Source organism: Scyliorhinus torazame, chromosome 2 (genome assembly GCF_047496885.1).
Source record: "Scyliorhinus torazame isolate Kashiwa2021f chromosome 2, sScyTor2.1, whole genome shotgun sequence".
Taxonomy (NCBI): Eukaryota; Metazoa; Chordata; class Chondrichthyes; order Carcharhiniformes; family Scyliorhinidae; genus Scyliorhinus; species Scyliorhinus torazame.
The window spans coordinates 25,331,847-25,403,935 of record NC_092708.1 but is presented as its reverse complement, the minus strand read 5'-3'; the positions used below and the strand labels follow the sequence as shown (position 1 = coordinate 25,403,935).

The 72,089-nt window shown below is 49.7% G+C and overlaps 1 protein-coding gene across 1 annotated transcript; it reads left to right on the top strand.

The window, feature by feature from the left end:
• The first annotated feature begins 31,094 nt into the window (after positions 1-31,094).
• On the top strand, positions 31,095-44,970 carry fev (FEV transcription factor, ETS family member). The gene is made up of 3 exons (XM_072468280.1): positions 31,095-31,170; positions 33,494-33,568; positions 44,432-44,970. The coding sequence occupies exons 1-3, from the start codon at positions 31,095-31,097 to the stop codon at positions 44,968-44,970; spliced, it is 690 nt and encodes a 229-aa protein (XP_072324381.1).
• The last annotated feature ends 27,119 nt before the right edge of the window (positions 44,971-72,089 follow it).

Here is a 72,089-nt window from a genome sequence, read left to right as displayed (position 1 = left end):
AGAGTGAGAGGTCAGCTCGGCCATTTCAGAGAGAAAAGTCAGCTCGGCCATTTCAGAGAGAAAGGTCAGCTCGGCCATTTCAGAGTGAAAGGTCAGCTCGGCCATTTCAGAGTGAAAGGTCAGTTCAGCCATTTCAGAGAGAAAGGTCAGCTCGGCCATTTCAGAGTGAGAGGTCAGCTCGGCCATTTCAGAGTGAATGGTCACCGAGGCCATTTCAGAGTGAAAGGTCAGCTCGGCCATTTCAGAGTGAAAGGTCAGCTCGGCCATTTCAGAGCGAAAGGTCAGCTCGGCCATTTCAGAGTGAGAGGTCAGCTCGGCCATTTCAGAGTGAGAGGTCAGCTCGGCCATTTCAGAGTGAAAGGTCAGCTCGCCCATTTCAGAGTGAAAGGTCAGCTCGGCCATTTCAGAGTGAAAGGTCAGCTCGGCCATTTCAGAGAGAAAGGTCAGCTCGGCCATTTCAGAGTGAAAGGTCAGCTCGGCCATTTCAGAGAGAAAGGTCAGCTCGGCCATTTCAGAGAGAAAGGTCAGCTCGGCCATTTCAGAGAGAAAGGTCAGCTCGGCCATTTCAGAGTGAAAGGTCAGCTCGGCCATTTCAGAGTGAAAGGTCAGCTCGGCCATTTCAGAGTGAGAGGTCAGCTCGGCCATTTCAGAGTGAGAGGTCAGCTCGGCCATTTCAGAGTGAGAGGTCAGCTCGGCCATTTCAGAGTGAAAGGTCAGCTCGGCCATTTCAAAGTGAGAGGTCAGCTCGGCCATTTCAGAGTGAAAGGTCAGCTCGGCCATTTCAGAGTGAGAGGTCAGCTCGGCCATTTCAGAGTGAGAGGTCAGTTCGGCCATTTCAGAGTGAAAGGTCAGCTCGGCCATTTCAGAGTGAAAGGTCAGCTCGGCCATTTCAGAGTGAGTGGTCAGCTCAGCCATTTCAGAGTGAAAGGTCAGCTTGGCCATTTCAGAGTGAGAGGTCAGCTCGGCCATTTCAGAGTGAAAGGTCAGCTCGGCCATTTCAGAGAGAAAGGTCAGCTCGGCCATTTCAGAGAGAAAGGTCAGTTAGGCCATTTCAGAGTGAGAGGTCAGCTCGGCCATTTCAGAGTGAAAGGTCAGCTCGGCCATTTCAGAGAGAAAGGTCAGCTCGGCCATTGCAGAGTGAAAGGTCAGCTCGGCCATTGCAGAGAGAAAGGTCAGCTCGGCCATTTCAGAGAGAAAGGTCAGCTCGGCCATTTCAGAGAGAAAGGTCAGCTCGGCCATTTCAGAGAGAAAGGTCAGCTCGGCCAATTCAGAGTGAGAGGTCAGCTCGGCCATTTCAGAGTGAGAGGTCAGCTCGGCCATTTCAGAGTGAGAGGTCAGCTCGGCCATTTCAGAGTGAGAGGTCAGCTCGGCCATTTCAGAGTGAAAGGTCAGCTCGGCCATTTCAGAGTGAGTGGTCAGCTCGGCCATTTCAGAGAGAAAGGTCAGCTCGGCCATTTCAGAGTGAGAGGTCAGCTCGGCCATTTCAGAGTGAGAGGTCAGCTCGGCCATTTCAGAGTGAGAGGTCAGCTCGGCCATTTCAGAGAGAAAGGTCAGCTCGGCCATTTCAGAGTGAAAGGTCAGCTCGGCCATTTCAGAGAGTAAGGTCAGCTCGGCCATTTCAGAGAGAAAGGTCAGCTCGGCCATTTCAGAGTGAGAGGTCAGCTCGGCCATTTCAGAGTGAAAGGTCAGCTCAGCCATTTCAGAGTGAGAGGTCAGCTCGGCCATTTCAGAGTGAGAGGTCAGCTCGGCCATTTCAGAGTGAGAGGTCAGCTCGGCCATTTCAGAGTGAAAGGTCAGCTCGGCCATTTCAGAGTGAGAGGTCAGCTCGGCCATTTCAGAGTGAAAGGTCAGCTCGGCCATTTCAGAGTGAAAGGTCAGCTCGGCCATTTCAGAGTGAAAGGTCAGCTCGGCCATTTCAGAGTGAAAGGTCAGCTCGGCCATTTCAGAGTGAAAGGTCACCGAGGCCATTTCAGAGAGAAAGGTCAGCTCGGCCATTTCAGAGAGAAAGGTCAGCTCGGCCATTTCAGAGTGAAAGGTCACCGAGGCCATTTCAGATTGCGAATCAGCCAAATTGCTGTGGGTTCTGAAGTCACATGTAGGCCAGAGGGATGTCAGAATTCCTTCCCTAATAGGACATCAGTGATACCCGAACGATTTGTGCAACAACCAATGCTAGATTTATAATTAATTTATACTTATGGGCGACACAGCGGTTAGACCCTGTTAGCTCCAGGGTCAATTCCAGCCTCGGGTGACTGTCTGTGTGGAGTCTGCACGTTCTCCCCGTGCCTGCGTGGGTTTCCTCCGGGTGCCCGTTTCCTCCCACAGTCCAAACGATGTGCAGGTTAGGTGGATTAGCCATGCTAAATTGCCCCTTATGTCTCTGAAGATCTGTAGGTTAGGTGGGTTACAGGGTTAGGGCAGGTATTGGGCCTCTGTCAGAGGGTTGTTGCAGACTTGATGGGCTGAATGGCCTCCTACGGCACTGTAGGGACTCTATGGTCCTATAATTAATTGAATTCAAAATCGCCACGGTGGGATTTGAGCCCCAGTCTCCAGAGCATTAACCTGGGCCTCTGGAGCACTGATCCAGTGACATAACCACTACGCCACCATGCCCCACTGATGCCAGTGTTGGAGGAGCACAGGTAATTTCCAGGGTTGTTAGGCTGGAGAGAAGTTAGAGACAAAGGGAGATGTGAGGGATTTGAATCTGAAAATCAAGGGCTTTGCTGGACTGAAGCACCAATGTGGGTCAGCGAGCACGGGGGATGCACAGGGGGCGATGCAGATTACTTTAATGGACGAAAGTTGCCGTATAAATTACAGGATGATATACGTGTGTCTCTATTTCTTCCTGCCCTTGATTCATCTCTCTCTCTGTAAGAGCTGCTCTCCCAGGTTCCTGGCTTGTTTCGAGTTGCCTGCGTTTGTTTGTTTTTGGGGACACAGGCAGCTAAAGCAAGCCTGGAAACTGCGAGGAAACGGCGCCAGAGGAATGGCCAGCGACGAACGGCAGCGGCAAAGCGGGGTCGCAGCCCTCAGCAGCCTGGCCCTGGGGTCAGCAGGGTCAGCACAGCGAACCTGCCCCTAAGTAACACGGCTACAGGATGTGATTGGCAATTACAAGTTACGTTGCAGAGTTACCACTGAGGGAACAAAGAAGAAATCAAGGACTTGCATTTATATAGTGCCTTCTTCACACCTCAGGATGTCCTGAAGTGCTTTACAGCCATTAAAAATCTGTTTGAACTGCAGACATTGTTGGAACTTGCATGCAGCAGCACATTTACATGTTGCAAGGTCCTACACAATGTTTATTGGTTACATATCAGGAGCAGGCTGGTGTGGTGTATGGGGTCCGGCACATAAAAGGTTAAGCTGTGACTGAGTACAGTACCGCCTATACAGTGAAATACATAGAATTTACAGTGCAGAAGGAGACCATTCGGCCCATCGAATCTGCACCGGCTCTTTGAAAGAGCACCCTACCCAAGCCCACACCTCCACCCTATCCCCATAACCCAGTAACCCCACCCAACACTAAGGTCAATTTTGGACACTAAGGAAAATTTAGCATGGCCAATCCACCTAACCTGCACATCTTTGGACTGTGGGAGGAAACCGGAGCACCCGGAGGAAACCCACGCGCACACGGGGAGAACGTGCAGACTCCGCACAGACAGTAGCCCAGCGGGGAATCGAACCTGGGACCCTGGAGCTGTGAAGCAATTGTGCTAACCATCATGCTACCGTGACCTGAACCTAGGGGGCACTGTTGTGTTTGAGCTGTGTGTAGAAGCAAGCATATAGTCGGGTCTTTACTGTACATATGGATATAATTTCTGCAAAAGTATTGAGTAAATACTTACTGCTGAATCACTTAAGACTGCGAGTACCTTAATAAGGCTTACACTCAACACCTTTCAACTGTTGAGGAATAAACATTGGCCAAGGCATTGATGGAATTTCCAGGCCCTTCCTCCAAATAGTACCAGAGCATGGTTTGTGTAAACTGAGAGGGTTTTGGTTTGATGTTTAATTTGAATGGGCAGGATTCTCTGTGGGCCGACGGCGGAATGAGAAAGATGATTGGATGGAGAATCAGTTTTGACGCCGAAATGGTGGTGGGCACCGGGTTCCCGCCAGCGTCAATGCATTCTACTCCGCACGTAGAGTAAATGCCATTTGTATATAATTAGCGGGCCTGACCGGTTATTCTCCGGGGCCTCCGCGATTCTCCGCCTCCACCGGGTGGGGGGGGGGGGGGGGGGCGGGGGGGAGAATCCCCAATGGCGAGGTTCACTTGTGCTTTTATATAACATTTTGAAAATTGGGAAACAGGCGTGGCTGAGGGAGAGAGAGGGGGAGGACATGCAGAGGCGCAACCATGGGCTGCCGGTCCTGACACCGGCCGGGCGACGGGGGAGAGTCAGCCAGGGCCGGGGAGGGGGCACAGGGGAACGGGCCATGGAGCCAGGGTGACCCCCCCACGGGACTGGGACAGTGTCCACGCACGGACCGCCATTGCCACGGCCGACAAGGCAGCCGTCTTGCTGCGCAGCCCACTGACCACCCACCTTGGCCCATGTTTCTGCAGAGTACCACTGGCCCCACCCCACAACCCCACTGCTGCGCTCCACACTCCACCATACCCCTTCCCCACCAACTGGCATCAAGCGACCGCCCAAGGGCAAAGCCCACAATAGGCTCTACAGGCAGGGTGCCAGGCAAGGGCTGCGGAGTGGGTCTGGCCAGGGGCACAGAGACCGCACCGCACCTCCACCCCCCCCCGCAACCGACCATCCCCCCGTCTGTAACTCCCTCCATGCCGCACCACCTCAGTATTTAATACTAGGTTGGGAACCTTCATGAAGAGGCTCCTGAGCACTATGTGGTGCGCACCACACACATAGTTTGGTACAGCAGGTGGAGGTTGGAACTTCCAAGGGGACGGACAGTCGGAGGGCAGGCCGACCCCATGGACTCGCTGCTGCCAGGCTTCTGGAATGGATGGTCCCATCCACTTTCGGCTTTCGGGGTGGGCCCTGGGTTGGCAATACTGGCAGGTCTGCCCCATGGGATGGAGGATGGTGACAACCCGCTCTGCGATGAACTCTAGTGCTCCGCACCATTGGACAATGTCTGGCTCCTGCCCATGGTAGCAGTTTCCACCGTTTACCTGGGTGATACCTGCACGCGACCTGGCCATTCCATCACATGGTCCCATCGAATCCCTGGGGTGGCGGAGGTGGGGAAGGTGGGGGAATGGGGGTGGAACACCGGAGTGGTAAGCATTGGCTGAACTGCAGACCCTGGGCCAAGCCCATTCCCAACTTCCGCCCATCACCTCCCCCCCACCACCTGTGCCCCTTCTGCGACCAGCCCAGACCAGCCCATCTCTGACACCCATTTGACAGAGCAGAGGCGGGTTATAACATTGTGCACAGGTGTTTGATGTGAACAAATATATACAGCTTTGTGCCGTAGCCCCTATCGCTATACCATGCCCTGCACCCGTGCCAACTTAGCTGGTGTCTCCTTTTCTTTTTTTCTTAAATTTAGAGTGCCCAATTCATTTTCATTCCAATTAAGGGGCATTTTAGCGTGGCCAATCCACCTACCCTGCATATCTTTTGGGTTGTGGGGGCGAAACCCACGCAAACACGGGGAGAACATGTAAGCTCCACATGGACAGTGACCCAGAGCCGGATCGAACCTGGAACCTCGGCGCCGTGAGGCAGCAGTGCTAACCCACTGCGCCACCGTGCTGCCCAACTGGTGTCTACTTTTCTGGCCTTATAGGCCCTAATGCTACATCTTGGTGGTTCCCCAGTCGGTACGCCAGGAGTGGAGGCGGCCTGCTGTGATTCCCGCCCTATGACCTGGGTCCCCTGTGGCTGCCGTCTTCGAGGGACAAGGCCTGGATGGGCCTGGCTGCTACTCGGGTGTCCCAGCTGGGGTGGTGTCGCCCCGTTTTCCCCGCTGCCCATGTGATGCACCTGGGGTAGGAGGGTGGGTGGGGGGGGGGGGGGGTAGTGCGAGGCGCTGCGGCGTGCCGGAACCTCCCCTCTGGGAGTCATTGGCATGGCCCCCAGCACCTCCTCATCCCTCGGGGTGCCCAATGGCCCCCCGCCTAACCCATGGGCTGGGGGTGCAAGGGGAGTGAACCTCTGAGGCTCTCCCCGTCCACCTGTTGCTGCCAGTCCTGGAGACCCCCCTCTCGACTCAATCAGGGTCTGCATGCTCGTGGCCATGGATCACAGGGAGTGGACCACCTCGCTCTGGGACTGAGCCACCACCTTCTGGGTCTGTGCTACAGCCAGTGACTGCCCTATCTCCCTCTGGTATTGGGCCACCTCCCTCTGTGTCTGTGACACATCGGGCAGCCCCTGGGCAATGCTGCCGACGCTCTCAGCCATGGCCCGCAGTGACTGGGAAACACTCAGGAGCGCTGCTGCAATGTCTCGGTGGCTCTGACACATGGCTGTCTGTGAGAGGGCAGCCCTGTCCTGGACCTTGGCTCCCGCCTGCACAGAACGCCCAGGCCTTGGACATGTTGCCCCATGGCCGAAACAATCGCCCCTCCAAGGCCTCCACCATGGATGCCACCTGCCCCTGCATGTGGTTGATCTCTTCCAACTACGCCTGCAGGTGCTGGGCGCTCACCGACAACCCCTCATGTAGTCCCTGGCTCTGAGACTGCACCTCCACGATCGGTGGGACTGCCCGCTCCAGAAGCCCAAAACCCCTGGGGTCGGCCTGCCCTGCAACTGTCCGACCCCTCAGGAGTTCCTACCTCCATGTACTCTACCGGAGCATGTGTGTGATGCTCACCAGATAGTGCTCGAGGAGCCTCTTCACTAAGGTGCCCAACCGAGGTGAGTGTCTCTGGGATGATGGAAGGAGTTGGAGACAGCTGTGACGGGAGGTCAGTGTTATCCCCGGACTCGAGTTCCGGGGTGTCCTGGGGTTCGGGTCGATGGCTCCCGTCCGTGTCGGTGGCGTCCTCGTCACTGGCCAGCACCTGGGGTTCTGGCTGTGGCTGTAGTCGGGGGCGGGGGACACCAGAGGGGCCCACCCCATCACCAGCAGCTTGTGCAAGACACAAGACAAGACACATGATTGCATCGCTGGGGGAGTGGGGATGGTAGGGGGGGGGGGTGTTGGGAAGGAGGGTGTAGGGGTGGTGGTGGAGCGAGGATGTGGGGGTGGTGGTGGAATGGATTGTAGGGGTGGGGGTGGTGGCAGCGAGGGGGGGGGAGGGGTGACACACGTGCCATGGGGAACTGCAATTCAGCAGGGTCCCTGTCCCTCGTCCGATGGCAACCACCGCCCCGGCTACTGCCCTTTCCTCGGGCCCACCGACCACGTCCAGTTCCCCCTGTTCTGCCGCGGTGAGGGGCCACAGGTCCGGCGGTCCCCCTCCAGCCTTCTCCCGCTCCCGGCGGCTGTGGGAGGACGGGGGAGGGAGAGACAGAGAAAACGCAGAGTGTTAGACAGTCCTACACATGCAGCCCAGGGGGCCGGTCGCTGGTGGCTTCAGTGGTCAGGGCACCTGGTCACGGCGGCAGGTATGGGTGCCGGCATGTGTGCAGGGTGGGGGATCGTCGCCCTCTGGATGGGGTTGGGTTACGGGTGACGGTGGTGTGGGCCAGGGTTTGTGCCAGGGGCACAGTGCTGCCTGTATATGCGGCTGCAGCTTGTCAGCCTCCCGAGTGTCAATCCTAAACCCAGCGAATCCCACACCATTTCTCATTGGAATCCATCTTGTTCTACGTGGCGCTGGTGCGAGCTCCTCAACAGTCATTGAATCGGACAAGGTGCAGCCCCAGTTTTCCTGTCGTAGAACTCCACGAATCCTGCCCCGCGGGGTATCTTTAACAGTGCACCACTCCCTCGAAACCGCAGTGATGCTGCATTATGTGCTCAGGCCTCTGGAGTGTGGCCAGAAGCCACAACCTTCTGACTCAGAGGTGAGTCCGCGCCTGAGCCACAGCTGACAGAGGCAGCAAGGGCCCAGTCAAAATCTCTCTCCCCCACTTCTGCTCTTCTGAATGTTCAGTCCTGTTGGCTGTGGTTCAATCCATGCGTTTTGCAGCTGAGGTTGCAATAACATGATTGAGGACAGACATGGGGCATGTTTATTTTTTCCACTCTCTCTTCCTAACCAAAGGATGTTGAAACCCTGACCGAAGGCAGTCGACAACCTGGAACAGAGATTGAACCTAAAACCTCAGTCGCCTGTGTGATGGAAATCCATTTGACGCCATGCATTAAGCTACGGAGCCATCCAGGGAGCTCCCCATTCACTCTGTACTCGTCCTGAGGAACAGGAGAAGGCCATTAAACCTTCTATGATATTTCTATACACACCCATTTCTAACCACCCATTTCTTAAAGGTTCTCTCACATGACAATGGTTCCTCCGCCAAAGAAAATGTTATTTTCTCTGAGCCTACTCTCCAAATCATTTTAGAATTTCAAACACTTTGCTTAGATTGTTACATTCAAATTGCGACAGAGGAATAGCACCATGAGATTCTGCAAGAGGGTGGGGTGGGCAGATAGTGCGTTGTGGGGGATGGAGGTGGCCTTCGGATGGACTTTGGGGGAAAGTCCACCCCCCCCTCAAGGCGTTACCCCCTTGGCCCACCGGGAAGCTGTGAATAATTGATATCATGAAAGGTGATGTTCACAGACAAGTTTTTCTTTCTCAAAAGCTACCTTTTCTAACAGTTCATAACAGTTTATTGTTTCACGGGATGTGGGCATTGCTGACTGGGAGAGCATTTATTGCCCATCCCTAGTTGTCCTTGAGCTGAGTGGCTGATAATCTCAGTGGCTGAGTGGCTGATAACCAGATTGCTGTGAGCCTGGAGTCATATATAGGCGAGAGCAGACCAGACAAGGTAAGGACAACCGATTAAGATAATCAATAATGGATTTTTAATTCCAGACTTTTATTGATTCTAATTTGACCATCTGCCATGGTGGGCGTATTACCCTGGGTCTCTGGATTGCTCGCCCAGTGACAATACCACTCTGCCACCACTTGCCCGAACTTACCCTAACCCTTTATCACCGCCCCCCCCTTCAATATATTCAGTGCTGTGGCATAATGGAGGGACAACAGCATAATGGTGACAGCACTGAAGTAGTAGGTCAGTGTCCCAAACTCATGCTCTGGAGACAAGGGTTCAAATCCCATCAGGGCCACTTGAGGAATTTGAATTCAATCAATTCGTAACTCTGGAATAAAATCCGATTGTGAAGCCACCAAATTGTGGTAAAAAGCCATTTCATTCACTATTGCCCTTGGGGGCAGAAATCTGCCATATTTACCCTTGTCTGGGCGTACACGACCAGAGGGCGGCACTGTAGCACAGTGGTTAGCACTGTTGCTTCACAGCGCCAGGGTCCCAGGTTCGATTCCCGGCCTGGGTCACTGTCTGTGCGGAGGCTGCACATTCTCCCCGTGTCTGCGTGGCTTTTGTGCGGGCGCTCCGGTTTCCTCCCACAAGTTCCGAAAGACGTGCTGTTGGGTGAATTGAACATTCTGAATTCGCCCTCTGTGTACCAGAACAGGTGCCATTGCAGTGTTAATGTAAACCTACTTGTGACACTAATAAAGATTGTTATTATTATACATGTGACTCTGAAATGTCCCAGCGGACTATTCACTTGTGGTTGCCTTCTCAATAGCAATTAGGAATGGGAATACTGGCCTTGCCATTGACACTCACATCCCAAGAATTCATTTTTAAAAATTCACTCCTCTTTTTTGTTGATCTCGATGTTTGCTGAAGTTTGGATGGGGCTGTTTTTATTCAGTGTGTGCAGGAGGGTTTCCTCACTCACTATGTGGCTAGACCGACAAGAGGCGGGCCACATTGGATTTGGAACTGGGTAATGAACTGGGCCAAGTGTTAGATTTAGTTGTGGGAGGGCACTTTGGAGATAGTGGGCGGGATTCTGTGGGAATCGGCGGGACGGGCAACTCCGGTGCCGAGGAGTGGCATGAACCACTCCGGCGTCGGGCCGCCCCAAAATGCGGAATCCTCTGCACCTTCAGGGGCTAGGCCGGCGCCGGGGTGGTTTGCACCGCGCCGGCTGGCGGGGAAGGGGCTTGGCGCCACGCCAACCGGAGCCGAAGGGCCTCCGCCGGCCACCGCGAGTTGCCGCATGCGCGGGAGCGCCAGCGTGTGCTAGCGTCATCCCAGCGCATGCGCGCGGGGGGGGGGGGTTCACCTCCGCGTCGGCCATGGCGGAGAACCACAGCGGCCGGCGCGGAAGAATAGAGTGCTCCCATGACCGGGCAAGGTTTATAACTGGGGAAAGGGTAATTACGATGAGATGAGGCAAGAATTGGGGAGCATAAGATGGAAATAGAACTGTCAGGGATAGGCACAATTGAGATGTGGAGCTTGTTCAAGGAGCAAATACTGCGTGTCCTTGATATGTATGTCCCTGTCAGGCAGGGAGGAAATGGTCGAGTGAGGGAACCATGGTTTACAAAAGAGGTTGAATGTCTTGTCAAGAGGAAGAAGGGGGCTTATGTAAGGATGGGAAAACAAGGTTCAGTTAGGGCACTTGAGGGATACAAGATAGCTGGGAAGGAGCTCAAGAAAGGGCTTAGGAGAGCTAGGAGGGGGCATGAGAAGTCCTTGGTGGGTAGGATCAAGAGAAACCCCAAGACTTTTTACACTTATGTGAGGAATAAAAGAACGACCAAGGTGAAGTTAGGGCTAGTCAAGGACAGTAGTGGGAACGTGTGCATGGAGTCTGAAGATATAGGAGAGGCCCTAAATGAATACTTTTCTTCAGTGTTCACAAAGGAGAGGTGCCATGTTGTTGAGGAGGATAGTGCGATACAGGCTGGTAGGCTGGAGGAGGTAGATATTCGGGAGGAAGATGTGTTAGAAATTTTGAGAAGCCTGAGGATAGATAGGTCCCCTGGGCCTGATGGGATATATCCTAGGATTCTTTGGGAGGCGAGGGATGAGATTGCAGAGCCTTTGGCTTTGATCTTTATGTCCTCACTGTCTACAGGAATAGTGCCAGAAGACTGGAGAGAGGCGAATGTTGTCCCCCTGTTCAAGAAAAGGTACAGGTATAACCCTGGGAATTATAGGCCGGTTAGTCTCAATTCGGTCATAGGTAAATTATTGGAAAGGGTTCTGAGGGATAAGATTTATGATCATTTGGAAAAATGCAGCTTAATCCAGGATAGTCAGCATGGATTTGTGAGGGGTAAGTCTTGCCTCACAAGTTTGATTGTATTCTTTGAGGAGGTAACTAAGTACATCGATGAAGGTAGAGCAGTTGATGTCGTATACATGGATTTTAGTAAGGCGTTTGATAAGGTGCCCATGGTCGGCTTATGCAGAAAGTAAGGAGGCATGGCATAGAGGGACATTTGGCCGATTGGATCAGTAACTGGCTATCATATAAAAGACAGAGGGTGGTGGTAGATGGTAAATTTTCATCCTGGAGCCCAGTCACCAGCAGTGTACCACAGGGATCAGTGCTGGGTCCTCTGCTATTTGTGATTTCTATCAATGACTTGGAGGAGGAGGCTGAAGGGTGGGTCAGTAAATTTGCTGATGACACCAAGATTGGTGGAGTAGTGGATGAGGTGGAGGGCTGTTGTAGGCTGCAAAGAGACATTGATAGGATGCAGAGATGGGCTGAAAAGTGGCAGTTGGAGTTTAACCCTGATAAGTGTGAGGTGATTAATTTTGGTAGGACAAATTTGAATGCGGATTACAGGGTTAACGGCAGGGTTCTGAAGAATGTGGAGGAGCAGAGAGATCTCGGAGTTCATGTCCATAGATCTCTGAAAGTTGCCACCCAAGTGGATAGAGCCCTGAAGAAAGTCTATAGTGTGTTAGCAGTATTAACAGGGGGATTGAGTTTAAGAGCTGTGAGGTTATGATGCAACTGAACAAGACCTTGGTTAGACCACATTTGGCGTATTGTGCGCAGTTCTGGTCACCTCATTATAGGAAGGATGTGGAAGCATGGGAAAGGGTGCAAAGGAGATTTACCAGGATGCTGCCTGGATTGGGGGATAGGTCTTATAAGGAAAGGTTGAGGGAGCTAGGGCTTTTCTCATTGGAGCAAAGGAGGATGATAAGAATACAGGAGTTGGGACGTCTTGTTGAAGTTGTACAAGACATTGGTACGGCCACACTTGGAATACTGTGTGCAGTTCTGGTCACCCTATTATAGAAAGAATATTATTAAACTAGAAAGAGTGCAGAAAAGATTTACTAGGATGTTACCGGGACTTGATGGTTCGAGTTATAAGGAGAGGCTGGATAGACTGGGACTTTTTTTCCCTGGAGCGTAGGAGGCTTAGGGGTGATCTTATAGAGGTCTATAAAATAATGAGGGGCATAGATAAGGTAGATAGTCAACATCTTTTCCCAAAGGTAGGGGAGTCTAAAACTAGAGGGCATAGGTTTAAGGTGAGAGGGGAGAGATTCAGAAGGGCCCAGAGGGGCAATTTCTTCACTCAGAGGGTAGTGAGTGTCTGGAATGTGCTGCCAGAGGTAGTAGTAGAGGCGGGTACAATTGTGTCTTTTAAAAAGCATTTAGATAGTTACATGGGTAAGATGGGTATAGAGGGTTATGGGCCAAGTGCGGGCAACTGGGACTAGCTTAATGGTAAAAACTGGGCGGCATGGACTGGTTGGGCTGAAGGGCCTGTTTCCATGCTGTAAACTTCTATGATTCTATGATTCTATGAGAGGTGACTTAATTGAGGTGTATAAGATGATGAAAGGGATAGTTAGAGTGGATGTTCAGTGACATTTTCCTCGGGTGGATGTAGCTGTTACAAGGGGGCATAACTATAATGTTCTTGGTGGAAGATATAGGAGGGATGTCAGAGGTAGGATCTTTACTCAGAGAGTGGTTGGGGTGTGGAACACACTCCCAGTTATGGTAGTGGAGTCGAACACTTTAGGAACTTTCAAGCGATTATTGGATCGGCACATGGAGTGCACGAGAATGATTGGGAGTAGGTTGATTTGATCTTAGTTTCAGACTAGTTCGGCACAACATCGTGGGCCGAAGGGCCTGTGCTGTGCTGTCCAGTTCTATGTTCTATGAACTGCAGGAGGTTCTCTGTCCCACTGTGAGTTAGTGATGGGATCTGTCTTTGCCTTCATCTTTCAGATGTGACATTGTCCCAATGCCCCGTCTGTCAGAGGTGCCGTAGTGTTGCTTTTCTTGGAGCAGAGAAGGTTAAGGAGAGATTTAACTGCGGCATTGAAAATTATGGGAATTGAGAGAGAACCTAGCCGGAATTCTCCAGCTATCGGGATTCTCTTTTCCCACTGGCAGCGCACCCATGTCCCCCTGTGGGTTTCCCGGCGGCGTGGAGTTGTGGGGGGGGGGCTTAAATGGGAAATCCAATTGACAAGGGACAGGACGAGAGAATCCCACTGCCAGCTTATGGCACACTGCCAAGAAGCAAGTGACTGGTGGACTGGAGAATCCTGCCCATAGAGTTTTTCGAGGAGGTCACTAAGATGATTGATGCAGGTAGGGCAGTAGATGTTGTCTATATGGACTTCAGTAAGGCCTTTGACAAGGTCCCTCATGGTAGACTAGTACAAAAGGTGAAGTCACACGGGATCAGGGGTGAACTGGCAAGGTGGATACAGAACTGGCTAGGTCATAGAAGGCAGAGGGTAGCAATGGAGGGATGCTTTTCTAATTGGAGGGCTGTGACCAGTGGTGTTCCACAGGGATCAGTGCTGGGACCTTTGCTCTTTGTAGTATATATAAATGATTTGGAGGAAAATGTAACTGGTCTGATTAGTAAGTTTGCAGATGACACAAAGGTTGGTGGAATTGCGGATAGCGATGAGGACTGTCTGAGGATACAGCAGGATTTAGATTGTCTGGAGACTTGGGCGGAGAGATGGCAGGTGGAGTTTAATCCGGACAAATGTGAGGTAATGCATTTTGGAAGGTCTAATGCAGGTAGGGAATATACAGTGAATGGTAGAACCCAGAGTATTGAAAGTCAAAGAGATCTAGGAGTACAGGTCCACAGGTCATTGAAAGGGGCAACACAGGTGGAGAAGGTAGTCAAGAAGGCATACGGCATGCTTGCCTTCATTGGCCGGGGCATTGAGTATAAGAATTGGCAAGTCATGTTGCAGCTGTATAGAACCTTAGTTAGGCCACACTTGGAGTATAGTGTTCAATTCTGGTCGCCACACTACCAGAAGGATGTGGAGGCTTTAGAGAGGGTGCAGAAGAGATTTACCAGAATGTTGCCTGGTATGGAGGGCATAAGCTATGAGGAGCGATTGAATAAACTCGGTTTGTTTTCACTGGAACGAAGGAGGTTGAGGGGCGACCTGATAGAGGTATACAAAATTATGAGGGGCATAGACAGAGTGGATAGTCAGAGGCTTTTCCCCAGGGTAGAGGGGTCAATTACTAGGGGGCATAGGTTTAAGGTGAGAGGGGCAAGGTTTAGAGTAGATGTACGAGGCAAGTTTTTTACGCAGAGGGTAGTGGGTACCTGGAACTCGCTACCGGAGGAGGTCGTGGAAGCAGGGACGATAGGGACATTTAAGGGGCATCTTGACAAATATATGAATAGGATGGGAATAGAAGGATACGGACCCAGGAAGTGTAGAAGATTGTAGTTTAGTCGGGCAGTATGATCGGCACGGGCTTGGAGGGCCGAAGGGCCTGTTCCTGTGCTGTACATTTCTTTGTTCTTTGTTTGTTGTTTCCATTGGCAAGATGGTCGACAGGCAGAGAAGACAGGTTTAAGCTGATCGGCGAGGAAGATGAGTAAAATGAGTTTGCTGTTGTGATCAGGAAGGCACTGTCTGAAAGGCTGGTGGCAGCAGATTCAATATTAACGTTCAAAGGGGATTTGGACAAATGCTTGAAGGGGAGAAAATAATAGGGCTATGGGGAAGAATCTGGGCTGTATCATTCTTCGATCTATTTTCCTCTCTCACCTATTGTTGTGGATGTTATAAGTTTGTTTTTTATCAGCCTCTTTTTATCAATGGCTACCCCCAATCAGGGCAGTTCAGCTGCCCGTCTCTAGCAGGTGGGCAGGGGGTAGTGTGGGGGGTGGAGAGATCGCGCCCTCGATTCGTGCTGTTTGTTCAGCTGGTAGCATGGGGGCCCTCATATTCTCTGAGTCATGCCCTCAAGTTCATGGCCGGGCTGAGTTAAAGGCAGTGCACAAACCCTGTTCAGAGCATCTCTGCTTCTGTGCACAACACCGTGGATTTGATTCCATTGATTCACTTGGGTATCACTTATTTATTTACTTTTTTTTTCAAAACCTCCATCCAGTATTTTGTTTTTGGAGTTAAGGCCTAATGTGTTGTTGCAACAATTAATTTAGTTGCTCCCCGTTCCAGCACTGGGTCCAAATATTGTGTCCTCATCAGTTACACTGCAATTGATTTGAAATTGACAAGATTGTGTGGGTAAACACAATGAAACAGAAAGGGCTGCCTGATTGTATTTTTACAATAAACGCAAAGGATCTCTGCAGCTGTTCCCTGACAGACAGCAGTTCAATTAAAAAAAACCTACAAAAGAAACTGATTCTCATTCAGATAAAGCGGCACTTTGTTTGTCGGTGCGTTTGTGTGAGTTTCAACCAGCAGCTAAAACAGAACCAAACAGGTGGTTGGAGGGTGGGGGTGGAAGGGGGACAAGCAGGGCAGCACGGTAGCACAAGTGGATAGCACTGTGGCTTCACAGCGCCAGGGTCCCAGGTTCGATTCCCCGCTGGGTCACTGTCTGTGCGGAGTCTGCACATCCTCCCCGTGTGTGCGTGGGTTTCCTCCGGGTGCTCCGGTTTCCTCCCACAGTCCAAAGACGTGCAGGTTAGGTGGATTGGCCATGATAAGTTGCCCTTAGTGAACAAAAAAAAAAGGTTAGGAGGGGTTATTGGGTTACGGGGATAGGGTGGAAGTGAGGGCTTAAGTGGGTCGGTGCAGACTCGATGGGCCGAATGACCTTCTTCTGCACTGTATGTTCTATATATAGAACAATTGTCTGTCTGTCTGACTGTCTCCCTGTGCAGTGAAATTGGGAAAGGGCAGCACCATTTTTGGGGACGTTAAATAGGTGCAAAGTGTATGAATTTAGCCCAGAGACAGCATGCCTCTGATCAGCTGATGGCGTGACTCTCACTGCTACATTTGTAGGACCTGTTCTCTCAGGCATCCCCATGTGGATCCTTTGGACTTTTCCCATTGAATCCTCTCCAGCACAGAGCCAGCGAGTGCTTTAAATTCTGAATCTCTACACCTTCCAGAGGGAGCTAGGTTGGTTATTGACCAGGGCAGAGATCACACAGTGGTGGTTTTACAGACAACACCTGATCCCCGAACAGGCGGCGGAATGTGGCGACTAGGGGCTTTTCACAGTAACTTCAATGAAGCCTACTCGTGACAATAAGCGATTTTCATTTTTTTCATTGCATGTGATCTCCATGACTGGGTTCCCATCACCTGTGGAATTCTCTCCCACAGAATGCTGGGGAGGCCAAGTCACTGAATATATTTGGGAAGGAAATAGATGGATTTCTAGACTCCAAAAGCGTCAAGGGGTATCGGGAGAGTGCAGGAATATGGACTTGAGATAGAAGAGTGAGCTTTGTGCACGAGCAGTGGGAGAGGGCACGTCCTGAGTGAGACACAGCCATGTGAGTATGGGTATCGTGAATTCTGAGCACAGTAGGAATTTGGTGCAGGAGGGAAAGTGGTACTTTTTGCTTGTTTGTTTTCTAACTTTTTAAATCTTCAGAGAGTGGGCTTGCCCTTTTGTAGCAATAGAGGTTACAAGGGAGAGAGCTAACTGGTAAGTAGTGGATATGATCAGCCAAGTATTGACTACTTTTATCGCTGATAGTTTATAAGGTCTTTTTGTGGTTTATAGTTTGTTTGGTCTATACCCTGTAGTAACAGGGAAGAAGGATGCTGAGTGTAATTGATAATATCTGATATTAGCCATCTTCTAAAGGTTTAGTTTAAAGGGTAAGTCATGGCAGAAGAGTCATGGTGTGCTCCTCATGCCCCTTGTGGGAAATTGGGAACATTTCCACTGCCTGGGGTCAGCATGTGTGCAGGAAGTGTCTCCAGCTGTAGCATCTGGAAGCCTGGGTTTCCGGCAGCCAGAGACACTGGAGCATCCACGAGGCAGAGAGTGTCATGGATAGCACATATTGAGAGGTGGTCACAACACAGGCTCAGACTTCACAGGTAGGAAGGGAATGGATGACCACCAGGTAGAGCAAGAGGAAGAGGTAGGCAGTGTAGGAATCTCCTGTGGTCTTTCCTCTGCAAAGCAGATATACCGCTTTGGATTCTATTGAGGTAGGCAGAGGTCATTGTACATATTGGTACCAACGACATAGGCAGGAAGGGCATGAGGTCCTGCAGCAGGAGTTCAGGGAGCTAGTCAGAAAGTTAAAAGACAGGACCTCTAGGGTTGTGATCTCTTGATTACTCCCTGTGCCATGTGCCAGTGAGGCTAGAAAGAGGAAGATAGAGCAGCTAAACACGTGGCTAAACAGCTGGTGTAGGAGGGTGGGTTTCAGTTATCTGGACCACTGGGAACTCTTCCGGGGCAGGTGTGACCTGTATAAGAAGGACAGGTTGCATCCAAACTGGAGAGGCATAAATATCCTGGCCGTGAAGTTTGCTAGTGTCACACGGAAGGGTTTAAACTAGTATGGCAAGGGGGCGGGCAACGGAGCAATAGGTCAGAAGGTGAAAACATTGAGGGAGAACGAAGAAATAGTGCTAATATGGCTCTGAGGAAGAGCAGACAGGGAGATGTTGCTGAAAACAGCGGGACTGGTGGCCTGAAGTGCATATGTTTTAATGCACGAAGTATAACAGGTAAGGCAGATGAGCTTAGAGCTTGGATTAGTACTTGGAACTATGATGTTGTTGCCATTACAGAGACCTGGTTGAGGGAAGGACAGGATTGGCAGCTAAACGTTCCAGGATTTAGATGTTTCAGGCGGGATAGAAGGGGAGGTAAAAGGGGGGGAGGAGTTGCGCTACTGGTTAGGGAGAATATCACAGCTGTACTGCAGGAGGACAGCTCAGCGGGCAGCGAGGCTATATGGGTAGAGATCAGGAATAAGAAGGGTGCAGTCACAATGTTGGGGGTATACTACAGGCCTCCCAACAGCCAGCGGGAGATAGAGGAGCAGATAGGTAGACAGATTTTGGAAAGAAGTAAAAGCAACAGGGTTGTTGTGATGGGAGACTTTAACTCCCCCAACATTGACTGGGACTCACTTAGTGCTAGGGGCTTGGATGGGGCAGAGTTTGTAAGGCGCATCCAGGAGGGCTTCTTAAAATAATATGTTGAAATTCCCACTAGGGAAGGGGCTGTACTGGACCTGGTATTGGGGAATGAGCCCAGCCAGGTGGTAGAAGTTTCAGTAGGGGAGCATTTTGGGAACAGTGACCACAATTCTGTAAGTTTTAAAGTGCTGGTGTACAAGGATAAGAGTGGTCCTCGGGTGAATGTGCTAAATTGGGGAAGCCTAATTATAACAATATCAGGCGGGAACTGAAGAACATAGATTGGGAGGGGATGTTTGAGGGTAAATCAACATCTGACATGTGGGAGGCTTTCAAATGTCAGTTGAAAGGAATGCAGGACCAACATGTTCCTGTGAGGAAGAAGGATAAATATGGCACATTTCACGATCCTTGAATATCGAGGGATATTGTAGGCCTCGTCAAAAAGAAAAAGGAGGCATTTGTCACGGCTAGAAGGCTGGGAACAGTGCGGAATATAAGGAAAGTATAGGAGAGCTAAAAGGGGTCACAAAAAGTCATTGGCAAATACGGTTAAGGAAAATCTCAAGGCTTTTTACACGTACATAAAAAGCAAGAGGGTAGCCAGGGAAAGGGTTGGCCCACTGAAGGACAGGGAAGGGAATCTATGTGTGGAGCCAAAGGAAATGGGTGAGGTACTAAATGAATACTTTGCATCAGTATTCACCAAAGAGAAGGAATTGGTGGATGTTGAGTCTGGAGAAGGGTGTGTAGACAGCCTGGGTCATATTGAGATCCAAAAAGATGAGGTGTTGGGCGTCTTGAAAAACATTAAGGTAGATACGTCCCCAGGGCCTGATGGGATCTACGCCAGAATACTGAAGGAGGCAAGAGAGGAAATTGCTGAGGCCTTGACAGAAATCTTTGGATCCTCACTGTCTTCAGGTGATGTCCCGGAGGACTGGAAAACCGCCAATGTTATTCCTTTGTTTAAGAAGGGAAGCAAGGATAATCCCGGGAACTACAGGCCGGTGAGCCTTTCGTCAGTGGTAGGGAAATTACTGGAGAGAATTCTTCGAGACAGGATCTACTCCCATTTGGAAGCAAGGGGCTGTATTAGCGAGAGGCAGCACGGTTTTGTGAAGGGGAGGTCGGGTCTCACTGACTTGATAGAGTTTTTCAAGGAGGTCACAAAGATGATTGCTGCAGGTTGGGCAGTGGATGTTGTCTATATGGACTTCAGTAAGGCCTTTGACAAGGTTCCTCATGGCAGACTGGTACAAAAGGTGAAGTCACATGGGATCAGAAGTGAACTGGCAAGATGGATACAGAACTGGCTAGGTCATAGAAGGCAGAGAGTAGCAATGGAAGGGTGCTTTTCTGATTGTAGGGCTGTGACTACTGGTGTACCGCAGGGATCAGTTCTGGGTCCTTTCCTGTTCGTAGTATATATAAATGATTTGGAGGAAAATGTAACTGGTCTGATTAGTAAGTTTGCAGACGACACAAAGGTTGGTGGAATTGCGGATAGCGATGAGGACTGTCAGAGGATACAGCATGATTTAGATCATTTGGAGACTTGGGCGGCGAGATGGCAGATGGAGTTTAATTCGGACAAATGTGAGGTGATGCATTTTGGAACGTCTAACACAGGTAAGGAATATACAGTGAATGGTAGAACCCTCAAGAGTATTGACAGTCAGAGAGATCTTGGTGTACAGGTCCACAGGTCACTGAAAGGGGCAACACAGGTGGAGACGGTAGTCAAGAAGGCATTCGACATCCTTGCCATCATTGGCCGGGCATTGAGTATAAAAATTGGCAAGTCATGTTGCAGCTGTATAGAACCTTAGTTAGGCCACACTTGGAGTAGAGTGTTCAATTCTGGTCACTACACTACCAGAAGGATGTGGAGGCTTTAGGGAGGGTGCAGAAGAGATTTACCAGGATGTTGCCTGGTATGGAGGGCATTAGCTATGAGGAGAGGTTGAATAAATTTGGTTTGTTCTCACTGGATCGAAGAAGGTTGAGGGGCGACCTGATAGAGGTCTACAAAATTATGAGGGGCATAGGCAGAGTGGATAGTCAGAGGCTTTTCCCCAGGGTAGAGGGGTCAATTACTAGGGGACATAGGTTTAAGGTGCGAGGTGCAAGGTTTAGAGGAGATGTGCGAGGCAAGTTTTTTACCCAGAGGGTAGCGGGTGCCTGGGACTCGCTGCCGGAGGAGGTGGTGGAAGCAGGGACAATAGTGACATTTAAGGGGCATCTTGACAAATACATGAATAGGATGGGAATAGAGGGATACGGACCCCGGAAGTGTAGAAGATTTTAGTTTAGACGGGCAGCATGGCCGGCGCAGGTTTGGAGGGCCGAAGGGCCTGTTCTCGTGCTGTACTTTTCTTTGTTCTTTGTTCTTTGTTTGAGGGGAATGGCCTCTCAGGGGAAAACAGCAACAGTCTAATTTGTTGCACCATGGTTGGCTCTGCTGCAGAGGGGAGTAAAAAGTGTGGGAATGCAATAGTTACAGGGGATTTAATTGTAAGGGCAATAGATAGGCGTTTCTGTGGCCACAAATAAAACTTCAGGATGGTATATTGCCTCCCTGGAGTTAGCTTCAAGGATAGCTCAGAGTGGCTACAGGATATTCTGGAGGGGGAACAACCAGTGGTCGTGGTAAACATTGGTATAAACGACATAGGTAAGAAAAGGGATGGAGTCCTAAACGCAGAATATAGGGAGAAAGTTGTGAAGTCGGACCTCAAAAGTACTGATCTCAGGATTACTACCAGAGCCATGTGCTAATCAGAGCTGAAATACCAGGATATAGCAGATGGATCCATGGCTGAAGAAATGGTGTGAGGGGGAGGCTTTCAGATTCCTGGGATATTGGGACCGGTTATGGGATGGGGGGGTGGGACCTGTACAAACTGGATGGGTTACACCTGGAGAGGACTGGGACTGATGTCCGAGGGGAATATTTTCCAGAGCGGTTGGGGCGGGTTTAAACTAAAATGACAGGGGAGTGGAAACCTATGCAAGGAGTCAGAGCAGAGGGAATCAAGGACAAGAACAAAAGACAGAAAGGGGAATAAGAAAAGTGATAGGCAAAGAAATCAAGGGCCAGAAACAAATAGGGCCACAGTGAAAAAGGTGATGTTAAAAAGACAAGCCTTAAGGATTTGTGCCTTGATGTGCAGATCATTTACAATAAAGTGGATTAATTAATTGCACAAATAAATGTAAACCGGTGTGATAAAGTCGGATTACGAAGACACGATGGCACAATGTTTGCACTGCTGCCTCACAGACCCGGGTTCAATTCTGGCCTTGGGTCACTGTGTGGAACTTGTACATTTTCCCTGTGTCTACATGGGTTTCCAGTGCTCCAATTTCCTCCCACAGTCCAAAGATGTGCAAGTTTGGTGAATTGGCCATGATAAATTGTCCCTTAGTGCCCAGGGATATGCAGGTCAGGTTACGAGGATAGGTTGGGGTGGGCATGGGTAGAATGCTCATTCGAAGGGTCAGTGCACATTCAATGAGCTGAGTGGCATTCTTCTTCAATGTAGCGATTCTATGATTCTATGGCATGACTGAATAGTGACCAGGGATGGGAATTGAACATCCAGGGGTATTCAGTATTTAGGAAGTGTAGGCAAAAAGGAAAATGTCTTGGAGTTGCATTGCTGGTTAAAGAGGAAATTAACACAATAGTGAGGAAAGATATCAGCTCTGACGATATGAAATCTGTAAGGGTAGAGCTGAGAGACAAAAAACGTTAGTGGGGGTTACGTAAAGACCTCCAAGATGTAGTGGTGAAGTTGGGAATGGTATTAAACAGGAAATCAGAGATGGATGCGATAAAGTAACGTATGTAATTATGGGTGACTGTAATCTGCATATAGATCGGGCAAACCGAATCAGTCACAGTACTGTAGAGGAGGAAATCCTCGAGTGCATATGCGATGGTTTGCTGGACGAATATGTTGAGGAACCAACGAGAGAACAGGCCGTCCAAGACTCGGTATTGTGTAATGAGAAAGGAATAATTTACAATCTAGTTGTGTGAGATCCCTTGGGGATGAGCGATAGATTTCTTCACCAAGGTAGAGAATGCCATAGTTGATTTTGTGATTAGGGTCCTGAATCTTAATAGGGGAAATGCAGATGCTAAAGAGATCTGTCAAGGGACAGGTAGTATTGAGGAAGCAAAGGGGCTGCAGAAGGATTTGGACAGCTAGAAGAGTGGGCGATGAAGTGGCAAATGAAATACAATGTGGAAAAGTGTGAGGTTATGCACTTTGGAAGGAGAAATTTAGGCATAGACAATTTTCTAAATGGGGAAATGCTTAGGAAATCAGGAGCACAAAGGGACTTGGGAGTCCTTGTTGAATGTGAAAATGAAAATGAAAATCGCTTATTGTCACAAGTAGGCTTCAAATGAAGTTACTGTTCATAAAATGAAGTTCACGATTCTCGTAAGGTTAATGTGCAGGGTCAGTCGGCAGTTAGGAAGGCAAATGCAATGTTAGCATTCATGTCGAGAGGGCTACAATACAAGAGCAGGGATGTACTTCTGAGGCTGTATAAGGCTCTGGTCTGACCCCATTTGGAGTATTGTGAGCAGTTTTGGGCCCCGTATCTAAGGAAGGATGTGCTGGCCTTGGAAAGGGTCCAGGGGAGGTTCACAAGAATGATCCCTGCAATGAAGAACTTGTCGTATGAGGAACGGTTGAGGACTCTGGGTCTGTACTTGTTGGAGTTTAGAAGAATGAGGGGTGATCTTATTGAAACTTATAGGATACTGCGAGGCCTGGATAGGGGGGGGGGGGGTTGTGCTACGTTTCCTGAGTTGATGATCAGTTCCTAGGTTTTGCTGATATTTAGGGAGAGGAGGCGGGATTCTCCCCTAACCGACGGGGCGGCTCGTACCGGCGCTGAGGAGTGACGTGAACCACTCTTGCGTCGGGCCGCCATGAAGGTGCGGAGTCCTCTGCACCTTCAGGGGCTAGGCCGACATCAGCGGGGTTGGCACTGCACCAGCCGGTGCCGAAGGGCTTGGCGCTGTGCCAACATGTGCCAAAAGGCCTCCGCCGGGAGTGCCAGCATGTACTGGCGTCATCCCAGCGCATGCGCAGGGGGGTTCTTCTCCACGCCGGCCATGGCGGACCATTACACTGGCCGGCGCGGAGGGAAAGAGTGCCCCCACGGCACAGGCCCAGCCGCGGATCGGTGGGCCCCGATCACGGGCCAGGCCATCGTGGGGCCCCGACCGAGGACTCCCAGGCCGCCTGCAGAGCCGGGTCCCACTGGTACTGACCTGGTAATATACACCGGCGGGATTGGCCGAAAATGGGTGGCCACTCGGCCCATCGCGGGGCGGAGAATCGCCGGGGGGGGGGGGGGCGCTGCCAACAGCCCCCGACTGGCGCGGCGCGATTCCCGCCCCCGCCGAAAAAACGACACCGGAGATTTTGGCAGCCGGCGGCGGGGCGGCGGGGTGGAATTCACGATGCCCCCTGGTGATTCTCCGGCCCGGCAGGGGATCGGAGAATCCCACCCAGCTTGTTTACGGTATACCATGCAAATTCCACACAGACAACCAGATAGATCACTTGGGCAAAGTGATATATCTGATTGTCTGTGTGGAGGTTGCACGTGTCTGCGTATGTTTCCTCCGGGTGCTCCGGTTTCCTCCCTCAGTCCAAAGATGTGCAGGTTAGGTGGATTGGCCACGATAGATTGTCCCTAAGCGTCAAAGGTTGGCTGGGTTATGGGGATAGGGCGGGGGAGTGGGCCTAGGTTAAGGTGCTCTTTGAGAGGGTCGGTGCAGAATCGTTGGACCAAATGACCTTCTTCTGCACTGCAGGGGTTCTATAATTCTATTAACTCTGTGACTTTCTCCTCGGGTTCATTTAGTTGTGAGTAAAGTGAATGGAATGCTGGCTTTGTTTAGGAAAGAGATTTAGGGGCTGATTTGGTCTTTGTTACACCTTTATGCTCTTCGACCTGCCTCAATCAGTGCAAAATGTGCTGCCAAGAGCAAAGGACATTTTCTGTAATAATAATGATCTTTATAATTGTCACAAGTAGGTTTACATTAACACTGCAATGAAGTTACTCTGAGAATGGTCGCCCATTCCTGCGTCTGTTCGGGTACACAGAGGGAGAATTCATGATGTCCAATATACGTAACAAGCATGTCTTTCGGGACTTGTGGGAGGAAACCGGAGCACCCGGAGGAAACCCACGCAGACACGGGGAGAACGTGCAGACTCCGCACAGTCACCCAAGCCGGGAAACGAACCCTGTGAAGCAATGGTGCTAACCACTGTTCTACCATGCTGCGTTGCAGAGAGAAGGGAGGTTTGACAAAGAGTTATTCAGACTCCAAACGTTATTTCCTTTCTCTCTTCACAAATTTAGTTTTTTTTAACAAATTTTAGAGTGCCCAATTATTTTTTTCCAATTAAGGCATGGCCAATCCACCTAACTGCACATTTTTGGGTTGTGGGGGTGAAACCCACACAGACATGGGGAAAATGTGCAAACTCCACACGGATAGTGACCCAGAGCCGGGATTGAACCCGGGTCCTCAGCGCTGCAGTCCCAGTGCTAACCGCTGCGCCACATGCCACCTTCTCTTTTCCCAAATGCTGTCAGACCTGCTCAGATCGTCCAGCATTTTCTCTTTTTGTTTCAGATTCCAGCATCCACAGTAATCTGTTTTTAACCATCCACCAGTTAATTATAAATCACTTCAGGGCATCTGAGATCATCTAAAAAGGTGCTTCATAAACACAGACGCTTCTTGAAATGAAATGAAATTAAATGAAAATGAATGAAAATGATAATAATTTAATAATCGTTTATTGTCACAAGTAGGCTTCAAATGACGTTACTGTGAAAAGCCACATTCCGGCGCCTGTTCGGGGAGCCTGCCACGTTCCTGCTTGTTCCAGGCTCTATCCACCGCAGGAGCCAGGTTGCCCTCAATTTAGAATTTCACGTTTCGTTTTGGAGAACACTGTGTGGCCCCAGGGAGCGGGATGTCTTCCTATCAGTCTTACCGCGTTGCAGGGAATTCACAGAAAACCAGTTTAACTGGTCAGAAGGCCACCTTCTCGGGGCAACTAGCGATGGACAATACATGCTGGTCACCCCAGGCCAACGCCGGCATCTTCACATCCTGGCTAGGCGAATATTGAGAAACACTATTGCATTAATCCCGTTTGGAAACGGATTTAACTCTCCCACATACCAGGTTAGAGATTTGTGAATTAAAGAAGCAGATTTAAAAATGGTCAAAATAGAAATTGCAGTTTTCCTGCTTTGTAAACGAATGCCTAACCTGTTTCCGATGCTGACATCCCAGTCAATCAACTAATAAGATTGGAGGTTTCCACCTTGCAGGAGCTATTGATGGGATATGATAACCGCTTTGTTATTAAAGGTGGTTGTTATCATTTTGGGGGGCAATCGAACAATCTGCAATACAGCAGACAATGACAGTCCCAGGTGCACAGGGATATTGGACAAAACAGGGATGTTTTAGACATGGACAAAATTAACCAAATAATCTTGCATTGTGCAGAGTGCCGCCTCTGGGATTGTTGAATGTGGTAAATTAATAAACAGTCAACCTTCCAGCGCCCTGCTGTGTGTAAACCGCAATGTTGGAGTTTAATACAAAGGGAGTTGTTAAGGAGAGAGTGTGTGTCTGTAAATTGGAACAGTGACGGTTTATTTGCAGAGGAAAATAGCCAGTTATGGTTCCCTCCCCGCCGCCTTCACTGTTTTGCTAGTGTGTGTGTTTGAACGGGGCAGTCGGTGTCTTCTCGTCTCATGACTCGTCTGAATTAAACAAGAAAAAAAGGTTCAGAGAGAGGGAGAGATATTTCCAAAGATCCCCGTGAACCGAGAGCGCCGGGATTCGTTCTGAAAATTTAATGTTTAAAGTACCTTCGTCGTCTGCTCTTTGAGAATGAGAGAGGTTTATTTTTCTGGGGGAGTTTGCGGGAGGGGAATTATTTTATTTTACTTCCTGCCCCGCCAGGTGTGGCGGAGTCACACTTCACACTAATGTTATCAAACAAAATGTATCAACAAAACACGGGAATAAAGACAATTCGTTTGAATGGAAACAGGGGCACAGTCCATTGAAATGACCCCCACACAGGGGCCGGCTCTGGATCGAATTCGAGCTTCAGAAATGTAAGATTGGGCTGGAATAATACAACATAAACGTTCTTCCCATGACTATCGGGGAAATACTGCTCCATTTATTATTAATAATAACAATCTTTATTAGTGTCACAAGTAGGCTCACATTACTTCATTGCAGTGTTTAGCGATTATTCTAAGCGGGTTTCTCTATAGGATGCTCCCCCCCCCCCCTGCACTGTACATGACAGAGACAACCTGCATTGCTGTAGCACCCGTGTGGTGTAGTCACACCCCACACTATTATCGAACAAAATGTGACGCCAAACCACATTCAGAGAGAGCTAGGTAGTCGAAAGCCGGACGAAGGAGGCAGGTTTTAGGGAATGCCCCTCGGGTTTAGGTGGGGGATTCCAGGGTGGGTCCGAGGCCGCTAGCCCAGGATGGGTCACAGGCGATGAGACATTGTGAGTCCCACATGGGTCACGGTGGCCCCATTTATCACCTGCCTTCTGGCGGGTCAGCAAAACCCGTCCTGTTCTCACAGCCCCACCCCCACGTCAGAAATTAGTCAGCAAAAAAAATGCATCTAATTTCAGCTAGGAAATTGCGTGTTTTTTTTGGTAAGAGCAGGAATTTGGGGTTTTGTGTGCACATCCCTTTGCAAGGATTGTTAAATTATGTTTCTTCCCCAAAATCCACCCAGGCGTCTTCCGATTCATTAACTTCATTGCAGTGTTCATGTAAGCCAATTGTGACAATAAAGATTATTATTCAGTCGGGGGATATCACTATCCGAAAAATACATAATCTGTGATAGGACAAAGGGAACGAGCAAATATCTAATCAGACCATAACTGCTGAACAGGAATTATTAACAATTCACACTGGGACAGGAGGAGGCCATTCAGCCCTCCTGATTCGATGCGACTCATACTGGTCTGTCCCTCAATCCCAGTCGCCCACTTTTATTTCCATTGCCCGCAATATCCTAAACCCGACAGAGACCCATCCAGCTCAATCTCAAAGCTTCGATTCACCCGGCATTCACAACCATACGGGAGAGAGACTTTCAAACTCCACAACATACCAGGCTTGCGGACTGGGAAATGAGGTAGGTGCTTGATATCCCTTGAAGACAAGATGGGCCAAAGGGCTTCTTATTTGTGCTGCAAAAACGCTCCGATTTTCTGGTCACCCCCCCCCCATGACCAGGCAATTCCCGCCTGAGGTCAATCAATGGACCTTTAAGTGGTCCGTCAGATTTCCCGCCCGGCCCGCGAAGATTCCCGCAGAGGGCGGGAACGGAAAATTTACAGTCGGGTAAAAGACTCTGAGAAGTGCTCCCAGAATATTCTCCTCTGTGACCTGCCTCTAATTTTACAATTGCTGAAAGCGGACACATTGCCAAAGCTTTGCGCCCCCTTTTCCTCCTGCAGGATTGTGTCTGAAATTTGGTGTTCTTGCATCTGTCCTGGTGGGTGGGTGCAAGGTGAAGTGGCAGTCTCTCCTTCCAGCCATGTTCAAGTATTGGGCTATCAAGTGACTCTTTTAAAATGATGCCCGGAGGTTCTTGATTCCCCTCCATGAAGAGAATGGTTTTCTATACCTGCTTCTTTCAATTCCTTTTTGAACAGTTTAAGCTCGCCACCAGCTCATCCCTCAGTTTCCCACACTGCAGGGGATAACACGTTTATGTAACCCGCTAAACTCCAATTCAGCGTCAAGGACTGTTAGGAAAGGTTACCGTTGTCTCCGGTAACTAGCCTGCTCCATTAACCAGTGATCGACGTTAATTGCCATCGATCTATAGAAAAGTTGCGGGACCCAAAGAGGCCATTCGGCCCATCGAGTATGCACCAGCCCCCAAATAGATTTTTAAAAAGTCGCCCATTCTAATCCCCCTGCATCGAATCAACAGGTTACAGAGACAGCACTTCAGCCACGATTCTAGGATGCCCTTCAATGTATCTAATGTATCTAATTTCATGCATTTAATTTCAATGTATCTAATTTCATGCATCTAATATCTTCAATGTATCTAATTTCAATGTATATAATTTCAATGTATCTAATTTCATGTATCTAATATCTTCAGTGTATCTAATTTCAATGTATCTAATATATTCAATGTATCTAATTTCAATGTATCTAATGTCTTCAATGCATTTAATTTCAATGTATCTAATATCTTCAATGCATTTAATTTCAATGCATCTGATATCTTCAATGTATCGAATATCATCAATGTATATAATTTCAATGTATATAATTTCAGTGTATATAACTTCAATGTATATAATTTCAATGTATATAATTTCAATGCATATAATTTTAATGTATATAATTTCAATGTATTACATTTCAATGTATCTAATTTAATGTATCTAATTTCTACCCAATTGAAGTTAAACTCCAGCTCACTTCTGTTCAATGGAGAGGGGGTGACCAGAGTCAGGATTGGAGCCTGAGCATGAGGGAATCGTTTAAACTCAGTTTTTAATTACACACTAGTCAGGGATTTGGGGAGGAATATTCCCTGAAAACGGGCCCTCTAACTGGTCTTGCTGGTAAGGTATAAACAACAACAACTTTCATTTATACCACACCTACACAGCTCCCCAAGAGGTATCCATCAAACAACATCTGATGCCCAGCTATATATTAATTAGGACCTCTGGTCAGAAGGTTGTAGTTTTTAAAGGAGGATTCTAGAGGAGGAGAAAGAGACGGTGAGCGAGTGGAGAAGTTCAGGGACGAATTCCAGTGGTGAGGTATGCAGGCGGTTGAGGGCATTCGGAAGAAAGCTAGGATTGAAAACAGAAAATGTTGGAGAAAGTCAGCAGATCGGGCAGCATCTGTTGAGAAGCAGAGTTAACATGTAGAGTTCAGACTGCCCTTCTACAGAGCTGAACTGGCTGGAGAAAACTGCTCCAAATTGTAGGGAGCCAGGAAGAGGTTAAAGGGACAGAAAGGGTTCTGAACAGGAGGGGAGAATTTTAATTTGCGGCATTGGTGGAGCAGGAACCATTGAGTAGAGGGGGTAATAAGTTTCCCTTGGCGTAGTGGATTTGTCACTGGACGAGTAGACCAGAGACCCAGAGTAATGCTCTGGGGTCCCAGGTTCAAATCCTGCCACTGCAAATGGTGAAATCTGAATTTAATTTTAAAAATCTGGAATTAAAGTCAAATGGTTATTGTAAAAACCCATCTGAAATCTGCCATCCTTACCCGTCTGGCCTACATGTGACTCCAGACCCACAACAACGTGGTTGACTCTTAACTGCCCCCTCAAGGGCAATTACGGACGGGACGGGCAACAAATGCTGGCACAGCTGCCGACGCCCACATCCCATCACATTACGTGGCTTAGTGCTTAGCACTGTTGCTTCACAGCGCCAGAGACCCGGGTTCGATTCCCGGCTTGGGTCACTGTCTGTGTGGAGTCTGCACGTTCTCCCCGTGTCTGCGTGGGTTTCCTCCGGGTGCTCCGGTTTCCTCCCACAAGTCCTGAAAGACGTGCTGTTAGGTGAATTGGACATTCTGAACTCTCCCTCTGCGTACCCGAACAGGCGCCGGAGTGTGGCGACTAGGGGCTTTTCACAGTAATTTCATTGCAATGTTAATGTGAGCCAACTTGTGACAATAAAGATTTTTTTTTTTAATGTTAAAAAAAGGGGTTAATAAGGTAAAGGGCAGGAGATTTAGAGGGGATTTGAGGTTAAAACATTTTTACCTAGAGGGTGGTGGGAGTGTGGAACTTGCTGCCTGAAAGGGTGATAGAGGTGGGTCTCCCTCATTTAAGAAGTACTTAGATGTGCACTTGCGATGCCAAAGCTAGGGGACAAGTGCTGGAAAATGGGATTAGAAGAGATAGACATTGATGTCGATGTAGATATGATGGACCTCTTTAGAATCCTAAGTTTTTGAGTTGAAGGGAAGAACCAATGCAAACAGGTTTGATACAAATCAGATTCCAATTTTCAGCTCATAGAATTCCTGAATTAGCACCATTGGATTTGACCATCCCAGACCCTCTTATAAAAGAAAATCCCAATGCCTGAAATCCTGGTTGGGCAGCTAAAGATCTGCTAGAAAGTGAGGCGCGTTTCTGCCTCATTTCCCTTTGGATGCTGGGTTTGTTTTGCCAAGTTCAGGGACCCGGAATGGAGTCAATATTGGGAGGGGGAGGCGGGCACACGCGAGGCTGTTTGCAGAGGAGGCAGGAAGCGCAGCGAGGCGAGGCGGCCACTTGAGCGCTCCATGGAAACGGGCCAAAAGTGCGAGCGCAGAAGGAGAGTTTTATTAAAAGGCGATGGAGTTTTGATAAGGGTTTAATTCTCCGCCGGAGCCGAGTGATGGGGACTCGAGATTTTATTGCCGAGATGCGTCTCTGTGACAATGTTAAATTGCTGTTTTAATTAAACCATCCAGCCAGTCTGGATCTTTCAGGAAATTACTCTCTAATCATTGTTCTGTTCTCCTGATCTCCACACTGTTGCCTCGCAACTCCCTCTCTCTGAGTCTCACACCGGGTGGAGAGGGGAGGGTGAATCACCGCTGCTTAAATTTTTATTAAGAGTCTCCCGATGCTGTTTGAGAGTCTCCTTTCATCCCAGACTCGCCATGAAAGCAGCTTCTACTCCTGGACCGCATCTGAACCCCTCCGGATATAACCTGATGTTAAAGATGTACCTGCCAGGTACAAAACTCCCCTCTCTCTCTCACCCTCTCACCCCCTCTCTCACCCCCTCTCTCACCCCTCTCTCACCCTCTCACCCCCTCTCACCCCTCTCTCACCCCCTCTCACCCCCTCTCTCACCCTCTCACACCCCTCTCAGCCCCCCTATCACGCCCTCTCAACCCTCTCTCACCCCTCTCTCACAACCTCTCACCCTCTCACACCCCTATCACCCCCCTATCACGCCCTCTCAACCCTCTCTCACCCCGTCTCTCACAACCTCTCACACCTCTCAGCCCCCCTCTAACCCCCTCTCTCACCCTCTCTCACCCCTCTCTCACCCCCTCTCTCACCTCCCTCTCTCACCTCCCTTCTCACCCCCTCTCTCACCCCCCTCTCAACCCTCTCTCACCCCCTATCTCACCCCCCTCACCCCCACTCACCCCTCTCTCACCCCCTCTCTCACCCCCTCTCTCACTCCCTTTCAACCCCTCTCTCACCCCCTCGCTCGCCCCCTCTCTCACCCCCCTCAACCCCTCTCTCACCCCCTCTCTCACCACCTCTCACCCCCTCTCTCACTCCCTTTCACCCCCTCTCTCACCCCCGCTCTCACTCCCTTTCACCCCCTCTCTCACCCCCTCTTACCCCCTCTCTCACCCCCTCTCTCATTCCCATTCACCCCCTCTCTCACCCCCTCTCTCACCCCCTCTCTCACGCCCTCTCACCCCTCTCTTACCCCCTCTCTCACCCCCTCTCTCACCCCCTCTCTCACCCCTCCCGCCCCCTCTCTCACCCCTCCCTCCTCCTCTCTCATCCCTCTGTCAACCCCTCTCTCACCCCCTCTCTCACCCCCTCTCTCACCCCCTCTCTCATCCTCTCTCTCACCCTCTCTCTCACCCCCTCTCTCATTCCCTTTCACCCCCTCTCTCACCCCCTCTTACCCCCTCTCTCACCCCCTCTCTCACCCCCTCTCTTACACCCTCTCTCACGCCCTCTCTTACACCCTCTCTCACGCCCTCTCACCCCCTCTCTTGCCCCTTCTCTCATCCCCTCTCTCACCCCCTTTTACCCCCTCTATCTCCCCCTCTCTCACGCCCTCTCACCCCTCTCTCACCCCCTCTCTCACCCCCTCTCTTGCCACTTCTCTCACCCCCGCTCTCACGCCCTTTCACCCCCTCTCTCACCCCCTCTCTCACCCCCCTCTCTCACCCCCTCTTTCACCCCCTCTTTCACCCCCTATCTCACCCCTCTCTCCCTTTCCAGCTAGCCCTTCGCCCCTGTCTCTCCCCCATTCTCTGTTTCTCTCTCTATCTGTGTCCTTGGTCCTCTCTCATTTCCCCCCTCGTCTCTAATCCCCCTCTCTCACCTTGCTCTCTTTATCTGTCTTGACCACTTTCGCTCTCTCTCTCGCCCTCTCCTTCTCCTCTCCCATCCTGTCCTCATCTCTCTCTCTCTGTGTCCTTGGTCCTCTCTCACTTTCTCTCTCGTCTCTATTCCTAACTTGCTCTCTTTATCTATCTTGACCACTTTCGCGCACTCTCTCTCTCTGCCCCCTCTCCAATAATCTTTCCCATTTGCTGTCTCTCTGCTCCTGTCTCCCACTTTCTCTCTCTGTTGAAGTTATTTCTAGTCCTCTCTATTTCGCTATCCTCAACTCTCCCTCGCTCCCTCCCTTGCTCTCTCGCTCTTCCCAGTCGCGTCTTCGCTAATTTGGGTTCTTTCTCCCCATCGCTGTCAGGAGTCCACTCTCTCCCTCACCCCCGCTCCCCCTTTCTTCCCATTTCACCCACCTCCCCTCCTCTCACCTCCGCTCCCCCTTCTCTGCTTCTTCCCTTTACAATTCATTCTGTCTGAAACTGTTTCTCCCTCTCCTCCGGCGCTCCCAGTTCTCCCTCTCTCTCTTCTTTCACACTCTCTATCGCACTCTTCATTCCTACCCCCAAGTGCTCCCGGTGCCTCTCCTCTCTCGCCCAGCTCCCTCTCCCCTCGTCTCGTTCGCTCCGGGCGTTTTATAACGAATAAAGCTTCTGTTGTCGGAAGTGAGCACGGTGTCTTTTCCTGAACGTGTTTCCTGAACTCTGGAAAGGCAAACTCCAGATCCAGAAAGTCAGGGAAATCTTGGTGGGTGTGTGAGAGAGGGGGAAGGAGGGAGGGTTTAGAGAGAGGACACAGCCTAACCTGTGCTATATAGGGGTAGAATGCAGCGGGGCATTTTACATTTTGACAAATGTTTAGGGCTTTTGCTTAGGAACCGATTGTGGGAAATTCTAAAAGTTATTCGAGGTCATATTTTCAGGACTTTGAGATTCTGTTCGTGCTTATTTCCTGAATGTTTTCTCTGCAGATACCTCACACGATAACATTCTCAAGGAAGGCAAGCACGGCACCTGGGGAGCGCTGAATCCTGGAGTACAGAAAGGTAACATTTCACAGAGCAGAGGATTGGGGAGAGAGGGAGAGAGGCCGGCGCTCTGAAAGCCATCGCCCTCAATACATCTGGAAAACATCATATGGCCAGCACGGTAGCACAGTGGTTAGCACTGTTGCTTCACAGCGCCAGGGACCCGGGTTCGATTCCCGGCTTGGGTCACTATCAGTGCGGAGTCTGCACGTTCTCCCCGTGTCTGCGTGGGTTTCCTCCGGGTGCTCCGGTTTCCTCCCGAAAGACGTGTTAGGTGAATTGGACATTCTGAATTCTCCCTCCGTGTACCCGAACTTGCGCCGGAATGTGGCGACTGGGGGATTTTCACAGTAACTTCATTGCAGTGTTAACGCTGAGTGGGCTAGACAGCTGGTTTGTGATGCAGAACAAGGCCAGCAGCGCGGGTTCAATTCCCGTACCAGCTGAGAATTCTGAATTCTCCCTCTATGTGCCCGAACAGGCGCCCGAGTGTGGCGACTTGGGGATTGATTTAATTTTGATTTGATTTATTGTCACATGTACCGAAGTACAGTGAAAAGTATTTTTCTGCGGCCAAGGGAACGTACACAGTGCATCCACAGTAGACAACAAAAGAATAATCGAGAAAGTACATTGACAAATGGTACATCGCCAAATAGCGATTGGTTACAGTGCAAGGGGCCAAACAAAGCAAATAGTAATTATGTGTGAAGTGGAAAAGAGTTTTAGTAAGTTGGAATGGTGATCAGAGATAAAAGAACAGGGTGTGCGTGAAAGAGCTCGTAGAGAGTCGCCATGCTCTGGCACGATCTGGAATTTTTTTATTTTCCCAGTAACTTCATTGCAGTGTTAATGTGAGCCTACTTGGGACAATGATAAAGATTATTATTATTAAAACTTGGAAGCGCCTGGTACTGGTGCGAACAGGTCTCGTGCACCTTACAAATGGGACCAGGTTCGGACCAGTCGCACTCATTTCCAAATTTGACTTGACCCCCCCCCCCACCACCACCTGTGTGTTTCTACCCACAGGCACTGCAGGAGATGCTGAGTTTCCCCAGAATGGTTGTCCTTATTTTTAAAATCCAATTCCAAGAGTTACATTACGGATAGGACTAGTCAGAGGCGCCAGAACTATAGTCAGGCGCCTTTGGAGGTGGGACTGGGATCAGCTCCACTGTTGGGGCAAAATACTGCTGGGAAGCCGGGGAATCGGAAAATTAAAAAAAAAACAGAACGTGCTGGAAATACGCAGCAGAGAGAGAGAGAAAATCAGAGTTTTAGCATTTCATTGGAACAGGGTTAGTTAGGGTGACCAGGCACAGTCACCATGAGGATCAGTGTGAGATAAGGCAAGGCAGAACAGCCACCTTTTGGATTAGGGTTAATAGAGGTGATCAGGAAGAGTTGGGAATAAAGGCAGGGTTGTTTGTGGTTGAGGGCTGAGTTCCGGACTTTGTAAGTACAGGGGAAGAATCCTGGACCTTTGTGGGGGTGGCTATAGTACGAAATGGTGGCTGTGGGTCCTCGAGATGAGCAACACTATAATGGAGCGACTGTATTTTGGCAACACTGGGGAAATTCCTTGGGATTGGGTCAACATGGAAGGGCATTCAGAGGTTTTTGCAAAAAATGAGTTAGGGTATGCTGTTTCTGTCATTGGCATCTGTCCATGGTCCTGACAGCCCTTTGGATGGGGAGGAGTGTTCAGGTCCATCAGCACTGGCTTATAAATCACAATGAGCACTACATTTGATGTTTTGTACTTGGTTCTTCGAAGTGTGCCTCTGTGTGAATTTCCCCTGTTTCTGGTTCGTTTTGTTAAAGTTTACATTGCTGTCAGCAGGTCTCTTTGTTTAACTGGCTTCACCGCTAAAATATTCACCGTTGTCACTCATAAATGAAATGAAATGAAATGAAAATCGCTTATTGTCACAAGTAGGCTTCAAATGAAGTTACTGTGAAAAGCCCCTAGTCGCCACATTCTGGTCCCTGTTCGGGGAGGCCGGTACAGGAGGCTGGTAAAGAAAGCACAGTAAACAATGATAATTGGAAGCTTTCTGCTTCCATTCAAAATTCAACAAAAAAAAAAATCAAATTAGAATGTGGAAATACACTCTTGGACATTTTTAGTGACATCATAGTGAAAGCAACCTTTTGAGTCGATTCGGACATTTTGATGAGAAAACGTAGATATGCGTGTATGTTTCTCTCAAGCTTGGTTTTAAATTTCTACAATACCTCTAACAGGTGTGTAAATAATAATAATTTTTTTGTTCTTCCTCTCTCACATACACACTTTTGGTTTAATTAAAATATAAATATTATCTCACTAAAGCTTTTGAACTTTGTGTTCTGTATTCTCCTCAGCTAATTGAAAAACAACCAAATTAGTTTTCCTGGATTTCTTGTGGCCTGGGGCATTCCGGGGAGGGGGGTGGGGGGGGTGGGGGTGGGGGGGGTGGGGGGGGGGGGGTGGGGGGTGGGTGGGTGGGGGGTGGGGGGGGGGGTGGAAGGGGGGGATACAGTGAGCGAATACGGGAGCTGGAAGTGGGAATAGACTGGAGTTGATTCCTTGAAGACAATGGTACAGGAGCCAATCTGGAGATTAATCTGCTCATGAAGCACATGAGCAGCACGGTGGCACAAGTGGACAGCACTGTGGCTTCACAGCGCCAGGGTCCCAGTTTCGATTCCCCGCTGGGTCACTGCACGTTCTCCCCGTGTCTGCGTGGGTTTCCTCCGGGTGCTCCGGTTTCCGCCCACAGTCCAAAGACGTGCAGGTTAGGTGGATTAGCCATGATAAATGGCCCTTAATGACCAAAAAGGTTAGGAGGGGTTATTGGGTTACAGGGATAGGGTGGAAGTGAGGGCTTAAGCGGGTCGGTGCAGACTCAATGGGCCGAATAGCCTCCTTCTGCACTGTATGGTCTATGTTCTATGAAACCCGATGGGATCAGTGGCATGCCATTTTCTACTGAAATTCTCACAGTCCCATCTCCTCCTCCAAATCCTCTTCACATCAGCAAGGTGTCAGAGCTCAGTAAATTATATGGTAGAAGTAGACCCCACAGAAGTGTTTCAGGCTGGACATTGGCCAGATATGAAATGGACCAGCCATATAAATGCTGTGGCTACAAAATCAGGTCAGACGCTGGGAATTATTTGGACAGAAACTCACTTCCTGGCTCACCAAAGCCTGTCCACCATCTTCAAGGTACAAATCAGGAGTGCGATGGACTACTCCCACTTACCAAAATGAGTGCAGCTCCAGCAACACTCAGGAAGCTCGACACCATCCAAGACAAAGCAACCCGCTTAATTGGCATCCCATCGACTATCTTCAGCAGTAACTCCCCCCAACACCAACACAGAGTGGTAGCAGTGTGAACCATCTACACAATGCACTGCAGCAACACTCCAAGGTTTATGCAACAGCACTTTCCAAACCTGCAAACCCTACCACCTAAATGGACAAGGCTAGTAGATGGAGGAGAAAACCACCATTTGAAAGTTCCCCTTCAAGCCACACACCACTTGACTTGAAAATATACTGCCATTCATTCACTTTCACTGGGTCAAAATCCTGGAACTCCCCTCCTCTAACATCACTGTTGGTGTACCTACACCACAGGGACTGCAGCGGTTCAAGAAGGCAGTTCACCACCAACTTCTCATGGGCAATTAGGGATGGGCAACAAATGCTGGCCTTGCCAGCGAAGTCCCTATCCCGTGAAAGAATAAAAACTTATGGGTAAATAGATGGTAGATATACAGATAAATATATGTACACATGTTTAGTACAACTGTTACCTTTCCACTTCAGAATGCTTGAGACAAAGTCATTTCTGACTGTGGAATTTTCTTAATTATAGAATGCCTAACCACAAGTGTGAATTGGAAAATACCACAGACAGAATATTTACCTGAACTGTAAGACAGTGCTAAAACATTATAAAACTGTAATAAAAATTGTTTTACCTATCCAAATCCTGCAACTTCTATGTTTCCGCTCCCAATGTACTTTACTACAATGATGCTGGGAGTTGCTGGTAATTCTGACAAGTGACATTTTCCGAGCAATGGATCCCAGACTGGAGAGGCGGCACTGTAGGTGAATCAATGCAGTGAAAATCAAGGGAATAGTTAATAGTGTATCCCAATTCTCTTCTTAATTGACATTTGAAGGGCGCACTTTCCATTGGTTGGCAGGTAATGTTGGTTGACTCGGTGCTGATGTGGCCTTGACCCTGACAGTGTCCTGGAGCATCTGGTCAGGTTACGTTTACTGTCTTGGGACAACCCAGTCGTCCACAGTCAAAATAACGCATTGCCTTGTGTTGGCATCTGTTAGTCCAAAGATGTGCAGGTTAGGTGGATTGGCCATGCTAAATTGCCCCTCAGTGTCCAAGAATGTGCAGGTTAGGTTACGGGGGATAGGGTTGAGTGGGCGGGGAGTGGGCCGAGGTGGACTGATTTCTCAGAGGGCTGGTGCAGATTGGATGGGCCGAATTGCCTCCTTCTGTACTGTAGGGATTCCATAATTCTATCTCTCTTACAATTTAACAACCATCATTTCAGGTGGGACCCAGTTTGGCCCATTGCTTTTTAAAAAATCCTTCATGGACACTGAGCATCGCTGCCAAGTGCAGAATTTCTTGCCCATCCCTAATTGTCTTTGAACTGTGTGACTTTCATGTCATTGCTGCCACATATAGGCCAGACCAGATAGGGGCAGCAGATTTCCTTCGTTAAAGGGCACTAATGAACCAGATGTCTTTTTATGACTATCGGTTGTCATTCGACTTTTAATTCCAGATTTCTGTGTGAATTCAAATTCCACCATCTGCCGTGGAGGGATTCGAACCCTTCCTGACCTCTGCATCCCCACAACTCTCTGAGATTTCAGTGCTTCTCCAAAGCTCCAAAAGCTGGCAACTGAGCCTCCCTGGTTTACATCACTTAGAACAAAAGAACCAGGAGCAGGATGAGGCCATTCAGCCCATCGAGCGCACTCAGCCATTCAATATGATCACGGTCGATCTATCAACCACGACCCCACTTTCCTGCCTGATCTCCATAACCCTTCAACCCGTTACTAATTAAACATCTGTCTATCTGCTCCTTAAATTTACCCAATGACCCGGCATCCACCGCACTCTGGGATAGTTAATTCCATAGATTCACGGCCCTTTGAGGGAAGCAATTTCTCCTCATCTATTTTAAATCTCCTCTCATTCTTCTAAACTCCGGAGAGTATCGGCCTAAACTGTTCAATCCCACCTCATACGACAAACCCCTCATCTCTGGAATCAACCTAATGAACCTCCTCTGAACTGCCTCCAATGCCACTACATCCCTCCTCAAATATGGGGGGCCAAAACTGAACACAATAATCCAGGTGCAGTCTCACCAATGCCTGTACAGTTGCAGCAACACTTCCCTCCTTTTATATTCTATCCCTTTAGCTATAAATGCCAAAATTCAATTTGCCTTCCTTATCACCTGCTGTACCCGCACACTAGCTTTTTGTTATTCATGGATGAGGACGTCCAGATCCTTCTGCACCAAAGCACTGGAAGTTTTTCCCCATTTAGATAAGTTGCCTTTCCATTTTTCCGACCAAAATGGATAACCTCACACTTACCCACCTTAAATTCCACCTGCCAGACTTTGGGCCACCCCCCTAACCTATTTATGTCCATTTGTAAATTTCTTATTTCTACATTGCAACTTACTATTGCACCTATTTTTGTGTCATCTGCAGATTTGGCTGTAGCACCTTCCATCCCTACATCCAAGTCATTAATATAGATTGTAAATAGGAAGGGTCCCAGGGCCGAACCCTGTGGCACGCCACTAGTTACATCTCGCCAATCGGAAAAAGACCCATTTATCCCGACTCTCTGCCTTCTGTCGGTTAGCCAGTCTTCTAGCCAAGCAAATAAATTACCGCGAACCCCATGTGATCTCACCTTGTGAATTAACCATCTGTGCGGCACCTTATCAAACGCCTTCTCCCGGAAGTCCAGATATACTACATCTACAGGATCCCCATGATCCACTTTGCTTGTTACATCTTCGAAGAGCTCTAGCAAATTAGCCAAACATGAACAAAGACACCCAGATCCATCTGCTCAGACGCATTTTGATTCTGCTTTCCATTTTGATAATAATTTGCCTTTCTATTTTTTCAGCCAAAATGGATAACCTCACACTTCCAGGCCTGCTTTCCCACTTAATTAAGTGTCATCCGCAAATTTTGCTGTGTTACACTCCGCCCCTGCTTGCAGATCATTTACATAGATTGTAAACAGTTGAGATCTGAGGACAGAACCCTGCGGTCCCCGTTAGTTACAGTTCGCCAGCCAGAGAAGGGCCCATTTATCCCGACTCTCTGCTTTCTGTCAGTCAGCCAATCCCCAATCTAGTACTCTACCTCCAATCCCCTGTGATCCCTCCTGCTCAATCGCCCACAGCTGCACTTGCAGTAGCTGCGGTGTGGGGTCGGGGGGCTTATAGCATTTCGGGGAACTCCATTATCGTGATGACCGCCCTGGGAGGAACCACCACTGGTGACTGATCCTTGGCCAAGTCACTGTTGGGAGCCTCGGATGTCCGAGTCTCCAATTCCGAGTCTGAATCTGCCACCTCTCGCATCTCGGTGTCGGGCCTCCTGACACCCTCAGGCCTCAATGTGTCGGGGCGACGTGGCTAGGCGTGTGGGGTGTGGCTTCATACTGGCTTCCTGCCCCTGAGGTGGTCAAGGTGCTTCCGCACCATTTGTTCTTGCAGCTGCATCTGGTATGAAACTGGTTCGGTCTGCCGTAACACTGCCCCGGGAAGCCACAGGGCACCGTCCTCGAAGTTGCGGATGTAAACTGTGTCCTCGGTTTGAAACTCCTGGTCGGCGTTCGCCCCCTGCTGGTCCTGAATCTCTTGTACTTTCCCACCAGTGTCGGGGAATGGGAAACTGAGGAGGGCCCTGAGCCTGCCAGGGCTACGTCGTTCGTGGCATGGAGCCTGGCCCGATAACTGGACAACAATCTTGCCAGTCACGTCTCCACGGACCCCATGGTCTGCTTCTTCAGACCCCTCTTCAAGGTCTGCACCGCTCGCTAAGATCGCCCTTTCAAGGAAGGGTGTCGCACCCCATTCTCCTTTATGAATTGCTCAAAATCTTTGCTGGTGAAGGGGGTGCCATTATCCATGATCAGCACCTCCGGAATGCCGTGGGTGCTAACGGAGAGCCGGAGCTTCTCAACTGTAGCCTTCAACGTGGTGGATGACATCCGGTGGTCTCCCACCCTCTTGGAATGGACCATAAGAGGAAACATTGACCTTCGGTTTGGCGAAATCGGCGTATAGGTGCACCCACGGCTGGTCTGACATTCCCACGGATGTGTTTATTCCTGTGGCAATAGGCAGGAGTTTGTGCTGTTCTTGGCATATGGTGCACTGTTGGGCTAATCGTTGGATCACACCATCCAGGCCTGGCCACCACACATAGCTGCGGGCTAGCATCTTCATATTCAACACCCCTGAGTGTCCGTTGTGCAGATTTTGAAGGATGTCATCTCTGCCCTGGCTTTGGGACCATGATACGAGCCCCCCACAGATGGATGCCGTCTTCGAAGCTGAGCTCCAGCATTTTGGCTTCAAAGGTTCATGGTTCTTCAGGCAGCCTCCCTTGCTGGCCTCCGTTTCAGATGATGTGGCGTTTTTAGGCCAATACGGGGTCTTTCTGCGTCCAGTGTATTTGGCAGTGGTCATCGGCAAGATGTCCATAAAGTTAAGTGTCAAACTACTTTGTTGGCTCCTGGTGGAGATGGGAGGCATGTTGGCAGCGGGACTCTGCTTAACCTGTCTGCAATTTACATGCCTGGGCGATGCTCGAAGGTGTACTCATATGCTGCTAGCAACAAGGCCCATCGCTGAATACAGCGGACGCTATTGGGGGAAACGCCTTGACCTCTGAAAAAAGCCCGAGTAATGGCTTGTGGTCTCACAATGATGAATCGGCACCCATACACGTACTGGTGAAAATTCTTCACCGTGAATAAGACGGCTAGTCCTTCCTTTTCTATCTGAGCATAATTGGGCTCCTCAGCGGCCAATGTCCTTGACGCAGATACTATTGGCCTTTCTCTTCCGTCAGCCATGAAGTGGGTCAATACAACTCTGATTCTGTAAGGCGAGGCGTCACAAGTCACCAAAAGAGTTTTGGGTGGGTTGTAATGTGTCAATTGTCCGGTTGATGTTTGCTGCTGTTTCCCCCCTGGCAAAAGCTTTCTCCTGATGCTCTCTCCATGCCCAATCTTGATGCTTCTTCAGAAATGTGTGCAAAGGGGCAGGGATGGTCGCTTGGCCAGGAATAAATTTCCCGTAATAATTTACGAGACCTAAGAACGAACACAATTCTTTTGCGTTTTCCAGAATGGGGGCTTGTCTAATCGGCCACGCCTTCTCCTCCACCGGGTGTGGTCCATCCCGGTCCACATGATACCTCAAGTGTGCAACTCCCTTGGCGTAGAAAACACACATTCCTCTTTTGAGGCAGACGCCCATCTCGGAAATCCGGCGTAGGACTTCCTCCAGTTTGCTCAGGTGCGCCCTTTCTGTAGTTCCGCTGACCAGAACGTCACCCAAGTAGATTTCCACACGCGGTAGCCCTCTCAGGATGTTCTCCATAACTCGCTGAAAAATTGTGCATGCCGATGACACTTCAAACATCAGTCGAGTGTATTCATGGTGGCCCCTGAGGATATTAATAGTTATGTTACACCTCGAATCGGAGTCCAGCTGGAGATAAGCGTAGCTCATGTCATGCTTGGAAACTTTGCGTAAAGATTTTCTCTCCGCGGCATTGGGTACCTGTCCAGATGGGAGGCCTTGTTGATGGTTAATTTATGATCATTAAACAGATGTATGGTTTGGTCAGGTCTTAGTACTGGGACTACCGGCGTTGCCCAATTTGCAAAACATACCGGTCGGATGACCCCAGGCCTTATAGTCGGCTGCGTTCCCCCTCGACCTTCGTCAGCAGTGCAGAGGGGACCTGGCGGGCCTGGACATACTTAGGCTGGGCCTCGGGGTCCACATATAGTTTGGCCATAGCTCCCTTCATTTTGCCCAGGTCTTACTCAAAGATTTCAGGGTACGTCCCCAATAACTCGTAGAATCCTCCGGTGCCCATCCAGAAGATCCGTTGGCAATCCAACCACAGGCGGTGTAGCCAGTCGACCCAACAGACTCGGTTCGGGACCCTTTACTATTATGAAAAGCGGCCTCATGGAGTGCTGGCCGTAAGTTAGCAGGGTCATCCTCATACCCGCTATGGCTAGGGGTTCCCACGTATCAGTCGCAAGCTTCGCCTCGGCGTCCTGCAGTCTCAACCGTTGAATCCCAGTCCTGATTCTCTCGAACGTCTGTCTCCCAATTACCAAAACAGCGGCCCCCGTGTTCAACTCCATCTCTAGTGGGTGATTATTCACATGAACGGTAATCCTAATGGGGGCAACTGGTGGCACGGCAATGCAATTCAATTTAATAAATTCCTCGTCATCCAATTGTTCTAAGTGGAACATCTGGGCTCTGGGCTGGCGTTTCCCTTGGGTAAGGGCAGAGAGTTTGCTGGCGGACCTGGGGTTTATTATCCCTGAGATTCCGCCGGCCACAAGTGTTGCACCACTTTGGATCATCCCCCCTCGCTTCCGGGGAGGCGTCTCGCCTGGCTGCAGTGGACCTTGACCAATGGGTCTGGTCCCAGTGGATTTCGGCCAGGGTGGGTTTCTGGGAATCCCGGTCCTAGGGGGCACTGTGCCCCAGAATGGGGGGGGGGGTGCGTCCTACACTGTTTACCTCCATCACTGACATCCCCTGGAGTTCCTGGACTCCCTTTCCTGCACTCTCCTGTGACAGCGAGGTCTTGACGGCCTTTGTTAGCTACAGCAACAGCTCAGCCAGCAATTTCCGCTGGGTGGCCATATTATTTACTCTGCATACAAGGCGGTCCCGTAGCATCTTGGGTAGAGATGGGCCACAGTTGCAAAACTCTGCCAGTTTGTGCAATCGCACCAAAAACTTGGTAACGGTGTCCCCTGGGGTCCTATTGGCTGTTTTAAATCAATCCCTCTGCACGATAACTGATGGCTGGGGGTCGTAGTGGTTTGCCACGAGCGCCACTTGCTCTTCGAATGTCTTGGAGTCTGGGGCAGCAGAGTACGTCTTTATGACGCTGAAAGTGGAGGCCCCACATGGTTTGCAGCACCGATGGTAGATCCGCTTTATCCTCATCGCCAATTTAGTAATCACAAAGGAGTCCGGAAAGGAGGGTCAAAATGAATGGTTTATTACCAAAGTGAAGTATATGTACAGTCCCAGATGGGACCACTCTGCAGCTCGACTCTCACCTGGGCCGGCTTTTAATGTCCTGAGTTAACTATCCTGCTGATAGGCCTCTGCCCCCTCAGCAGGGGAGCTCATACTCCATGAGGCTCATGGGGTTATAACCTACCCCATCAAATGTTTTCCTTATGGGAACTCAATCTCCTTTGCAATTCATTGTACTTCAAAGCATATCTAATAATCTTTATTATTGTCACAAGTAGGTTTACATTGGCACTGCAATGAAGTTACTGTGAAGGTTGTCAGTGAACATCATTCTCACTCTGGGTCAGAAGGTTGTGTGTTCAAGGCACCTGATTACATAATCTAGGCTGACATTCCCAATTCAGCACGAGGGGGTGTTGCATGATTGGAGATGCTGTTTTTTTTTAATGAGACATTAATGCAAAGCCTTGTCAGCCCCCTCAGGTGCTTTGTCAGCAGACAACAGAAAGGGGATTATTTCTGTTTGACGAGGTGAATTTGTTCTTGCAGGCAGTGGTCAGATCCAGCTCTGGCAATTCCTCTTAGAACTGCTGTCCGACAGCTCCAACATCAACTGCATCACTTGGGAAGGGGCCAACGGCGAGTTCAAGCTCATTGACCCAGACGAGGTGGCCAGGAGGTGGGGGGAACGCAAGAGTAAGCCCAACATGAACTACGACAAGCTGAGCCGGGCGCTGCGTTACTACTACGACAAGAACATCATGACCAAAGTCCACGGCAAGCGGTACGCCTACAAGTTCGACTTTCACGGCCTATCTCAGGTCTGCCAGCCCTCTGCCACTGAACACACACTGTACAAGTTCCAAAGTAACCTGGCACACATCCCCTACTCCGGCATCCCCAAACTCAACCTTGTGACATCCAACGTCTCTCCCTCGGGCTTCTCCTACTGGCCGGGCTCCACTCCTGCCCTTTACCCCACTCACAGTCTGCAGCCCCCAACCCATTTCAGTCCGGTCAGTGGATCGCACCTCGGCACCATCAGTAACATTACCAGCATCAACAATATTAACAATCATTATCACTGATTGTTACTTTGTCTGGTGTGGCTCACAAGGTGACAGAAAGCCCACATTTTGCACTGGAGCTCCTAATCCTGATCAAAAGTTGAAAGTAAAAAGAAAGAAAACCGTCTCGAATTGCCACAAATTAACGGTTTGCTAGTTGAAAACACGCAGCAGTGCACAGCTACACTGACCTCGTCACTGCAGAGTTACACAGTGACCCTTACACTGCAGTTACACTGTGACCGTAACAATGCAGAGTTACACAGTGACCCTGATACTGCAGAGTTACACAGTGACGCTTACACTGCAGAGTTACACAGTGACCCCGACACTGCAGTTACCCTGTGACCGAAACACTGCAGAGTTACACACTGACCCTGATACTGCAGAGTTACACACTGACCCTGACGCTGCAGAGTTACGCAGTGACCCTGACACTGCAGAGTTACACAGTGACCCTGACACTGCAGAGTTACACAGTGACCGTACACTGCAGAGTTACACACTGACCCTGATACTGCAGAGTTACACAGTGACGCTTACACTGCAGAGTTAGACAGTGACCCTTACACTGCAGTTACCCTGTGACCGGAACACTGCAGAGTTACACACAGACCCTGATACTGCAGAGTTACACAGTGACCCTGTCACTGCAGAGTTACACACTGACCCAGACACTGCAGAGTTACACTGTGACCCTGACACTGCAGTTACACTATGACCCTTACACTGCAGAGATACACAGTGACCCTGACACTGCAGAGTTACACACTGACCCTGACACTGCAGAGTTACACTGTGACTCTGACACTGCAGAGTTACACAGTAACCCTTACACTGCAGAGTTACACACTGACCCTGACACTGCAGAGTTACAGAGTGACCCTTAGACTGCAGAGTTACACACTGACCCTGACACTGCAGAGTTACACTGTGACCCTGACACTGCAATTACACTGTGACCCTTACACTGCAGAGTTACACACTGACCCTGACACTGCTGAGTTACAGAGTGACCCTCACACTGCAGTTACCCTGTGACCGGAACACTGCAGAGTTACACACAGACCCTGATACTGCAGAGTTACACAGTGACCCTGTCACTGCAGAGTTACACACTGACCCAGACACTGCAGAGTTACACTGTGACCCTGACACTGCAGTTACACTATGACCCTTACACTGCAGAGTTACACAGTGACCCTGACACTGCAGAGTTACACACTGACCCTGACACTGCAGAGTTACACTGTGACTCTGACACTGCAGAGTTACACAGTAACCCTTACACTGCAGAGTTACACACTGACCCTGACACTGCAGAGTTACAGAGTGACCCTTACACTGCAGAGTTACACACTGACCCTGACACTGCAGAGTTACAGAGTGACCCTTACACTGCAGAGTTACACACTGACCCTGACACTGCAGAGTTACAGAGTGACCCTTAGACTGCAGAGTTACACACTGACCCTGACACTGCAGAGTTACACTGTGACCCTGACACTGCAATTACACTGTGACCCTGACACTGCAGAGTTACACACTGACCCTGACACTGCTGAGTTACACAGTGACCCTGACACTGCAGTGTTACACACTGACCCTGACACTGCAGAGTTACACACTGACCCTGACACTGCTGAGTTACACACTGACCCTGACACTGCAATTACACTGTGACCCTGACACTGCAGAGTTACACACTGACCCTGACACTGCAGAGTTACACACTGACCCTGACACTGCTGAGTTACAGAGTGACCCTTACACTGCAGAGTTACAGAGTGACCCAGACACTGCAGAGTTACACACTGACCCTGACACTGCAGAGTTACACAGTGACTCTAACACTGCAGAGTTACAGAGTGACCCTTACACTGCAGAGTTACACAGTGACCCAGACACTGCAGAGTTACACAGTGACCCTGACACTGCAGAGTTACACACTAACTCTAACACTGCAGAGTTACACACTGACTCTGACACTGCAGAGTTACACAGTGACCCTGACACTGCAGAGTTACACACTGACCCTGATGCTGCAGAGTTACACAGTGAGCCTGACACTGCAGAGTTACACAGTGACCCTGACACTGCACAGTTACAGTGACCTTGACACTGCAGAGTTACACAGTGACCCTGACGCTGCAGAATTACACAGTGACCCTGACGCTGCAGAGTTACAGAGTGACCCTGACACTGCAGAGTTACACAGTGACCCTTACACTGCAGAGTTACACTGTGACCCTGACACTGCAGTTACACTGTGACCCTGACACTGCAGAGTTACACAGTGACCCTTACACTGCAGAGTTACACACTGACCCTGACACTGCAGAGTTACAGAGTGACCCTTAAACTGCAGAGTTCCGCACTGACCCTGACCCTGCAGAGTTACAGAGTGACCCTTACACTGCAGAGTTACACACTGACCCTGACACTGCAGAGTTACATACTGACCCTGACACTGCAGAGTTACACACTGAGTCTAACACTGCAGAGTTACATACTGACCCTGACACTGCAGAGTTACATACTGACCCTGACACTGCAGAGTTACACACTGAGTCTAACACTGCAGAGTTACAGAGTGACCCTGACACTGCAGAGTTATACACTGACTCCAACACTGCAGAGTTCACAGTGACCCTGACACTGCAGAGTTACATAGTGACCCTGACACTGCAGAGTTACACAGTGACCCTGACACTGCAGAGTTACACACTGACCCTGACACTGCAGAGTTACATAGTGACCCTGACACTGCAGAGTTACACAGTGACCCTGACACTGCAGAGTTACACAGTGACCCTTACACTGCAGAGTTACACAGTGACCCTGACACTGCAGAGTTACACAGTGACCCTGACACTGCAGAGTTACACAGTGACCCTGACACTGCAGAGTTACACTGTGACCCTGACACTGCAGAGTTACACACTGACCCAGATACTGCAGAGTTACACACTGGCCCTGACACTGCAGAGATACACAGTGACCCTTACACTGCAAAGTTACACAGTGACCCTGACACTGCAGAGTTACACACTGACCCTGACACTGCAGAGTTACACAGTGACCCTGACACTGCAGAGTTACACAGTGACGCTGAGACTGCAGAGTTACAGAGTGACCCTTACACTGCAGAGTTACACACTGACCCCGTCACTGCAGAGATACACAGTGACCCTGACACTGCAGAGTTACAGAGTGGCCTTTACACTGCTGAGTTACACAGTGAACCTTACACTGCAGAGTTACACTGTGACCCTGACACTGCAGAGGTACAGAGTGACCCTGACACTGCAGAGTTACACAGTGACCCTGACACTGCAGAGTTGCAGAGTGACCGTTACACTGCAGAGTTACACAGTGACACTTACACTGCAGAGTTACACAGTGACCCTGACACTGCAGAGTTACACTGTGACCCTTACACTGCAGTTACAGAGTGACCCTGACACTGCAGAGTTATACAGTGACCGTTACACTGCAGAGTTACACTGTGACCCTTACACTGCAGTTACACTGTGACCGTAACACTGCAGAGTTACACACTGACCCTGACACTACAGAGTTACAGAGTGACCCTTACACTGCAGTTACACTGTGACCCTTACATTGCAGAGTTACACAGTGACCCTGACACTGCAGTTACACTGTGACCCTTACATTGCAGAGTTACACAGTGACCTTGACACTGCAGAGTTACAGAGTGACCCTTACACTGCAGAGTTACACACTGACACTGACACTGCAGAGTTACACAGTGACCCTTACACTGCAGAGTTACAGAGTGACCCTTACACTGCAGAGTTACACAGCGACCCTGACGCTGCAGAGTTCCAGAGTGACCCTGACACTGCTGAGTTACACAGTGACCTTACACTGCAGAGTCACACAGTGACCCTGACACTGCAGAGTTACACTGTGACCCTTACACTGCAGAGTTACACACTGACCCTGACACTGCAGAGTTACACAGTGACCCTGACACTGCAGAGTTACACACTGACCCTGACACTGCAGAGCTACACACTGACCCTGACACTGCAGAGTTACACAGTGAGCCTGACACTGCAGAGTTACACACTGACCCTGACACTGCAGAGTTACACAGTGAGCCTGACACTGCAGAGTTACACACTGACCCTGACACTGCAGAGTTACACACTGACCCAGACACTGCAGTTACACTCTGACCCGTACACTGCAGAGTTACACACTGACCCTGACACTGCAGAGTTACACTGTGACCCTTACACTGCAGAGTTACACAGTGACCCTGACACTGCAGAGTTACACACTAACCCTGACACTGCAGAGTTACACAGTGACCCTTACACTGCAGAGTTACACACTGACCCTGACACTGCAGAGTTACACAGTGACCCTGACACTGCAGAGTTACACAGTGACCCTTACACTGCAGAGTTACACAGTGACCCTGACACTGCAGAGTTACAGAGTGACCCTGACACTGCAGAGTTATTCAGTGACCCTTACACTGTAGAGTTACACAGAGACCCTGACACTGCAGAGTTACACAGAGACCCTAACACTGCAGAGTTACACACTGACCCAGACACTGCAGAGTTACACAGTGACCCTGACACTGCAGAGTTACACAGTGACCCTGACACTGCAGAGTTACACAGTGACCCTGACACTGCAGAGTTACACAGTGACCCTGACACTGCAGAGTTACACACTGACCCTTACACTTCAGTTACACAGAGACCCTGACATTGCAGAGTCACACAGAGACCCTGACACTGCAGAGTTACACAGAGACCCTAACACTGCAGAGTTACACACTGACCCAGACACTGCAGAGTCACACAGAGACCCTGACACTGCAGAGTTACACAGAGACCCTGACACTGCACAGTTACACAGTGACCCTGACACTGCAGAGTTACACACTGACCCAGACACTGCAGAGTTACACAGTGACCCTGACACTGCAGAGTTACACAGTGACCCTGACACTGCAGAGTTACACACTGACCCTGACACTGCAGAGGTACACACTGACCCTGACACTGCAGAGTTACACAGTGACCCAGACACTGCAGAGTTACACACTGACCCTGATACTTCAGAGTTACACACTGACCCTGATACTGCAGAGTTACACTGTGACCCTTACACTGCAGAGTTACACACTGACCCTGATACTGCAGAGTTACACTGTGACCCTTACACTGCAGAGTTACACACTGACCCTGACACTGCAGAGTAACACAGTGACCCAGACACTGCAGAGTTACACACTGACCCTGATACTTCAGAGTTACACAGTGACCCTGACACTGCAGAGTTACACAGTGACCCTGACACTGCAGAGTTACACAGTGACCCTGACACTGCAGAGTTACACTGTGACCCTGACACTGCAGAGTTACACACTGACCCAGATACTGCAGAGTTACACACTGGCCCTGACACTGCAGAGATACACAGTGACCCTTACACTGCAAAGTTACACAGTGACCCTGACACTGCAGAGTTACACACTGACCCTGACACTGCAGAGTTACACACTGACCCTGACACTGTAGAGTTACACACTGACCCAGACACTGCAGAGTTACACACTGACCCTGACACTGCAGAGTTACACAGTGACCCTTACGCTGCTGAGTTACACAGTGACCCTGACACTGCAGAGTTACACACTGACCCTGACACTGCAGAGTTACACTGTGACTCTGACACTGCAGAGTTACACAGTAACCCTTACACTGCAGAGTTACACACTGACCCTGACACTGCAGAGTTACAGAGTGACCCTTACACTGCAGAGTTACACACTGACCCTGACACTGCAGAGTTACAGAGTGACCCTTACACTGCAGAGTTACACACTGACCCTGACACTGCAGAGTTACAGAGTGACCCTTAGACTGCAGAGTTACACACTGACCCTGACACTGCAGAGTTACACTGTGACCCTGACACTGCAATTACACTGTGACCCTGACACTGCAGAGTTACACACTGACCCTGACACTGCTGAGTTACACAGTGAACCTGACACTGCAGTGTTACACACTGACCCTGACACTGCAGAGTTACACACTGACCCTGACACTGCTGAGTTACACACTGACCCTGACACTGCAATTACACTGTGACCCTGACACTGCAGAGTTACACACTGACCCTGACACTGCAGAGTTACACACTGACCCTGACACTGCTGAGTTACAGAGTGACCCTTACACTGCAGAGTTACAGAGTGACCCAGACACTGCAGAGTTACACACTGACCCTGACACTGCAGAGTTACACAGTGACTCTAACACTGCAGAGTTACAGAGTGACCCTTACACTGCAGAGTTACACAGTGACCCAGACACTGCAGAGTTACACAGTGACCCTGACACTGCAGAGTTACACACTAACTCTAACACTGCAGAGTTACACACTGACTCTGACACTGCAGAGTTACACAGTGACCCTGACACTGCAGAGTTACACACTGACCCTGATGCTGCAGAGTTACACAGTGAGCCTGACACTGCAGAGTTACACAGTGACCCTGACACTGCAGAGTTACACAGTGACCCTGACACTGCACAGTTACAGTGACCTTGACACTGCAGAGTTACACAGTGACCCTGACGCTGCAGAATTACACAGTGACCCTGACGCTGCAGAGTTACAGAGTGACCCTGACACTGCAGAGTTACACAGTGACCCTTACACTGCAGAGTTACACTGTGACCCTGACACTGCAGTTACACTGTGACCCTGACACTGCAGAGTTACACAGTGACCCTTACACTGCAGAGTTACACACTGACCCTGACACTGCAGAGTTACAGAGTGACCCTTAAACTGCAGAGTTCCGCACTGACCCTGACCCTGCAGAGTTACAGAGTGACCCTTACACTGCAGAGTTACACACTGACCCTGACACTGCAGAGTTACATACTGACCCTGACACTGCAGAGTTACACACTGAGTCTAACACTGCAGAGTTACATACTGACCCTGACACTGCAGAGTTACATACTGACCCTGACACTGCAGAGTTACACACTGAGTCTAACACTGCAGAGTTACAGAGTGACCCTGACACTGCAGAGTTATACACTGACTCCAACACTGCAGAGTTCACAGTGACCCTGACACTGCAGAGTTACATAGTGACCCTGACACTGCAGAGTTACACAGTGACCCTGACACTGCAGAGTTACACACTGACCCTGACACTGCAGAGTTACATAGTGACCCTGACACTGCAGAGTTACACAGTGACCCTGACACTGCAGAGTTACACAGTGACCCTTACACTGCAGAGTTACACAGTGACCCTGACACTGCAGAGTTACACAGTGACCCTGACACTGCAGAGTTACACAGTGACCCTGACACTGCAGAGTTACACTGTGACCCTGACACTGCAGAGTTACACACTGACCCAGATACTGCAGAGTTACACACTGGCCCTGACACTGCAGAGATACACAGTGACCCTTACACTGCAAAGTTACACAGTGACCCTGACACTGCAGAGTTACACACTGACCCTGACACTGCAGAGTTACACAGTGACCCTGACACTGCAGAGTTACACAGTGACGCTGAGACTGCAGAGTTACAGAGTGACCCTTACACTGCAGAGTTACACACTGACCCCGTCACTGCAGAGATACACAGTGACCCTGACACTGCAGAGTTACAGAGTGGCCTTTACACTGCTGAGTTACACAGTGACCCTTACACTGCAGAGTTACACTGTGACCCTGACACTGCAGAGGTACAGAGTGACCCTGACACTGCAGAGTTACACAGTGACCCTGACACTGCAGAGTTGCAGAGTGACCGTTACACTGCAGAGTTACACAGTGACACTTACACTGCAGAGTTACACACTGACCCTGACACTGCAGAGTTACACTGTGACCCTTACACTGCAGTTACAGAGTGACCCTGACACTGCAGAGTTATACAGTGACCGTTACACTGCAGAGTTACACTGTGACCCTTACACTGCAGTTACACTGTGACCGTAACACTGCAGAGTTACACACTGACCCTGACACTACAGAGTTACAGAGTGACCCTGACACTGCAGTTACACTGTGACCCTTACATTGCAGAGTTACACAGTGACCTTGACACTGCAGAGTTACAGAGTGACCCTTACACTGCAGAGTTACAGAGTGACCCTTACACTGCAGAGTTACACAGCGACCCTGACGCTGCAGAGTTCCAGAGTGACCCTGACACTGCTGAGTTACACAGTGACCTTACACTGCAGAGTCACACAGTGACCCTGACACTGCAGAGTTACACTGTGACCCTTACACTGCAGAGTTACACACTAACACTGACACTGCAGAGTTACAGTGACCCTGACACTGCAGAGTTACAGAGTGACCCTTACACTGCAGAGTTATACAGTGACCGTTACACTACAGAGTTACAGAGTGACGCTTACACTGCAGAGTTACACAGTGACCCTTACACTGCAGAGTTACACACTGACCCTGACACTGCAGAGTTACACAGTGACCCTGACACTGCAGAGTTACACACTGACCCTGACACTGCAGAGCTACACACTGACCCTGACACTGCAGAGTTACACAGTGAGCCTGACACTGCAGAGGTACACACTGACCCTGACACTGCAGAGTTACACAGTGAGCCTGACACTGCAGAGTTACACACTGACCCTGACACAGCAGAATTACACAGTGACCCGTACAATGCAGAGTTACACACTGACCCTGACACTGCAGAGTTACACTGTGACCCTTACACTGCAGAGTTACACAGTGACCCTGACACTGCAGAGTTACACACTAACCCTGACACTGCAGAGTTACACAGTGACCCTGACACTGCAGAGTTACACAGTGACCCTGACACTGCAGAGTTACACAGTGACCCTTACACTGCAGAGTTACACAGTGACCCTTACACTGCAGTGTTACACAGAGACCCTTACACTGCAGAGTTACACTGTGACCCTTACACTGCAGAGTTACACAGTGACCCTGACACTGCAGAGTTACAGAGTGACCCTGACACTGCAGAGTTATTCAGTGACCCTTACACTGTAGAGTTACACAGAGACCCTGACACTGCAGAGTCACACAGAGACCCTAACACTGCAGAGTTACACACTGACCCAGACACTGCAGAGTTACACAGTGACCCTGACACTGCAGAGTTACACAGTGACCCTGACACTGCAGAGTTACACAGTGACCCTGACACTGCAGAGTTACACAGTGACCCTGACACTGCAGAGTTACACACTGACCCTTACACTTCAGTTACACAGAGACCCTGACATTGCAGAGTCACACAGAGACCCTGACACTGCAGAGTTACACAGAGACCCTAACACTGCAGAGTTACACACTGACCCAGACACTGCAGAGTCACACAGGGACCCTGACACTGCAGAGTTACACAGAGACCCTGACACTGCAGAGTTACACAGTGACCCTGACACTGCAGAGTTACACACTGACCCAGACACTGCAGAGTTACACAGTGACCCTGACACTGCAGAGTTACACAGTGACCCTGACACTGCAGAGTTACACACTGACCCTGACACTGCAGAGGTACACACTGACCCTGACACTGCAGAGTTACACAGTGACCCAGACACTGCAGAGTTACACACTGACCCTGATACTTCAGAGTTACACACTGACCCTGATACTGCAGAGTTACACTGTGACCCTTACACTGCAGAGTTACACAGTGACCCTGACACTGCAGAGTTACACAGTGACCCTGACACTGCAGAGTTACACAGTGACCCTGACACTGCAGAGTTACACAGTGACCCTGACACTGCAGAGTTACACTGTGACCCTGACACTGCAGAGTTACACACTGACCCAGATACTGCAGAGTTACACACTGGCCCTGACACTGCAGAGATACACAGTGACCCTTACACTGCAAAGTTACACAGTGACCCTGACACTGCAGAGTTACACACTGACCCTGACACTGCAGAGTTACACACTGACCCTGACACTGTAGAGTTACACACTGACCCAGACACTGCAGAGTTACACAGTGACCCTTACGCTGCTGAGTTACACAGTGACCCTGACACTGCAGAGTTACACAGTGACCCTTACACTGCAGAGTTACACACTGACCCTGATACTGCAGAGTTACACTGTGACCCTGACACTGCAGAGTTACACAGTGACCCTGATAATGTAGAGTTACACTGTGACCCTGATACTGCAGAGTTACACTGTGACAGTTACACTGCAGAGTTACACAGTGACCCTGACACTGCAGAGTTACACAGTGACCCTGATACTGTAGAGTTACACTGTGACCCTGATACTGCAGAGTTACACTGTGGCAGTTACACTGCAGAGTTACACAGTGACCCTTACACTGCAGAGTTACACACTGACCCTTACGCTGCAGAGTTACACAGTGACCCTGACACTGCAGGGTTCCAGAGTGACCCTGACACTGCAGAGTTACACTGTGACCCTGAAACTGCAGAGTTACACAGTGACCCTGACACTGCAGAGTTACAGAGTGACCCTTACACTGCAGAGTTACACACTGACCCCGTCACTGCAGAGATACACAGTGACCCTGACACTGCAGAGTTACAGAGTGGCCTTTACACTGCAGAGTAACACAGTGACCCTTACACTGCAGAGTTACACTGTGACCCTGACACTGCAGAGGTACAGAGTGACCCTGACACTGCAGAGTTACACAGTGACCCTGACACTGCAGAGTTGCAGAGTGACCGTTACACTGCAGAGTTACACAGTGACACTTACACTGCAGAGTTACACAGTGACCCTGACACTGGAGAGTTACACTGTGACACTTACACTGCAGTTACAGAGTGAACCTGACACTGCAGAGTTATACAGTGACCGTTACACTGCAGAGTTACACTGTGACCCTTACACTGCAGTTACGCTGTGACCGTAACACTGCAGAGTTACACACTGACCCTGACACTACAGAGATACAGAGTGACCCTGACACTGCAGTTACACAGTGACCCTGACACTGCAGAGTTACAGTGACGCTTACACTGCAGAGTTACAGAGTGACCCTTACACTGCAGTTACACTGTGACCGTAACACTGCAGAGTTACACACTGACCCTGATACTGCAGAGTTACACTGTGACCCTGACACTGCAGAGTTACACAGTGACCCTGATAATGTAGAGTTACACTGTGACCTTGATACTGCAGAGTTACACTGTGACAGTTACACTGCAGAGTTACACAGTGACCCTTACACTGCAGAGTTACACACTGACCCTTACGCTGCAGAGTTACACAGTGACCCTGACACTGCAGGGTTCCAGAGTGACCCTGACACTGCAGAGTTACACTGTGACCCTGAAACTGCAGAGTTACACAGTGATCCTGACACTGCAGAGTTACAGAGTGACCCTTACACTGCAGAGTTACACACTGACCCCGTCACTGCAGAGATACACAGTGACCCTGACACTGCAGAGTTACAGAGTGGCCTTTACACTGCAGAGTAACACAGTGACCCTTACACTGCAGAGTTACACTGTGACCCTGACACTGCAGAGGTACAGAGTGACCCTGACACTGCAGAGTTACACCGTGACCCTGACACTGCAGAGTTGCAGAGTGACCGTTACACTGCAGAGTTACACAGTGACACTTACACTGCAGAGTTACACAGTGACCCTGACACTGCAGAGTTACACTGTGACACTTATACTGCAGTTACAGAGTGACCCTGACACTGCAGAGTTATACAGTGACCGTTACACTGCAGAGTTACACTGTGACCCTTACACTGCAGTTACGCTGTGACCATAACACTGCAGAGTTACACACTGACCCTGACACTACAGAGATACAGAGTGACCCTGACACTGCAGTTACACAGTGACCCTGACACTGCAGAGTTACAGTGACGCTTACACTGCAGAGTTACAGAGTGACCCTTACACTGCAGTTACACTGTGACCGTAACACTGCAGAGTTACACATTGCCCCTGACACTACAGAGTTACAGAGTGACGCTTACACTGCAGAGTTACAGAGTGATCCTGACACTGCAGTTACACTGTGACCCTGACATTGCAGAGTTACACAGTGACCTTGACACTGCAGAGTTACAGAGTGACCCTTACACTGCAGAGTTACAGAGTGACCCTGACACTGCAGAGTTACAGAGTGACCCTTACACTGCAGAGTTACACAGCGACCCTGACGCTGCAGAGTTCCAGGGTGACCCTGACACTGCTGAGTTACACAGTGACCTTACACTGCAGAGTTACACAGTGACCCTGACACTGCAGAGTTACACTGTGACCCTTACACTACAGAGTTACACACTAACACTGACACTGCAGAGTTACAGTGACCCTGACACTGCAGAGTTACAGAGTGACCCTTACACTGCAGAGTTATACAGTGACCGTTACACTGCAGAGTTACACTGTGACCCTTACACTGCAGAGTTACACAGTGACCCTGACACTGCAGAGTTACACACTAACCCTGACACTGCAGAGTTACACAGTGACCCTTACACTGCAGAGTTACACAGTGACCCTGACACTGCAGAGTTACACAGTGACCCTTACACAGTTACACAGTGACCCTTACACTGCAGAGTTACAGAGTGACCCTGACACTGCCGAGTTACAGAGTGACCCTGACACTGCAGTGTTACACAGAGACCCTTACACTGCAGAGTTACACTGTGACCCTTACACTGCAGAGTTACAGAGTGACCCTGACACTGCAGAGTTACACACTGACCCTGACACTGCAGAGTTACACAGAGACCCTTACACTGCAGAGTTATACAGTGACCGTTACACTGCAGAGTTACACAGTGACCCTTACACTGCAGTGTTACACAGAGACCCTTACACTGCAGAGTTACACTGTGACCCTTACACTGCAGAGTTACAGAGTGACCCTGACACTGCCGAGTTACCGAGTGACCCTGACACTGCAGAGTTATACAGTGACCCCTACACTGCAGAGTTACACAGTGACCCTGACACTGCAGATTCACACAGTGACCCTGACACTGCAGAGTTAGAGTGTCCCTTACATGGCAGAGTTACACAGTGACCCTGACACTGCAGAGTTACAGAGTGACCCTGACACTGCAGAGTTACAGAGTGACCCTGACACTGCAGAGTTATACAGTGACCCCTACACTGCAGAGTTACACAGTGACCCTGACACTGCAGATTCACACAGTGACCCTGACACTGCAGAGTTACACAGTGACCCTGACACTGCAGAGTTACACAGAGACCCCAAAACTGCAGAGTTACACACTGACCCAGACACTGCAGAGTTACACAGTGACCCTGACACTGCAGAGTTACACACTAACCCTGACACTGCAGAGTTACACAGTGACCCTTACACTGCAGAGTTACACAGTGACCCTGACACTGCAGATTTACACTGTGACCCTTACACTGCAGATTTACACAGTGACCCTGACACTGCAGAGTTACAGAGTGACCCTTACACTGCAGAGTTACACAGTGACCCTTACACTGTAGTGTTACACAGAGACCCTTACACTGTAGTGTTACACAGAGACCCTTACACTGCAGAGTTACACTGTGACCCTTACACTGCAGAGTTGCAGAGTGTCCCTTACATGGCAGATTTACACAGTGACCCTGACACTGCAGAGTTACAGAGTGACCCTGACACTGCAGAGTTACAGAGTGACCCTGACACTGCAGAGTTATACAGTGACCCTTACACTGCAGAGTTACACAGTGACCCTGAGACTGCAGAGTCACACAGTGACCCTGACACTGCAGAGTTACACAGTGACCCTGAGACTGCAGAGTCACACAGTGACCCTGTCACTGCAGAGTTACACACTGACCCTGACACTGCAGAGTTACACTGTGACCCTTACACTGCAGAGTTACACAGTAACCCTCACACTGCAGAGTTACAGTGACCCTGACACTGCAGAGTTACAGAGTGACCCTTACACTGCAGAGTTATACAGTGAGCGTTACACTGCAGAGTTACACACTAACCCTTACACTGCAGAGTTACACAGTGACCCTGACACTGCAGAGTTACACACTAACCCTTACACTGCAGAGTTACACAGTGACCCTGACACTGCAGAGTTACACAGTGACCCTTACACTGCAGAGTTACACCGTGACCCTGACACTGCAGAGTTACACATTGACCCTTACACTGCAGAGTTACACAGTGACCCTGACACTGCAGAGTTGCACAGTTACCCTTACACTGCAGAGTTACAGAGTGACCCTTACACTGCAGAATTACACACTGACCCTTACACTGCAGAGTTACAGAGTGACCCGTACACTGCAGAGTTACAGAGAGACCCTTACACTGCAGAGTTACAGAGTGACCCTTACACTGCAGAGTTACAGATTGACCCTTACACTGAAGACTTACAGAGTGCCCCTGACACTGCATAGTTACAGAATGACCCTTACACTGCAGAGTTACACACTGACCCTGACACTGCAGAGTTACACAGTGACCCTCACACTGCAGAGTTACACAGTGACCCAGACACTGCAGAGTTTCACACTGACCCTGACACTGCAGAGTTACACACTGACCCTGACACTGCAGAGTTACACAGTGAGCCTGACACTGCAGAGTTACAGTGTGACCCTTACACTGCAGAGTTACACAGAGAGCATTACACTGCAGAGTGACAGTGACCCTGACACTGCCGAGTTACAAAGTGAGCCTGACACTGCAGAGTTACAGAGTGACCCTTACACTGCAGAGTTATACAGTGACCCTTACATTGTAGAGTTACACACTGACCCTTACACTGCAGCGTTACAGAGTGACCCTTACACTGCAGAGTTATACAGTGACCGTTACACTACAGAGTTACAGAGTGACGCTTACACTGCAGAGTTACACTGTGACCCTTACACTGCAGAGTTACACAGTGACCCTTACACTGCAGTTACACTGTGACCCAGACACTGCTGAGTTACACAGTGACCCTGACACTGCAGAGTTACACACTGACCCTGACACTGCAGAGCTACACACTGACCCTGACACTGCAGAGTTACACAGTGACCCTTACACTTCAGTTGCAATGTGACCCTAACACTGCAGAGTTACACACTGACCCTGACACTGCAGAGTTACACAGTGACCCTGACACTGCAGAGTTACACAGTGACCCTAACACTGCAGATTTACACAGAGACCTTACACTGCAGATTTACACAGAGACCCTTACACTGCAGAGTTACAGAGTGACCCTGACACTGCAGAGTTAGACAGTGACCCTTACACTGCAGAGTTACACAGTGACCCTGACACTGCAGAGTCACACAGTGACCCTGTCACTGCAGAGTTACACAGTGACCCTGACACTGCAGAGTTACACAGTAACCCTGACACTGCAGAGCTACAGAGTGACCCTTTCATTGCAGAGTTATACAGTGACCGTTACACTGCAGAGATACACACTGACCCTTACACTGCAGAGCTACAGAGTGACCATGACACTGCAGAGTTACAGAGTGACCCTGACACTGCAGAGTTATACAGTGACCCTGACACTGCAGAGTTACACAGTGACCCTTACACTGCAGAGTTACACAGTGACCCTGACACTGCAGAGTTACAGAGTGACCCTTACACTGCAGAGTACAGAGTGACCCTTGCACTGAAGAGTTACACAGTGACCTTACACTGCAGAGTTACACAGTGACCCTGACACTGCAGAGTTACAGAGTGACCCTTACACTGCAGAGTTATACAGTGGCCCTGACACTGCAGAGTTACAGTGACCCTGACACTGCAGAGCTACAGAGTGACCCTGACACTGCAGAGTTACAGAGTGACCCTGACACTGCAGAGTTATACAGTGACCCTGACACTGCAGAGTTACACAGTGACCCTTACACTGCAGAGTACAGAGTGACCCTTGCACTGAAGAGTTACACAGTGACCTTACACTGCAGAGTTACACAGTGACCCTGACACTGCAGAGTTACAGAGTGACCCTTACACTGCAGAGTTATACAGTGGCCCTGACACTGCAGAGTTACAGTGACCCTGACACTGCAGAGTTACAGAGTGACCCTGACACTGCAGAGTTATACAGTGACCATTACACTGCAGAGTTACACAGTGACCCTTACACTGCAGTGTTACAGAGTGACCCTTACACTGCAGAGTTATACAGTGAGCGTTACACTGCAGAGTTACACAGAGACCCTTACACTGCAGAGTTACACACTGACCCAGACACTACAGAGTTACACTGTGACCCTTACACTGCAGAGTTACACAGAGACCCTTACACTGCAGTTACACTGTGACCCAGAAACTGCAGTTACACACTGACCCAGACACTGCAGAGTTACACAGAGACCCTTACACTGCAGTTAAACTGTGACCCTGACACTGCAGAGTTACACAGAGACCCTTACACTGCAGTTACACTGTGACCCTGACACTGCAGAGTTACACACTGACCCTGACACTGCAGAGTTACACAGTGACCCTTACACTTCAGTTACACAGTGACCCTGACACTGCAGAGTTACACAGTGACCCTTACACTGCAGAGTTACACAGTGACCCTTACACTGCAGTGTTACACAGAGACCCTTACACTGCAGAGTTACACTGTGACCCTTACACTGCAGAGTTACACAGTGACCCAGACACTGCAGAGTTACACAGAGACACTTACACTGCAGTTACACTGTGACCCAGACACTGCAGAGTTACACAGTGACCCTGACACTGCAGAGTTACACACTGACCCTGACACTGCAGAGCTACACACTGACCCTGACACTGCAGAGTTACACAGTGACCCTTACACTTCAGTCGCAATGTGACCCTAACACTGCAGAGTTACACACTGACCCTGACACTGCAGTTACACAGTGACCCTTACACTGCAGAGTTACACAGTGACCCTGACACTGCAGAGTCACACAGTGACCCTGTCACTGCAGAGTTACACAGTGACCCTGACACTGCAGAGTTACACAGTAACCCTGACACTGCAGAGCTACAGAGTGACCCTTTCATTGCAGAGTTATACAGTGACCGTTACACTGCAGAGATACACACTGACCCTTACACTGCAGAGTTACAGAGTGTCCCTTACATGGCAGAGTTACACAGTGACCCTGACACTGCAGAGCTACAGAGTGACCCTGACACTGCAGAGTTACAGAGTGACCCTGACACTGCAGAGTTATACAGTGACCCTGACACTGCAGAGTTACACAGTGACCCTTACACTGCAGAGTACAGAGTGACCCTTGCACTGAAGAGTTACACAGTGACCTTACACTGCTGAGTTACACAGTGACCCTGACACTGCAGAGTTACAGAGTGACCCTTACACTGCAGAGTTATACAGTGGCCCTGACACTGCAGAGTTACAGTGACCCTGACACTGCAGAGTTACAGAGTGACCCTGACACTGCAGAGTTATACAGTGACCATTACACTGCAGAGTTACACAGTGACCCTTACACTGCAGTGTTACAGAGTGACCCTTACACTGCAGAGTTCTACAGTGAGCGTTACACTGCAGAGTTACACAGAGACCCTTACACTGCAGAGTTACACACTGACCCAGACACTGCAGAGTTACACCGAGACCATTACACTGCAGTTACACTGTGACCCAGACACTGCAGAGTTACACACTGACCCAGACACTGCAGAGTTACACAGAGACCCTTACAATGCAGTTAAACTGTGACCCTGACACTGCAGAGTTACACAGAGACCCTTACACTGCAGTTACACTGTGACCCTGACACTGCAGAGTTACACACTGACCCTGACACTGCAGAGTTACACACTGACCCTGACACTGCAGAGTTACACAGTGACCCTTACACTTCAGTTACACAGTGACCCTGACACTGCAGAGTTACACAGTGACCCTTACACTGCAGAGTTACACAGTGACCCTTACACTGCAGTGTTACACAGAGACCCTTACACTGCAGAGTTACACTGTGACCCTTACACTGCAGAGTTACAGAGTGTCCCTTACATGGCAGAGTTACACAGTGACCCTGACACTGCAGAGTTACATAGTGACCCTGACACTGCAGAGTTACACACTAACCCTGACACTGCAGAGTTACACAGTGACCCTTACACTGCAGAGTTACACAGTGACCCTGACACTGCAGATTTACACTGTGACCCTTACACTGCAGATTTACACAGTGACCCTGACACTGCAGAGTTACAGAGTGACCCTTACACTGCAGAGTTACACAGTGACCCTTACACTGTAGTGTTACACAGAGACCCTTACACTGTAGTGTTACACAGAGACCCTTACACTGCAGAGTTACACTGTGACCCTTACACTGCAGAGTTGCAGAGTGTCCCTTACATGGCAGATTTACACAGTGACCCTGACACTGCAGAGTTACAGAGTGACCCTGACACTGCAGAGTTACAGAGTGACCCTGACACTGCAGAGTTATACAGTGACCCTTACACTGCAGAGTTACACAGTGACCCTGAGACTGCAGAGTCACACAGTGACCCTGACACTGCAGAGTTACACAGTGACCCTGAGACTGCAGAGTCACACAGTGACCCTGTCACTGCAGAGTTACACACTGACCCTGACACTGCAGAGTTACACACTAACCCTGACACTGCAGAGTTACACAGTGACCCTTACACTGCAGAGTTACACAGTGACCCTGACACTGCAGATTTACACTGTGACCCTTACACTGCAGATTTACACAGTGACCCTGACACTGCAGAGTTACAGAGTGACCCTTACACTGCAGAGTTACACAGTGACCCTTACACTGTAGTGTTACACAGAGACCCTTACACTGTAGTGTTACACAGAGACCCTTACACTGCAGAGTTACACTGTGACCCTTACACTGCAGAGTTGCAGAGTGTCCCTTACATGGCAGATTTACACAGTGACCCTGACACTGCAGAGTTACAGAGTGACCCTGACACTGCAGAGTTACAGAGTGACCCTGACACTGCAGAGTTATACAGTGACCCTTACACTGCAGAGTTACACAGTGACCCTGAGACTGCAGAGTCACACAGTGACCCTGACACTGCAGAGTTACACAGTGACCCTGAGACTGCAGAGTCACACAGTGACCCTGTCACTGCAGAGTTACACACTGACCCTGACACTGCAGAGTTACACTGTGACCCTTACACTGCAGAGTTACACAGTAACCCTCACACTGCAGAGTTACAGTGACCCTGACACTGCAGAGTTACAGAGTGACCCTTACACTGCAGAGTTATACAGTGAGCGTTACACTGCAGAGTTACACACTAACCCTTACACTGCAGAGTTACACAGTGACCCTGACACTGCAGAGTTACACACTAACCCTTACACTGCAGAGTTACACAGTGACCCTGACACTGCAGAGTTACACAGTGACCCTTACACTGCAGAGTTACACCGTGACCCTGACACTGCAGAGTTACACATTGACCCTTACACTGCAGAGTTACACAGTGACCCTGACACTGCAGAGTTGCACAGTTACCCTTACACTGCAGAGTTACAGAGTGACCCTTACACTGCAGAATTACACACTGACCCTTACACTGCAGAGTTACAGAGTGACCCGTACACTGCAGAGTTACAGAGAGACCCTTACACTGCAGAGTTACAGAGTGACCCTTACACTGCAGAGTTACAGATTGACCCTTACACTGAAGACTTACAGAGTGCCCCTGACACTGCATAGTTACAGAATGACCCTTACACTGCAGAGTTACACACTGACCCTGACACTGCAGAGTTACACAGTGACCCTCACACTGCAGAGTTACACAGTGACCCAGACACTGCAGAGTTTCACACTGACCCTGACACTGCAGAGTTACACACTGACCCTGACACTGCAGAGTTACACAGTGAGCCTGACACTGCAGAGTTACAGTGTGACCCTTACACTGCAGAGTTACACAGAGAGCATTACACTGCAGAGTGACAGTGACCCTGACACTGCCGAGTTACAAAGTGAGCCTGACACTGCAGAGTTACAGAGTGACCCTTACACTGCAGAGTTATACAGTGACCCTTACATTGTAGAGTTACACACTGACCCTTACACTGCAGCGTTACAGAGTGACCCTTACACTGCAGAGTTATACAGTGACCGTTACACTACAGAGTTACAGAGTGACGCTTACACTGCAGAGTTACACTGTGACCCTTACACTGCAGAGTTACACAGTGACCCTTACACTGCAGTTACACTGTGACCCAGACACTGCTGAGTTACACAGTGACCCTGACACTGCAGAGTTACACACTGACCCTGACACTGCAGAGCTACACACTGACCCTGACACTGCAGAGTTACACAGTGACCCTTACACTTCAGTTGCAATGTGACCCTAACACTGCAGAGTTACACACTGACCCTGACACTGCAGAGTTACACAGTGACCCTGACACTGCAGAGTTACACAGTGACCCTAACACTGCAGATTTACACAGAGACCTTACACTGCAGATTTACACAGAGACCCTTACACTGCAGAGTTACAGAGTGACCCTGACACTGCAGAGTTAGACAGTGACCCTTACACTGCAGAGTTACACAGTGACCCTGACACTGCAGAGTCACACAGTGACCCTGTCACTGCAGAGTTACACAGTGACCCTGACACTGCAGAGTTACACAGTAACCCTGACACTGCAGAGCTACAGAGTGACCCTTTCATTGCAGAGTTATACAGTGACCGTTACACTGCAGAGATACACACTGACCCTTACACTGCAGAGCTACAGAGTGACCATGACACTGCAGAGTTACAGAGTGACCCTGACACTGCAGAGTTATACAGTGACCCTGACACTGCAGAGTTACACAGTGACCCTTACACTGCAGAGTACAGAGTGACCCTTGCACTGAAGAGTTACACAGTGACCTTACACTGCAGAGTTACACAGTGACCCTGACACTGCAGAGTTACAGAGTGACCCTTACACTGCAGAGTACAGAGTGACCCTTGCACTGAAGAGTTACACAGTGACCTTACACTGCAGAGTTACACAGTGACCCTGACACTGCAGAGTTACAGAGTGACCCTTACACTGCAGAGTTATACAGTGGCCCTGACACTGCAGAGTTACAGTGACCCTGACACTGCAGAGCTACAGAGTGACCCTGACACTGCAGAGTTACAGAGTGACCCTGACACTGCAGAGTTATACAGTGACCCTGACACTGCAGAGTTACACAGTGACCCTTACACTGCAGAGTACAGAGTGACCCTTGCACTGAAGAGTTACACAGTGACCTTACACTGCAGAGTTACACAGTGACCCTGACACTGCAGAGTTACAGAGTGACCCTTACACTGCAGAGTTATACAGTGGCCCTGACACTGCAGAGTTACAGTGACCCTGACACTGCAGAGTTACAGAGTGACCCTGACACTGCAGAGTTATACAGTGACCATTACACTGCAGAGTTACACAGTGACCCTTACACTGCAGTGTTACAGAGTGACCCTTACACTGCAGAGTTATACAGTGAGCGTTACACTGCAGAGTTACACAGAGACCCTTACACTGCAGAGTTACACACTGACCCAGACACTACAGAGTTACACTGTGACCCTTACACTGCAGAGTTACACAGAGACCCTTACACTGCAGTTACACTGTGACCCAGAAACTGCAGTTACACACTGACCCAGACACTGCAGAGTTACACAGAGACCCTTACACTGCAGTTAAACTGTGACCCTGACACTGCAGAGTTACACAGAGACCCTTACACTGCAGTTACACTGTGACCCTGACACTGCAGAGTTACACACTGACCCTGACACTGCAGAGTTACACAGTGACCCTTACACTTCAGTTACACAGTGACCCTGACACTGCAGAGTTACACAGTGACCCTTACACTGCAGAGTTACACAGTGACCCTTACACTGCAGTGTTACACAGAGACCCTTACACTGCAGAGTTACACTGTGACCCTTACACTGCAGAGTTACACAGTGACCCAGACACTGCAGAGTTACACAGAGACACTTACACTGCAGTTACACTGTGACCCAGACACTGCAGAGTTACACAGTGACCCTGACACTGCAGAGTTACACACTGACCCTGACACTGCAGAGCTACACACTGACCCTGACACTGCAGAGTTACACAGTGACCCTTACACTTCAGTCGCAATGTGACCCTAACACTGCAGAGTTACACACTGACCCTGACACTGCAGTTACACAGTGACCCTTACACTGCAGAGTTACACAGTGACCCTGACACTGCAGAGTCACACAGTGACCCTGTCACTGCAGAGTTACACAGTGACCCTGACACTGCAGAGTTACACAGTAACCCTGACACTGCAGAGCTACAGAGTGACCCTTTCATTGCAGAGTTATACAGTGACCGTTACACTGCAGAGATACACACTGACCCTTACACTGCAGAGTTACAGAGTGTCCCTTACATGGCAGAGTTACACAGTGACCCTGACACTGCAGAGCTACAGAGTGACCCTGACACTGCAGAGTTACAGAGTGACCCTGACACTGCAGAGTTATACAGTGACCCTGACACTGCAGAGTTACACAGTGACCCTTACACTGCAGAGTACAGAGTGACCCTTGCACTGAAGAGTTACACAGTGACCTTACACTGCTGAGTTACACAGTGACCCTGACACTGCAGAGTTACAGAGTGACCCTTACACTGCAGAGTTATACAGTGGCCCTGACACTGCAGAGTTACAGTGACCCTGACACTGCAGAGTTACAGAGTGACCCTGACACTGCAGAGTTATACAGTGACCATTACACTGCAGAGTTACACAGTGACCCTTACACTGCAGTGTTACAGAGTGACCCTTACACTGCAGAGTTCTACAGTGAGCGTTACACTGCAGAGTTACACAGAGACCCTTACACTGCAGAGTTACACACTGACCCAGACACTGCAGAGTTACACCGAGACCATTACACTGCAGTTACACTGTGACCCAGACACTGCAGAGTTACACACTGACCCAGACACTGCAGAGTTACACAGAGACCCTTACAATGCAGTTAAACTGTGACCCTGACACTGCAGAGTTACACAGAGACCCTTACACTGCAGTTACACTGTGACCCTGACACTGCAGAGTTACACACTGACCCTGACACTGCAGAGTTACACACTGACCCTGACACTGCAGAGTTACACAGTGACCCTTACACTTCAGTTACACAGTGACCCTGACACTGCAGAGTTACACAGTGACCCTTACACTGCAGAGTTACACAGTGACCCTTACACTGCAGTGTTACACAGAGACCCTTACACTGCAGAGTTACACTGTGACCCTTACACTGCAGAGTTACAGAGTGTCCCTTACATGGCAGAGTTACACAGTGACCCTGACACTGCAGAGTTACATAGTGACCCTGACACTGCAGAGTTACAGAGTGACCCTGACACTGCAGAGTTAGTCAGTGACCCTTACACTGCAGAGTTACACAGTGACCCTGACACTGCAGAGTCACACAGTGACCCTGTCACTGCAGAGTTACACAGTGACCCTGACATTGCAGAGTTACACAGTAACCCTGACACTCCAGAGCTACAGAGTGACCCTTTCATTGCAGAGTTATACAGTGACCGTTACACTGCAGAGATACACACTGACCCTTACACTGCAGAGTTACAGAGTGTCCCTTACATGGCAGAGTTACACAGTGACCCTGACACTGCAGAGTTATACAGTGACCCTTACACTGCAGAGTTACACAGTGACCCTGACACCGCAGAGTTACACAGTGACCCTGACACTGCTGAGCTACAGAGTGACCCTGTCACTGCAGAGTTACACAGTGACCCTTACACTGCAGAGTTACAGAGTGACCCTTACACTGCAGAGTTACACAGTGACCCTTACACTGCAGAGTTACAGAGTGACCCTGACACTGCAGAGTTACAGAGTGACCCTTACACTGCAGAGTTACAGAGTGACCCTGACACTGCAGAGTTACACAGTGACCCTTACACTGCAGAGTTACAGAGTGACCCTTACACTGCAGAGTTACACAGTGACCCTTACACTGCAGAGTTACAGAGTGACCCTGACACTGCAGAGTTAATGAGTGACCCTTACACTGCAGTTACAGAGTGACCCTTACACTGCTGAGTTATACAGTGGCCCTTACACTGCAGAGTTACAGTGACCCTGACACTGCAGAGTTACAGAGTGACCCTGACACTGCAGAGTTATACAGTGACCATTACACTGCAGAGTTACACAGTGACCCTTACACTGCAGTGTTACAGAGTGACCCCTACACTGCAGAGTTATACAGTGACCGTTACACTGCAGAGTTACAGTGTGACCCTTACACTGCAGAGTGAAACAGTGACCCAGACACTGCAGAGTTACACTGTGACCCTTACACTGCAGTTACACTGTGACCCTAACACTACAGAGTTACACACTAACCCTGACACTGCAGAGTTACACAGTGACCCTTACACTGCAGAGTTACACAGTGACCCTGACACTGCAGAGTTACAGAGTGACCCTTACACTGCAGTTACAGAGTGACCCTTACACTGCTGAGTTATACAGTGGCCCTTACACTGCAGAGTTACAGTGACCCTGACACTGCAGAGTTACAGAGTGACCCTGACACTGCAGAGTTATACAGTGACCATTACACTGCAGAGTTACACAGTGACCCTTACACTGCAGTGTTACAGTGTGACCCTTACACTGCAGAGTGAAACAGTGACCCAGACACTGCAGAGTTACACTGTGACCCTTACACTGCAGTTACACTGTGACCCTAACACTACAGAGTTACACACTAACCCTGACACTGCAGAGTTACACAGTGACCCTTACACTGCAGAGTTACACAGTGAGCCTGACACTGCAGAGTTACACAGTGACCCTTACACTGCAGAGTTACACAGTGACCCTTACACTGCAGAGTTACACAGAGACCCTTACACTGCAGAGTTACACAGTGACCCTTACACTGCAGAGTTACACAGAGACCCTTACACTGCAGTGTTACACAGAGACCCTTACACTGCAGAGTTACACAGTGACCCTGACACTGCAGAGTTACACTGTGACCCTGACACTGCAGAGTTACACACTGACCCAGATACTGCAGAGTTAAACACTGGCCCTGACACTGCTGAGATACACAGTGACCCTTGCACTGCAGAGTTACACAGTGACCCTGACACTGCAGAGTTACACAGTGACCCTTACACTGCAGAGTTACACTGTGACCCTGACACTGCAGAGTTACACACTGACCCAGATACTGCAGAGTTACACACTGGCCCTGACACTGCAGAGATACACAGTGACCCTTACACTGCAAAGTTACACAGTGACCCTGACACTGCAGAGTTACACACTGACCCTGACACTGCAGAGTTACACAGTGACCCTGACACTGCAGAGTTACACAGTGACGCTGACACTGCAGAGTTACAGAGTGACCCTTACACTGCAGAGTTACACACTGACCCCGTCACTGCAGAGATACACAGTGACCCTGACACTGCAGAGTTACAGAGTGGCCTTTACACTGCTGAGTTACACAGTGACCCTTACACTGCAGAGTTACACTGTGACCCTGACACTGCAGAGGTACAGAGTGATCCTGACACTGCAGAGTTACACAGTGACCCTGACACTGCAGAGTTGCAGAGTGACCGTTACACTGCAGTTACACAGTGACACTTACACTGCAGAGTTACACAGTGACCCTGACACTGCAGAGTTACACTGTGACCCTTACACTGCAGTTACAGAGTGACCCTGACACTGCAGAGTTATACAGTGACCGTTACACTGCAGAGTTACACTGTGACCCTTACACTGCAGTTACACTGTGACCGTAACACTGCAGAGATACACACTGACCCTGACACTACAGAGTTACAGAGTGACCCTGACACTGCAGTTACACTGTGACCGTAACACTGCAGAGTTACACATTGCCCCTGACACTACAGATTTACAGAGTGACGCTTACACTGCAGAGTTACAGAGTGATCCTGACACTGCAGAGTTACAGAGTGACCCTTACACTGCAGAGTTACAGAGTGACCCTGACACTGCAGAGTTACAGAGTGACCCTTACACTGCAGAGTTACAGAGTGACCCTGACACTGCAGAGTTACAGAGTGACCCTTACACTGCAGAGTTACACAGCGACCCTGACGCTGCAGAGTTCCAGAGTGACCCTGACACTGCTGAGTTACACAGTGACCTTACACTGCAGGGTTACACAGTGACCCTGACACTGCAGAGTTACACTGTGACCCTTACACTGCAGAGTTACACACTAACACTGACACTGCAGAGTTACAGTGACCCTGACACTGCAGAGTTACAGAGTGACCCTTACACTGCAGAGTTATACAGTGACCGTTACACTGCAGAGTTACACTTTGACCCTTACACTGCAGAGTTACACAGTGACCCTGACACTGCAGAGTTACACAGTGACCCTGACACTGCAGAGTTACACAGTGACCCTTACACTGCAGAGTTACACAGTGACCCTGACACTGCAGAGTTACACAGTGACCCTTACACTGCAGAGTTACAGAGTGTCCCTTACATGGCAGAGTTACACAGTGACCCTGACACTGCAGAGTTACAGAGTGACCCTGACACTGCAGAGTTACAGAGTGACCCTGACACTGCAGAGTTATACAGTGACCCTTACACTGCAGAGTTACACAGTGACCCTGACACTGCAGAGTCACACAGAGACCCTGACACTGCAGAGTTACACAGTGACCCTGACACTGCAGATTTACACAGAGACCCTAACACTGCAGAGTTACACACTGACCCAGACACTGCAGAGTTACACAGTGACTCTGACACTGCAGAGTTACAGTGTGACCCTTACACTGCAGAGTTACACAGAGAGCATTACACTGCAGATTGACAGTGACCCTGACACTGCCGAGTTACAAAGTGAGCCTGACACTGCAGAGTTACAGAGTGACCCTTACACTGCAGAGTTACAGAGTGACCCTGACACTGCCGAGTTACAAAGTGAGCGTGACACTGCAGAGTTACA

What these genes read in the sequence shown, in the direction of transcription:
- fev (XM_072468280.1), top strand. Translation starts at nt 31,095, where the DNA reads ATGAAAGCAGCTTCTACTCCTGGACCGCATCTGAACCCCTCCGGATAT. An exon ending in GTTAAAGATGTACCTGCCAG is followed by an intron (nt 31,171 to 33,493) that starts GTACAAAACTCC and finishes TTTTCTCTGCAG; the next exon opens with ATACCTCACACGATAACATT. An exon ending in GAATCCTGGAGTACAGAAAG is followed by an intron (nt 33,569 to 44,431) that starts GTAACATTTCAC and finishes TTGTTCTTGCAG; the next exon opens with GCAGTGGTCAGATCCAGCTC.